Source organism: Ursus maritimus, unplaced genomic scaffold (genome assembly GCF_017311325.1).
Source record: "Ursus maritimus isolate PB19 unplaced genomic scaffold, ASM1731132v1 scaffold_2, whole genome shotgun sequence".
In the NCBI taxonomy this organism is placed as follows: Eukaryota; Metazoa; Chordata; class Mammalia; order Carnivora; family Ursidae; genus Ursus; species Ursus maritimus.
This window is the reverse complement of record NW_024424452.1, coordinates 7910957-7981924: the sequence shown is the minus strand read 5'-3', so window position 1 is coordinate 7981924 and position 70968 is coordinate 7910957. Positions and strand designations below refer to the sequence as shown.

Sequence of the window (70968 nt, the reverse complement as noted above, 5' to 3'; positions counted from 1 at the left end):
TATTAACATGGAGGAAAACCGGATGAAATGTACAGGGGAAGTCAGTACTGGCTTTATAACTTTTCTTTGAAACAGAAGTTGCTCCAAAATTAAAAGGTTGGGTTTTTCTTGTTTTGTTACTTTTTTTTTTTTTTAAGTAGACTCCATGCCCAGGGCAGAACCCCCCTCCCAAGGCTTAAACTCATGACCCCAAGATAAAGAGTAGGACGCTTTACCGACTGAGCCACCCAGGAGCCCCTTGTTTTGTTCTTAAAGAGAGAGACTTAAAATCTCTGACAGCCAAATACAATGGGTGGCCCTAGTTTAGATTTTGGTTTGAACAAATCCACCATAAAAACATTTTTAAGCCAATCGGAGAAATCTGAATATGGACTGGATATTGGCTGATATTAAGCAACGTTGTTCATTTTATTAGGTACGATAATGACATGGCGGTTATGGCTTTCTTTAAATCCCCAATCTGTTCAACATATGTGTGTACTGGTGAGACGACATGATGTCTGGAATTTGCTTCAAAATAATGCAGAAGAAGAAAATGATGGTAGATAAAATGAGATTGAAAATGGCTGATAATTGTTGGAGCAGATTATGGGTATATATTTGAAATTGTCTATCTTAACAAGTTAAGAAGAAGGGGGAGGAGGAAGACGAGGTCTGTGTGCTTTCTTCCCCTTTGAAGGGTCTAGAGCTTTCCCTCTGAGATGGAACAGACTGGTACCAGCTTGCTTTGCTCCCCTGATCAAGATCCCCTGGCAAGCCACCAAGTGACATACTTTTCACCTTCGTGATGGCCCCACCAAGGTGGTGGTTCAGGGGAATGGTGTGGAGTCGGGTCCTGGCATCACATAGCCTCCGTTCAAATCCTGGAGGGCTGGGAACAGGTTAGTCTCTGTGCCTTGGCTCTACCTTCTTATAAAGGAGAAATGAAGTAAGACTAACTACCTATTAGGTTGTTGATCATTTTAAACGAGGTGATTGACATGAAGTGCTTTAAACTGGGTGTGGCACCGACCAGGGACTCAGCAAATGCTGGCTGACCTCAGCACCATTCGTACAGATGGTTTTCTCCCCCGAGGTTCCTTGCGCTCCCATCACTGCTACTTGGTGGCCAAAGCGTTCCTGTCTCTTGCTCCTCAGCTTCTCCTTGGCCTTGTAACATACCCCACATGGATGCTAAGAATCCCCTCCGGTTGTCTGGTCCATTTTCACACGTTCCTAATTTCAGTTAAATTCTCACGTTTTCATGGTCTTTGCCAGAAACAATTTGATGAATCCCCTTCATCATTTCGAGAGCCTTCAGTTGGGTCAAAAAGTCTCTTTTCAGACAAGAATTTGCCAAACCTCTCCGGCCTTTCCTAGTAACTGGCTGATAACTGGAGAGCTGTGGAGTTGACCCTCCACATGCCTCGTTTTCCCCCGGGGGCCACACATCTGACCGTCCTGGGGGGCTGGCTGGTTTCTCCCGCCGTCCAGGTGGGAGAGAGCATGCCTTTGATTATGATCTGTTGTCTGTCCTGCAGCCCAGCTCCCTGTCCAGCTCTGCCATGGCCCAAAGCTGGTGAGGGCCATTCAAAGGAATCGCGTCCTGACATATTAATCTTCATACAAGCACACTTTTTTTTTTTTTTTTGCAGGACGGGTATTTAGCTAGTCGGTTTACATTTGACGGAACTACATGACCGACCCAATCAAGCCACTTTCTGTCTCCCCCATGGTTCTAATTTGTAGTGATCTTAATGCCCGTCTCTGCAATTTTTCATGCCTATGGAGAAAGCCTGGTCCACGAAACAGTACCAGGGAGGAGCTGGGCCAGGTTTGCACAGTTATAAAGCCTGACGGGGATGGAGCCCTGCCCAGGTGGCAGGAACCGAGCAGAGTTCCTTGGGTGAGTTAGCCCGTCTATCCTCACCACACTCCTACAAAGCAAGTGCTACTTTTATGGTGCCATTTTATGGGCAGAAAAACTGAGGCACAAAGCAGTTACATAACTGGCCCAGGATCACCCACCCGGGAAGCGGTGAAGCCGAGCTCTGAGCTCAGGCTTTCGGGCTGCGGAGCACTAAGTCCCCACGCACCCATCACTGCCTCGCACAGCCACCCACCCCAACGACAGTCGGGGACAGCAAAGCTCCAGTCTGTTTTGTCGTGATCTTTTTCTGATGGCCAGAGAGCCGATTGGATCAAATCACTCTGTTGTTGTTGATCAAGATGATAATGATGATGCTGTTGGTTTGTTTGCCGGGCTGGTTGGTTGTTCTGCTTGAATGAATTCATGTCTGACTATGAATTAATGCCAAGCATCTTCGTCTTCATCATCTCCTTTTATGTCTCCAGGAATCCCATGACAACAGATTACTATTCCTATTTTATAAAGACTCAAACAAAACTTATGCAGACCCAAAGTCACGTTGCTAGGGTTTAGACAGAGTCTAGAAAGTCTAAGTTGCCAATGGCTACAGGTGCAGCCTTTAGCTCATAGATTAAGGACCATGACCACCAGCCCCAGACATCCACCAAGAGATTCAAAGAGAGAAGACGGGGACCAAACCGAGCAGGGCTCCCCGAGAGGCGGCCAATGGGAAGAAAGGCACGGGCAACCTGCCTTCTGCTCCTTACTTCATTGCCTTGTGCTGTCCTGCCTTGCAGGCACCAGGACACGAAGAAAACCGTCTTCCCTTCCCGAGCAAGCTGTGAAGTTTGATTAGACAATCGGGGGTAAAGTGCTTTGAAGAGAAGTGATGTAGGAAACAGCCTGTGTTTGTGTTTGGGTTAATTCCTGGGAGCCTTCGGATGAGATTAGGGCCAATGAATGGGTCTGCTCAGGTCGCTGGGCTGCTTTGTAGAGGAAAAAAATTGTTTCCCAAAACACGTCTGCTAGAGGGGCTGCCAAAACCACTCAGCTCTGCTCCACACCCAAGCGTGTCTTCGTTCAGTCTGGCCGTCACACAAGGAAAAGGGAATTCGGCGGTCAGGTCAGGCAGGCTGGTGCGTGAAATGTTAACATGTACTTAGACATCAAAGTGTGCCTTTGGGGCAGAAACAATTACCAAATGTTTTAAAACATGACTGCAGTATGTAAACTGTATTGGGAGGGAAGAAGAAAATGAGATTAATGTATGAGACGTATGGTCAAACCAGACAATCGGGATGAAAGGAACATCCCAGGGCATTTTGTCCAACCCCATCCATGGTCAAGTCTCTTCCTCCCCTCCCAGACTCCTTTCCTGATGAGGCTAAGTGGTCACCAGCTCATGTCTGAATACCTGTACCCGCCAGGCAAGTTCTATATGAATTATCAGCTGACAAATAAGAGAACAAACATTTCATGGAAGGTAGCCAGTGTTTTCAACATAAATACCCCGAACCATAGGCATTAGTTTGGAATCCCAGCTCTCCCACCTGTGGAAAGGGCTGAGTTTTCCTGCACGCCACTGCATAATGATTCTTTCTCCAAATAGAACCCTTTAGCAGGAGGCTTAAATATACGGTATTAAAACAACAACAAAACCTTCAATCCATACCAAGTGGTAAAAAGGAAGCCTATACAAATAGTTACCTTTCTTGAAAATCAAAAGGTACATTTGATAATATGTTAACTAATGTTAAGTGATGGACTTTTTAAAATTAACTGTGTGTTTCTGATGTTTTGACATCTAGGGGCCTTGCATACCCTGGAGAGACCATCCCTCCCACGGGCTAGCTAATTCTTAGAGACAGGAAATTACCAGCCTGCTGAGTGTGCCTTTCATATGCAAACCAGCCAATCCGGAGCCCAAATCCCAGCCACCACCTTTATTGGACACTCACACTCTGGACCACTGTCCTCCTGCCCTAATCACCCCAGGGTTAAGTGCCAGATGTGCTCAAGACAGCCCCTACACCCGGGGGCTTCTGAAGTCATTCAAACCAGCCAGCCTAATCCTCTTCATCCTGCCATACTCACTCTGTTCCTGCAGAAACCACAAGAAAGTTTCTTGTGCACATGTTTCCCTCCCTCCTTCTGCCTGTGGCTGACCCTGGTGCTTCCCTGCATCCCCCCCACCATGGTGGAGAGGGGGGGAAGGTGCACCCCCCTCTGGGGAACTGTAACAAACCATCTTTTCAATGACAACCCTCTCCTGATCTGTTGGCCTCACCATACGTGAATAATAATTAAGCCTGCATTATATGAGGGTGGCATTTATTCACAAAGGAAGGCTCTAGAATCACCTTGGTTAAATTTCAGATTCAAGCCTGGCCCAAGAAGGGAGAATGGACCCAACCCGAAAACTGCATTAGGAAAGGAAGTCTTTCCATGACTGCGTGGTCTACGCGGCTCACGTGCAGACCTCAGCGGTCCACGGGTGAGTCACAACCATCCCTAGACATTGTCCCCTACGTTGTCACGCACCTCCAGGATCTGATTTGCTCCTGAACATAAACGCAGCACAAAAAGCGTGTAAATGAAGACCTCTTTAGGGAGGAAATGCAGTTGGAATTCGCAGCTGTTTCTTGCACGTACAGTAGCCTTCATTTTAAGAAAATACAATATACTGTACAGAACTGGGAGTGAAACTGAGTCAGAGAGCAGGAAATGAGTGACGTTTAGCAGGAGTGAAATAGCGATCAATAAAGAAGTTACAGCAGGAAGACAGGGAGTGTTAGTTAGAGGCATTAACTTATTTGTGACAGATTAAACATCTAAGTGCTCCTTCCTTGCCAAAAAAAAAAAAAAAAGGCAAAGGGAAACCACAAAGTTTTAGTGCTCAGAAGGTACACTCAGCGTAGTGGGAAAACCCTTGTGATCAGGGGCTTGGAGAGGACGGGTCCAAAGCATCGCAGGGGTGTTATGAAGATCTAGGAGTGCTACGGTGGTAGTATGCACCAGATATTAACCACCTACTGTGTGCCAAGACAGGCGCTAGATTGCTTGTACGGCTCATGCCGTTGGATCCTCTTCACAGCCACGCGGGACTGGGTTAAGCCCCACTTCAGTGGGTGGAAAACTACGGCTCTGTGTTAATTATCTATGGCTACACGAGAAATTCCTCCCAAAGTTGGCAAATTACAGCAACAGTAGGCAAGGGTTCTCTCCTACTGTTTCTATGGGTCGGGAGTATGGGCAGAGCTGGGTGGTTCTGGCTCAGGATCTCTCGGGAGGTTGTAGTCAAGATGCTGGCTAGGGCTGCGGGGTCATCTGAAGGCTTGACTGGAACGGATTAACCTGCTTCCAAGATGGCTCACTCACATGGCTGTCAGTGCGTGGATGCCAGTGCGTAGGCAGGAGGAAGTTTTTCACCACATGGAGCTTCCCACAGGGCTGCTTATGTCCTCAAGACATGGCAGCTGGTTGGCCCCAGTGTGATTGACCAAAGCGAGTGGAAGACAGAAGCCACAATGTCTTTTATGACCCGGCCTCAGAAGTCACACATCCCTCCACATCTTATTGGTTACACAGGTCAGCCCTGTTCAGGGCAAGAGGGGGGGAACCACACAAGAGCTTAGAAACCAGGAGGTGAGGATCCCAGGGGGCCATTTTGGATACTGGCTTCCAGTGGACCCAAGAGTATAAGTAATTTTCTTAAGATTAATCAGCTAATTTCAGATTCTACCTTACTCCCAAATCATCATTCTTTCTACCGCACAACTACCCCTCCAAAGCCCAACATCACCTAATGAGGACAGAGGGTCCTGGTCAAACCACATCCCTGTTTTGTTATTTTTGTCAAAAATTTTATCTTCAATCCACTGGGAAATATTTTTTTGTGTTAGAACATAGCTCAGACCTCCTAACGGGAATTGATGAAAAATAATTTTTACTTTATTGATTTTGCCCTAAACCAAACTTGCTGAACCTCATCCCTGGCTAAAGCTTTAAGATAATAATAATAACAACAATAACAATAACAATAATAATAATAATAATAATAATGGGGCACCCAGGTGGCTAAGTCAGTTAAGCACCCAATTCTTGATTTTGGTTCAGGTCTTGATCTCAGGATCATGGGTTCGGGCCCTGCACTAGGCTCTATGCTAGCTGTGGAGCCTACTTAAAAAAAAAAATAGAAAAATAAAAAACAAAATAAAATTAAAATTAAAATTAAAATTAAATTAAAATAAAAAAATAATAGTAAGGAATGCTTGCCATAATAGAGAACAGAACATTTGCAGGTTACAAACCATTTTGCAATCATTGCTGTCTTTGAGAGTTGACCTAAACACGCTCAGATCTCTGTGCTGTAGAGGGAGGTGATTGAAGGACATTTTTATTCCCTCAAATAACAGGAAATCCACCATTTATTCTTTAATAATAAAAACTGCATGTGTAAGAATTGTGACCGTGGAAGGTCAACTCAAATTAAAGATTTTACGACTAGCGGTTGTATTAAATCTTTTCAACAATTTATAGAAAGGATTTGAAATATGTCAAACGTATTTCTCTAAGTTTTTTCAACTGAAAGGTTTTATTGCATCAAGTCACAGAATCAGGAGAAAAATTGCTCTTAGATCATCCAGTGCTGGCTCTGCCAATGTCATATTGCTCCCTTCAGAACCAAAGCCTGGGTATTAAGCCATCTGAGGTCAACCTCTTCCAATTAAAATGAAAGTCATAAAGCAAAGTATTTCAATAATCCACAATAATAATAATCCCAAATTTATACAGTGCGTGTATCCAAGAAATGTAAAGCAGTTCACATTTTTTTTCTCTCTCTCACCTGGAAACAAAAACGAAAGCCCCAAGGCAAGTGTAAGGGAACATTCATTAACTTAAATATTTATAGAGCAAGTGAATGTGCCTGTGTGTGTATGAGGAGAAAGGGAGGACGAATTGACATTTATTGAGCACCTACTATGTTCCAAGCTTTGAACTAGGTCCAGTGGACTCAAAGATGAACGACACCTTTCTTTTTCTTTTTTTAAGATTTCTTATTTTATTTTAGAGAGAGAGCAAGTGGGAGGAGGGACAGAAGGAAAGGTAGCAAACCCTCAAGCTGACTTCCCACTGAGCCCAGATCCCAGCACGGGGCTCGATCCCAGGACCCCAAGATCGTGATCTGAACCCAAACCAAGAGTCGGATGCCTAACCGACTGAGCCCCCCAGTTGGTTTAATTCACCCGCTGTGAATTAAAATGAGATCACATGGGGGAAAGCACTTGATCAGGGACAGGTTTAGTCCCATCTAGACCAGGAACTGCCTGGGGGCAGGGACTGAGCAGCTCCATCTCTGGAACCCAGTGCCCACCCAAGTGCCTGGCACCAGTCCTTCCAAAGCCCCAGCCAGAGATCTAAGTATATATATATATATTCCCCCTCCCCCAGTTTTTTGAGGTGTGAAAGGAACAAGGTTTTTGAGGTTCCTTGGACTTTTGAAACTTTTCATTTTAAAAATAAGTACAGAAGGATGTGTATAGTCTTTGGTGGTTATGAACTGATACTAATAAGACAATCATCTGGGACCATGTAACAGTGCCAAAAAGGAAAGGAACGCTCACAGAAAGAAAAATGTCACAAGACACAGAAATCAGCCTGAGGGGGGCTCCTGCTGGCCAAATCAAGGACTATTTGAGCAGCAAATAAACAATGATGGTGATAGATTTATAACCAAGTAGATAAAATAGAAAATCAGGAACCAGGAGTATGTATGTGTGTGTATGAGACAGAAATACAGGGGCGCCTGGGTGGCTCAGTTGGTTATTAAACATCTGCCTTTGGCTCGGGTCATGATCCCAGGGTCCTGGGATCGAGCCCCATGTCGGGCTCCCTGCTCAGTGGGGAGCCTGCTTCTCCCTCTCCTTCTGCACAGCCCCCCTTCCGGCTCGTGTTCTCTCTCTGTCTCGCTATCTCAAATAAATAAATACATACATACATACATACATACATACATACATACATAAATAAATAAAGTCTTGGGGAAAAAAATAGATAATCACATGACCCAGCGATTCTACTCTGAGGTATTTACCCAAGAGAAGTGAAAACATGTCCATACAAAACTTTATTTCTAGCAGTTGTGTTTATAAAAGCCCCTAAGCTATACAGAGCCCAGTGCACGTAACCATCAACAGGGGAAAGGGTAAACTAATGAAGGTATATTTATACATGGAATGTGACTCAGCAATAAAAAGGAATAAACTATTGATACACACAATATGTATAAATATCAAAAATATTACCAAGTGAAGGAAGCCAGACACAAAAGGGTAAATATTGTGTGATTCTATTTACATGAAATTCCAGAATGGGCAAAACTAATCTCTAATGACAGAAAGTACAACAGAGTTTTCCCGGGGCTGGGGGTGGGAGGGAGTTGACCACAAAGGAACGTGAGGGAACTTTTTGGGTGATGGAAATACTCTGGGTCTTAAGTAAGTTGACAGGCTACACATTTTTCAAAACTCAAAGAACATTTAAAATAGGTGCACTTAAATATATGTTTATGTTTAAATTTATTTATAACTAAATAATGTTGTTTAAAAAAAAAAATGTTGCCCTGACTCTAGGGCAAAGCATTTGCTGTTCCTTAGTCTTGCCTTAATTGCAGGCATGATGCCCGGAGTCACAGCAGCTACCTTGTGACTATGAGGTAACCAGCGATGAAGACAAAGAGTAAATGAAACCTAAAGACAGCAGAGGAAAAAAAGGAGGAAAGAAACTCATGCCTGACGCTACTTTTGAGCTGTCAAGCCCTCCGTAGACTGTCACTCTCCAGACCTTGTCACTGTAAGAGTTTTGTTCTTTCAGTCAAATTAATCCCCAAGGAGAATACAAAGTCCCCCCGTCCAAATTATTTCCACTCCACGTTCATTTTTCATCAAGTGAGAATGCATCCCTCCTCCTCCTCCTTCACAACCCCAAACCAAGAATTCAAGCACGTAATCTTCAAAGGTACACTTTGGAAACGGACTTTGGAAACGGCCACGATGTGAAGTTAATTATGGCCAGAGGCATCACAGAGCATTCAAAAGGGCCAGGAGGAGTTGGGAAAATAGGCTGAGAAACAGCACTGACGTCTTAAGAGACACGAGAAGATGGGGGAAGGAACCCACAGCAGATGCGGATGGGAATGAAACTGGATAGATAGGTGGGAGCCATTTTATGAAGGGCTTTCAAGCATCACATTTGTCCAATGTCACAGGCTAACTGGCCCTAGACCTGATACTCCAGGCAGCGTCATTGACTAGTGAACATTAGCATTTCAGCCTTGTCATATTGGAGTTCCAAACCATATTTTTTAAAAGATTTTATTTATTTATTTATTTGAGAGAGAGAGAGCAAGAGAGCAAGCAAGAGAGGGGGTAAGGGCAGAGGGAGAAGGAGAAGCAGACTCCCCACTGAGCAGGGAGCCTGATTGGGGGGGGCTCGATCCCGGGACCCCGGGATCATGACCCAAGCCGAAGGTAGCCGCTCAACTGACTGAGCCACCCAGTTGCCCGACCAAACTATTTTTTAATACGCTACATTTTCACTTCTCTTAGCTTGTACATTATACACTTTCACAAACCTTTTAATAGTTACCCTAAATGTGAAAGCATGCATTCTTTTTTGTTTAAAGATTTTATTAATTTGACATACAGAGACAGCCAGCGAGAGAGGGAACACAAGCAGGGAGAGTGGGAGAGGAAGAAGCAGGCTCATAGCGGAGGAGCCTGATGTGGGGCTCGATCCCATAACACCGGGATCACGCCCTGAGCCCAAGGCAGACGCTTAACAACTGCGCCACCCAGGCGCCCCATGCATTCTTGACTTATCAAAGTCTAAAGTTACCTGGGATCCCTACTCTCTTCCTAAATGTTGCAAAGCATTTAGAATACTTTAACCTAGCTTCTGAGTGATATTTAAGAATTATATATACTATGTTTAGTCTATTTTCTAATTTATGAATAATATATATGACACATTTGTTTATATAACATATAAATCGAAATATAAAATTTGTATTTTTAAACCCAATAAGACATTATTACTGTTATATTATATGGTGAATATGTCTTAAGTGTATCCAGCTATTTACCATTCTCAATGATCTTCAGTTATGTCCAAACTTCTACCTGGGTCATTTTCCTTCTGCCTAAAAGACACTCTATTATTTCCTTTAGATCAGGGATGCTGGTGACCAATGCTCTTATTTTGTTTCTTTGAAACTGTATTTATTTCACCTCATTCTTTTTTTATTTTTTTTTAAGATTTTATTTATTTATTTGACAGAGATAGAGACAGCCAGCGAGAGAGGGAACACAAGCCCTGCTTGTGGGAGTGGAAGAGGAAGAAGCAGGCTCATAGCGGAGGAGCCTGATGTGGGGCTCGATCCCATAACGCCGGGATCACGCCCTGAGCCGAAGGCAGACGCTTAACCGCTGTGCCACCCAGGCGCCCCTATTTCACCTCATTCTTGAAGGATACTTTTGCTACATTTTTTTAAAAAGATTTTTTATTTATTGATTTGAGAGAGAGAGAGCACGCAGAGGGAGAGGGAGAAGCAGACTTCCCGCTGAGCAGAGACCTGGATGCAGGGCTCCATCCCAGGACCCTGAGCCAAAGGCAGACACTTAACTGACAAAGCCACCCAGGCACCCCTAGAGTTTCTATTACATGTACCCAGACAGAATTCCTGGCACATGCTTCCCATCACCCTTAGAATAAATTCCCAAAGTCTTACACCACCTCTCCAACAGCATACCCTACCACTCCCCCTTATTCTTCTTGCATCAGCCTCATGGACCCTCTGGGCTGTTCTTGGTACATGCCAAGTGTATTTCTGCCTCAGTGTCTTTGCCCTTGCTGTTCCGGCATGCTCTTCCTCGAGATCTTTCACAGTTTGCTTGAGCCCTCTCTTCACTCAGCTTTCTGCTTTAATGTCACCTCTGTCCCATGGTCTTGCCTTGACTACTTCATCCAAAACTGGCTCCTTCACACTCCTTAACTCTTTAGTAATTTATCTTTATTCATAGCACTCACCACTAACTAAAATAATTTCTGCCCGACAGTATGTTACTTATTTTCGAGCTTAATGTCCATTGGCTCCAACGGAATGAAAGCTTCCAGAGGTACAAGCACCTCCCAGTACCTGGAAGAGTGCCTGGCATGAAGTAGGCATTTGAAGGATATTCATTTAATCAATCCGTCAATTCATGACATCTTGAAATTGAGGTAGATTTCATCCTTACACTTCACTCAGCAGTTCTTCGTAATACAAAGACTATGTAACTATGCCACTAAAAGTTAAAGACACGCTGTTGGGTTTATTTTGGTATTTTTGTCATACCAGCACTTTCTGGGGCTAGCAAGTTTTGTCTGGACACTTCATTTCACGGCCCCTCATGAAATTCTGGACCTGCTCCGCAATTTAAGGCTGAACTAATGAATGGGTTTTGCAGCGAAGCTTCCAAGCACCTGCACTGACACTGACCTACGCCGGGCATTGTCCTTTTGGTTTCTCCCCAGATCACCCAAAGGACGATTCAGAGACTCGTTTTGTCTCTGACCTTTTCTAGATTGGGCCAGGGCTGTGATAAACCCGATCATAATGGGGACAGTATGGTCCCAGAGTGACGAAGGCGTCAGAAGGCCTGCTCCCAATTCCAGCTCACCAGCTACATGGCCAGGCTGAGTTCTCGGGGTTACTGGGAGGAGCACTGATCAGGGACCTGCAATCAGCCCCCAACCTACAAAGAGAGAGAGGCGGCACGTGTGAGCTCTGCAGTCCTCCCGGCTCGGAAGCGAGTCTGGATCCGGGTTTTTTGCTTCCCTTCCACCCTACCCCCAGCCTCGAACCCCCACTTCCAGCCCCGAAGCCCAAGCGGCCAGGCCAGAGCAGCCCTCCCATCCGCCCGCCCAACAGCAGGCCCATCCGCGAGCCCATCCGCGAGCCCTTCCGCTACCAGCCCCGCGCGGCGGCCCCGCCCACTCCCGTCGGCCCCCGCGGGCCGCTACCGTCGCCGTGGAAACGAAAGCAGCCAATCGGCGCGGCGGCTTCCGCTCCTCCGCGCCGCGGTGGGCTCCGGCGGGCCTGAGAGCTTCAGGCCCGCGATGCTGAAGGCCAAGATCCTCTTCGTGGGGCCCTGTGAGGTGAGGCCCCGCCGGCGGGGGCGGCGGGCGGGGGCCCGGGTGGGCGCGGGGCGACTCGGGACTGTGCCTTGCGCCGGGAGCCCCCCAGGAGTCCCCTGTCCCACCGCACCGACCAGGTGTGCGCCGCTGGCCTCAGCGTGAATCGGCGCCCCCAGACCTCGACCCCGTTGTCGTAAGGCCTGAAGGTAGTGAGTGGCGTTTTGGAGCCAGAGTCTAGGTCCCACGATTCTCCTTTGCCCCTGAGGTTGGCCCTAATGAATATGCCTGTGGGACAAGAAAAGGAGAGAGAGGAAAGACCAGACTATTGCATGGTCTTTGAACGGTTCGCTCGTAGTGCGCGTGGTGGTGGTGCGGGATTAAATCTACATGTGGACTTCACACCATACGCAGGAATAAGATTCCCATGGACTAGAGCTAAATGTTTGAAACAACTACCGTGAAAATAGTGAATATTCTCCATCTTCAGCACGCATCCCAATTGCTTGGAGGGCTTGTTAAAAACACAACATGCCAGGGCGCCTGGATGGCTCAGCCGGTTAAGTGTCTGCCTTCGTGTCTGCCTTCGCTCGGGTGGTGGTCCCGGGGTCCTGGGATTGAGCCCCGCGTGGGCCTCCCTGCTCAGCCAGGAGCCTGCTTCTCCTCCCTCTCCCTCTGCCTGCTGCTCCCTCTCGCTTGTTCTCTCTCTGTGTCAAATGAATAAATGAAGCCTTAAAAACAAACAAACAAGAAAAACACATGCCAGTCCTGCCCTAGAGTTTTGATTCAGTAGGTCTGGGAGGGATCCGAGAATCTGCCTTATACTGATGCTTTGCCCAGGGAGCACGGGTTGAGAACCATTGTAGTAGATGCATAAATGGAGAGATGTTATTCCGCTTGAGGCAGGGAAGGTCTCCTCAAGCACAACACAAAAATTGAAGAAGCCTTAAAAGGAATGACAGCGAAAGTAAGCCTGGGTGAAGTATCTGCAAAATACATCACAAAGCAAGAATTAACGGGTAGAACGCACAAGGGAAGTTGAAAAATTGGTCAAGAGAACTCAATAGAAAATCGAGCAAAGTCCCTGCACACAAGTGCAAGTGGCCAATGGGTATAAGAGCGTGTTCAGCCTCACAGTCAACAAGAACACAAATTAAAACAAGAAGATGACCTTATTTACCCATCTGAGTGGATGAAAAAAATTAGAACACTGATAACACGAAGCATGAGATGCTTGTAGGGAAACGAGTACTTTAGGATTCTGTTGATGGGACTATACATTGCTAACAGCTTTATTGGCAATCCGATTATTAAACTTTAAAACGTGTGTAGCTTTCAGTGCAGCATTCACATTTCTCAGAATCTAGGGTAGCCAGACACTTACCTTTGTTGCCCAGAGGGGATATTAAACGGTATTGGACAGTTGTAAACACCCTAGGTGCCCATCATGTCTAAATAAACTGAGGCACATTCATACTGGGGAAGACGCCGGCAGTTACCCGAAAGGAGGCACCTTTTTGTGGAGTGACATGGAGAACTTGCCAAGACATAAACTAGTAAGCGGAATAGACAAGTAATAACAATATGCACAGAATTGTGAAAAGTAAACCAAGCATAAATATCTTTTTTTAAATGGAAATTTTCAAACATACAGAGGGAGAAAAAGCAAGGAACTCCTAGTACTCATCACCCAGCGTCAACAACAAAATATATTTCTGCACACACATATCCCCCTGTAGCTCAGTACTCTGCAGATTGGCCAAACTTTCTCTCTTTAAACATGCCGGCCGGTTCCCGGCCTGGTGCCATCCAACTAGTTATTCTCTCCCCCTGGAAGGCTCGATTGACTCCTTGTCATTCAAATCTCGGTTTAAACGTCACCCTTTCGGCCTTCCCTGACCACCCAGTTCAAAGTCCCTGTGGCTTGATTTCTATCCTCGCACTTAGCACTCCTTCATCTTGTGTGCAACCGCTCAGGGCAAGGTAGACATTGAACAATACCTCATGTGCCTGCCAGTTTCTTCTTTTGCAGAAGAACCCTCCCCCTCAATCAATTGGTTTTGACCAACATGTATATATACACTTTAAGGGCATAGATGAAATATTTAAATGCACTTCTGTGATGTCTTATGTATTCGTGTCGCTGTATATACATTTGAAGGTACATTAAAGATACATATTAATTTGGAAACGCTCCTTTATTCCATACTTGCATTTCATGACACAGCTTTAAAATTCATGCTCCTCATCTGCACCTTTGACACCCGAGTCGATTTTATGACCAAAGCCACTTTTAAACCACATGACGCGCACCTGGCCGGCTCAGTCGGAAGAGTGCATGACTCTTGATCTCAGGGTCATGAGTGTGAGCCCCACATTGAGTGTAGAGATTACTTAAATAAATAAAACTTAGAACACACACACACGACAAAGCACACCATCTGAGTAGTTTAGAATATAAGCACTTTTTGAATCTGTGTATGACCCTGTTCCCTAGAAATGTATTCCATTCCGAAGAACCATGCCTATTACATCAGGTCATTTGCTTTATTCGTTCATCCTATAGATAAATATTCATGATCTCCACAAACATAACCGTTCAACTGTGTTTTGTTTTTTAAAGATTTATTTAGTTGGGGGGGCAGAGGGGGAGGAAGAAGCAGACTCCCCACTGAGCAGCGAACCTGATGAGGGGCTTGGTCCCAGAACCCTGAGATCATGCTCTGAGCATCTAAGGCAGATGCTTAACCAACTGAGCCATCAGCTTAACTGACCGAGCCACCCAGGCGCCCCTCAACTGTGTTATTTTTAAGTGACATTTAGTTTGTGAGGCCCCATGCTCAGGAAAAATTACTAAAGCGGTATTTTTTTTAAGATTTTATTTATTTATTCGATAGAGATAGAGACAGCCAGCGAGAGAGGGAACACAAGCAGGGGGAGTGGGAGAGGAAGAAGCAGGCTCATAGCAGAGGAGCCCGATGTGGGGCTCGATGCCATAACACCGGGATCACGCCCTGAGCCGAAGGCAGACGCTTAACCGCTGTGCCACCCAGGCGCCCCTACTAAAGCAGTATTAAGCCCCTTCCCCACCTTTCGCTGATTCTGTCTTATGACCTCTACAAGCCTCCAAAACTGGCATTGATTGAAATACTTCTAGTCAAGCAGTTGTTCAAAATTAAGTCCTTAAGAGAGCAGGGCATAATTTCAGAGATGTTTCAGGACTCGAGTGTAAGAGATTCTCTTTCATCTGAGGAATAATTTGCGGAGGACAAAAATGCCTTATCTTACATCCAAGCATATTCAATATTTGCCAAATGAATGATGCGAATGCACAGAAAATAGCTGGAAACAGATCCTTTGAGGAGGGAATGGAATGGATGAACAGATGGCTACTTTGGGTGGGGGGACCAGGAGGGCTGCTCTGTTAATAGGACTGTGTATGACTTGTATTGACTAGAAGGAGAAACAGCCCTGTCTGAGAGTGTGGCACGGCCAGCCACTGTGGGACCTAGCTCTGACCTTGAACTTCTGTGTGACCTTGAGGAACTCCCCTCCCCTTTCTGGGCTTCAGTGGCTTCGTATCTGTGACAGACTGGTTACTCGATGTGGAGAGGAGGCAGGAGAGAGACTCACACTAACAATTCTTTTCTGTTCTCAGATAAGTTAACTGAGAACCAGCCAGGAAAATCAGTGTGGGTAAGAAAGTCACCCAGCGGCAGAGCCAGCGTTAGAACCCGGTGCACGCTGGGTCCCAGACCAGACTGCGCCCACCACGTACAGTAAAGCAGCGAGGCCCACCCAACCAGAGAGAACCCTGTGCCTTGGTACTCTCGGGGTGAACGTGGCCTACACGCCATCACACCCGATTCCAAGCCAGCTATCGGAGGGCACGTTTATGGTTTACTTTTCTTCTCTTCAGCAAAGAGCTTTTATTATCTTCATTTCCACAGAGTGGAAAAACTGTTTTGGCCAACTTCCTGACAGAATCTTCTGACATCACCGAATACAACCCAACCCAGGGAGTGAGGTGAGTGGTGACAAATCTGTTTCCCAGAGAGGCCCACCACCCCCCTTTTGGTGACGGTGGCACTCCCAAAGTACACTGTTCTCAAAGTGGAGATGCTACTATTCTTTTTATTTCTAGGATTCTGGAATTTGAGAACCCACACGTGACCAGCAACACCAAAGGCACGGGGTGTGAATTTGAGCTATGGGATTGTGGCGGAGATCCAAAGTACGTTTCCTTTAAAGAGGGTTGATTTCATCAAATGATTCAAGACTCAGCTGCCCGCCAAGCACCTTGGACTCTGGCCCAGCACACTTCCTAGCATGTATTAGGGGCATGATCGATTATTTGGTGATATGCGTGGCTCTTGAAACTTAACTGATTGGGTTATGACACAACGACAAGTCATCCATCAGTTAACCCTACGACGTTATTTTTAAAGGCCTCGGCTAGAAGCCGGAGCCCCCTGACATTCCCCGTGCCTCCTTCTCTGCCTTTCAGGTTCGAGTCTTGCTGGCCAGCCCTGATGAAGGACTCACACGGGGTGGTGATCGTCTTCAACGCCGACCTCCCCAGCCACCTGAAGGAAATCGAGATGTGGTATTCCTGCTTCGTCCAGCAGCAGTTCCTACAAGACACTCAGTGTCTGCTGATCGCACACCACAAACCAGGCTCCGGAAGTGATAAAGGAAACCTGACTTTGTGTAAGGAGACTGCCATTTCTCCTTTCAGCTCTTGTCTTCAGTGGTCCGGGCATTTGTGTATTGCTCCGTGTCTTTGAAGCCAGTAGCTCTGTGCAGTTTTTGAGCACCTGCTGTGTCCTTGGCCTTTGTTCTTCCTACCATGTAAATTGGAATCTCTAGGTTGGAAGAGCTGTCATGGCATCCAGGCCAGGACAGAGACACTTTAGAAGCAGGCAGACACCAAGAGGGGGAAGAAACCTGATTTTAGCCGCTCACCAGTACTATTAGGGACCCTCTTTCCTGACTGGTCTTGTCTCAAGAAAAGCTTTCAGTTAGCATGTGACACACACTGTGACAGAGGTGACAGAGTGCTCATGGAAGATGACAGAAAATTCAGAAATCTCTTCCTTTCTGGTGTGAGAAGAGGACCTGGAACTGGCTTGTAGTGTTGTGATCCCATCACCAGATGGCAGTGTGGTAGCGCTCTTTATTGGGCACCTACTGTATGCCGAGCACGATGCTGAGTGCGGTGGCACTCGGTGAAACATTTCTTCCTCTGTTAAACCATGACAAGCAAGACACAACTGTATTTTTGGCCTCTAGAAAGTTAAACAAATTGGCTTCGATAAGACTCAGGTCACTGGCAGCTGGAAAGGGCCCCTCCTTAAAAGTTCATGCCTAATTACATTATTTTCCTTTTTAAGCGCCCCCCTTGAACAAGCTGAAGCTGGTGCACTCGAATCTTGAGGATGACCCTGAAGAGATCAGGTTGGAGTTTATAAAGTATTTAAAAAGCATAATCAACTCGGTGTCTGAAAGCAGAGACCGGGAGGAGATGTCAATTATCACCTAAGCAGCGTTCGTCTGGATTCTTCGCTTCGCACATGAGGTCAACTTGTTCCCCAGGGCGGACCTGGAATCTTACCCAGCTACCTATGTGTCCTTCTCCCTGTAGCTGTAGAAGAGATTTTCCTTATCTGCTCTCAGGTTCCGGTCAGCCGGGGAGTTGACTCATACCATTTATTCTCTGTCCTCAGTTCAACTGAGAAAATCCTATATTGCCTTCTGATTCCTTTGCCCCAAACCTCTCCAAGAGCTGGAAAACTGAGCTGTTTTCCTTTCCCCTTCATATATGTCAAGTGATAAAAATTGTGGAACTGTAACTGTCAGAACCAAACGATACTGCAATAGTTTAATTGCTGTGTATTGGTTTGAAGGTGATTTTCATTGCTTAGTTCATTCAACAAATACTGACATGTCGTGCTACCCTGTTCTAGGAGCTGATGATATACAGCGTGAGCAAAACAGATAAAAATCCTCCCCCTCGTGGAGCTGCCTTTCTGTTCCTTTAAATAACAGGGAGGTAGAGTCCAACACATAAGTCCTACACCTTCGCTATGGGGGAAAATGATAGATTTTTCCATTTTCCATAATTGGTCTAAATCTCATGCTCCCCTCCTCCTAGGTAAGGAGGGAACCCAGACCACATCTGATGCCAAATGAGGGTACAATTGATCCTCCCTTGCGGGTTCTGCATTGCGAATTTGCCGGCTGGCTCCAACTGATTTGTAACCCCCAGATCACTACTCACAGTGCTTTCGGTAATTCGGAGCAACAGAAATTTGGACCATCGGTCACGCACGTTTCCAGCTAAGGCTGAACAAGGCCACGCTCTGCCTTCTTGTTTCAGCTCTCGAACTATATACAAGTATCCTTGTCATAGCCTATTGGGTGCCCCATTTTCACTTTTCTGTGCTTTTCGTGACTGGTCTTGCTGTTTAGAATGACCCCCACACGTGGTGCGGAAGAGCTGGCTAATGTTCCAAAGTGCAGAAAGGCTGTGATGTGCCTTACGGAGAAAATTGGTGCTTTAGATAAGCCTCATTCCAGCATGAGTTCTAGTGCGGTTGGCTGTGCGTTGAATGTCGATGAAATCAACCACGTATATTGAATAAGGCGTCTTTAAGTAGAAGAGTCCATAAAACGAGGTTACGTAATGATGGTTGATGAAACTGATCAGAGGCACACAGGAATGTAACCCTGCATTTCCCCAGAAGCAGCGCTTTGCTATTCCCTCATCCAGGGCGCATGGTGACTTCACAGACTATAAGGACCGTGAATAGTGAGAATCAACTGTTTTTCCATCTCTTACAATTTAAAAGTTTCCACGTTAGTTCAGTCTCCTTGGGTTCATCAACTCAAGGTTACTATCTACTTCCTCGCCCTTTTCCCCAAGACGGTGTTAGGGTGTCCAGACAGGGTCTGTGCTACTATTGGGGCAGCTGTTCCAAGGTTCCGGTTCCCTTCCTGACTGGCCACCCTACTGGCCATCTCCTGTCAAGTCCAGGACTGGTACTGTCGGTGGCATGGGTTTTCCCCTTGGAATCAGGGGTCCCAGGCTGACTCCGCTACATCCTGGGTGAGCCTGGCCCTGCGCATTTCTGAGAACCAGCTGTGTCCTCTATACATCCCAGATCTCTGTGGGTCTCTGTGGCAGGACCGTTGGACTCCTTGCCACAGCTGGCCTGTCTGGTCCATCCTCAACTCTTAGCTTCCTGGGAGAAAAACAGGATTTTCAGGAATCGAGAATATAGCGGGTAGATATTCTCAAATATTATCCCTGTTAACGATAGTTAGAGATGCAGTATTCTCATTATAAACTTACAAGGAGGTTTACTTGATCACTTAGGATAATTGTTTAATATAACAATCCTGTTACCCTTTTTAAACGTGTAAAATATACATAACATAAATTTTGTCATTTAACCATTTTCAAGTGCAAGTCTGGCGTTCCATGCATTCACAGCGTTGTGCACCCATCTCCACTACCCGTCTCCGGAACATTTTTATCATCCCAGACTGAAACTCTGTACCCGCTAAACACTAACTCCCCATTCCCCTCCCCCCAACTCCTGGCACCACCATTCTCCTTTTTGTCTCTCTGAATTTGACTGCTCTAGGGACTTCATAAAAGTAGACTCATACAGTATTTTACGTTTTGTGACTGGCGTATTTCGCTGAGCAGAATGTCCTCAAGTTTCATCCATGTTTAGCAGGTGTCAGAATGTCCTTCCTTTTTAGGGCTGAGTAATATTCCATTGTATGGACAGATTCTATCTTGTTTATCCATTCCTCTGTCGGTGATTATAAATAATTTGCTAGAACAGTAGTGTACGATTCACCTCGGATATCTTTCTTTCCAAGATTTCATTTTTAAGTAATCTCCACACCTAACGTGGGGCTCGAACTCACAACCCCAAGATCAAAAGTCATGCACTCCACCAACGGAGCCAGCCAGGCACCCCCCACCAAGGATATTTTTGAAGAAGATTAGCATTTAACCTCTCCAAGATTTTGTTTAAATATCCTTGGTATCTGGACATCATTATCAGCTTGGAAGGCAGAATACACATACATCTTCTAAAAAGTTTTTTATGATCTTAGGGGAACTTAATTCTTAAGTATTCCTTCAGGTAATACATGTAAAAACAATGTTATATCATCCTAACACCTAATTTGTAAAAACCATCAAAAGCGTTAATGCTCAGAATAAGCAAATATGGTGAGTTTATAGCTTATCGTACGAGTTTGCTTTAATCTTAGGAATTTGTTCATCCATAATTTTTATATTTGGATTCTTTTTTTTTTTTTTCCAGTAAGCTCTAGGCCCAACATGGGGCTTGAACTCATGACCCCACGATCGAGAGCTTCATGTTCCAGCCAGGTGCCCCTATTTTGGGAATTTTTTTTTTTTTTTTTAACATAGCCAGCCTGGAAACACATTAAGTAGATCAAAAGTTAGATGTAGGTCTTTTCCAGTGCCAGGGAGAGAAAAGTAGAGACGCTTAAGAGAACCAAGAGGCGTGGGTGCGCTTCACTTTGAGAACGAGGAGGCTGAAATGAAGCCGTGTGGGCAGTCTGTCGGAGAGAGTGGTATTTGCTAATAATGCCAGCGTCCTGGTACATTTAGATTGAACTACAGTCACCTCTTAGCCAACTGCCTGGTTACCTGCGAGCACATTTGAAGGCCAGGTTAATTTCCTTCTGACCTGGAGCGTGTGAGGAACACAGAATAGCCTCAAGGCCAGCTGTAGCAAATCATCTTTACGTAATCGTGGCAGTGACAATAATGGGTCTGCAGAACACAGCTGCAGAACAAAAAGGAATTGTTTTTATCTGATTGTTGATGAGAAGCCAAGCGTTCAACAGAAAAATTAGCCCCAGCAGCAAGCATTTACATTGGGGGCCAGAGTGCAACCCTCGTAAGGACTTGACTAGAGAAAAAGATTTGTATTTGAATAGACCACGTGGGCCCCGGTCTATGAAGAAGTCTTCCTGTCTTCCCTGTGCTGGAACTCCATCCCTCTGAAGAAGCCACTTATCAGGGCACCTGGGTGGCTCAGTGGGTTAAGTGTCTGACTCTTGATATCAGCTCAGGTCTTGATCTTGGGGTTGTGAGTTCAAGCCCTGTGGTTGGGCTCCATGCTGGGCATGGAGCCTACTTAAAAAAAAAAAAAAAAAGAAGAAGAAGCCACTTACCTTCCATATTCTACCAGACACAGTCTGTGCATGTACAAATGTGTTTTGTGAATGGAAATAAGAGCAAACTCTTCACATTTTCCTACAACTTGCTTTTTTCACTTTTTTATCTTAGGAGTTCGTGGACATACATACAGAGCTGCTTTATTCTTTTCGTAGCTGCAAATTATTCCACGTAGCCATTTATGTTACAGTTTTATACTAGATCATTGTAATAACCATTCATGTTGAAAGATTACCTTTTTCTTGATGGACATTTTTAACGATACTGAAATACGTGATTTAGGATAAAAATATGCTTGAACGTGAAATTTTAGGAAAGTGGTTTCAACCATCAGCCCTTTCGAGGGAAGGGTAAGATTGCTGGGGTCTTGGCATCCTAGGTCTGATTTCTCATTTCATACCATTTTCTAACTGCACGACGTGATTTCTGCCACGCGTGTGCTAGCGTACGGTGAGATTACTTTCTTTGTATCACAGATGGGACAATGATGAAGATGAGTGGTCAGATGGTAAAAGGCCTCTCAGACCAGGCCAAGGAGTTAGGGTTTGAGATGCCACTGAAGAATCATCCCCGCAGATTAATGCGGTCAGCTCTCCACTTTAGAAATATACTCTGCTGGCAGCGTGAGAGCTGGGTGGGAAGGACCCCTGTAGAGGTGACTGCTTGTCATTCCTTCATTTGTGGCTGCATCACCCCGGTCTTTAAGGCCAGCATCCTCAGATCTTTCTCAGCTCCATCCTGTCCCCTCTGTGCAGCTGACTCAAACCTCCCTCTGACACTCTTTTATAAGGACACTTATAAGTGCACTAAGGGCCCGACTCGATAATCTCCCCATCTAAAGATCCTTAACTTAATCATATCTGCAAAGACCCTTTCTCCAACTAATGAAACAACACTCACACGTTCCAGGGATTGGGTCCTGAGATCTTTGGGGGCCATAATTCAGCCTCAGTGAATGGCACCTGAGGGGCTAATGGAAGAGGCAGGGTAAGGGGAGATGTCAAATGACTAGTCCAAGATGACCCAGTAAGTTAGGGACAGGGACTGAACTGGCCCCCATGCCCCTGTTCCTTCCCCTGTCCTGTGGTAACTGGGCAGGCAGATGAGTCCACAGGTCAACATGGCCAAGAATGTCACCCCGAGACTGAACCGTAGTAAGCAACAAGGACAACAGCAGTGGGGCAAGCAGCCATTCTTGAAGCCGAGCCACCCAGAAAATGGTTTGCACTTATGTTGCAGATAGAGCTAGCGTCATAGTATCATATTTCCTGAAACGAATCCAATCAGGGAGTAGTATTGAAACTTGTAATGAAAACCACGAGTTAGTCATTTAACATCACAACTTGACCGTCCACCTCTCCAGATCGCTCAGGAAAGCTCCTGGAGATCATTATACTTTTTGTGGAACTCCAGAAGACCCATATACCACAAGGGTGGTAGCCAAAATTGCTATAACAGAGCAGAGATCTGCCGGTAACTGAAGACCTATAAGAGTTTTTTAAAATACCAGTTAAAAAAGTAACTGTTTGCACCACTGAAGTAAATTACTCTGAACTATGACTCTGCTAGATCTTGACCTCAGCCTTCCCCACCTAATGGTTGAGAGTATCCTGGCCTTGGCTGATACTTTCTCAACAAATGTATTCTTTGCTTAAGCAACAAATGAAGGATCCCCGTTTTAAAAACCAAACCCAAAGAGATTAGTGAGGAGGGAGGAAACTCTCTGCTTTTGAATGTTAAGAACAGATTACATATTTTTAATGTGACTTCGAAACTGCTTTATCAGTTAAATAATTCTCTACATTTATGATACTGGCCATTCTTCCTACAAAAGTTAAAAGCCAATGGAAATGTTGTGTCTGCCAAGTATTCCCACTTCAAAAGGAAAGTTCGTGGGGCTTTGATGTGAGCAACACCTCATCTATCTTTCTGCAGTTCATTCCTATCTAGGCTTTCTGATAGCTTTTAAAAAGTATGCCTCCTTTCTCGAAAGCCTCAGCGCACATTTACCCCACGCTTAAGCAGCTCTTTGGATGGGGCATAATTTTAGATCTTAGACATGCAAAGTGCTATGTAAAACAATAACTCCTCTATTTTACATTATTGTCTACCTGGAGTTTTGTGGTAAGTACTTTATGCAAGAACCATCCTTCCTTTCTCTTTTGTGTGACTTTACAAGGCCTGGAAAACACCTAGGTATGTTACCCATAATGATGCAATGAAATATTTTGTTCAGAGGGATAAAACTCTAATTTTATCAGAGTACTAGTGGCTTGGTTTCTACTTATAGGAACCTACTTCAAGTACTTTTCAAGGATATTTTGCAAATACAGCTACACTTGGAATTTATCACCCTTTTTGGCGGTGCAGCTGTTCAAAGCAGAAACTTATGCTTTGCATTTTTAAAAAATGGTGACAATGGTTTTAAGGTATCAATCGCAAACGAGATGAATTCTAAAAAGAATGGTTCTTATGTATGGGGAGACTAGCCCGAGACAGTAAGTTAGGTCAAATATATACCAGCCAAGGAGCGTGGACTTGATTCTATTAGCCGCTGAAAAGCCCTAAGCAGAGCAGGGAGGATTACTTTGGTGGCCCCGTGGAGAGATGACTGGGGCCACCAGGGGAACATGGCGGGAGGACGTTGACACGGAAATGCAGTGTGTCTGAAACACAGCACTGGCGATTGGCATGAAGAAAACGGGACAGGTTCCGTAAGTATTTCGGAAGTAAAATTTGTGTTTGAGTGGACAAGAAGGAAGAAGGCGAGTTTAATCCCCTATCTTAAGCGTGACCGGTTTATCGCAGGTGCTCAATAGTGACAGTTAATCAATGACTACATTTCCCATAGGCCTTAGGGCAGCGTCGCCAGCGTTTCCCAGAGGGCTGTGCGATGCCCAAAGTAACCCTGAGTGCCCGTGGAAGAGGTAAACAAGCGGGGATGCGCTCTTTAATGTTGCTTTATAACCAAATTTCCAATTCTCCTTTCCTCCTCTGTTCCTCTTCTCTGTGTACCGCTCTTCTGTTCACGGGCTTCAGGAGCCCAAATACCCAGTACTTGACTCCTTTGGCAACAACTCGGTGTTACCGTTTCCGTGCCTAAGGACCGGAAGCGGATTGTCCTTGCGGCCTTTTGGGAAATGTAGTTCCGTCTTCCCATGCCCTTGGTTCGGCGTCAGGGCTCCGTCTTTTCGGGCCCCAGAACCAAGGCCTGGGGGGCGGGGGCATGTGACCGGCCCGTCTGAAATCTTTGGGGACTGTTCCGGGCACTGCCCCCGGCGGGCCCAGGCCACTGACAGTTGCAGAGGCGACGAGCCCGGCCCGTCTCCATGGTGATCGGCTCGCCGCAGAGGCCTCTGGGAATTGTAGTTGGGCGGGAGCCGGCCCGTGCGCCGTGTTCCGAGCGGTGGCAGTTAACGCTCGCCACCGCGGTCAGGTCGGAGCTTGGCGGCGTCCGGGGGAGCTTCTTCCGCTTTTCCTTGGCCTCCGGGAGCCCAGGCAGGCGAGCGGCCTCCCGGAAAGGCTGGATGTCTCCAGGGAAGGTATCTGGCAGGCGTTTCGCAGAGGCTCGCACAGTGGGTCACAGTGATGAGGGTGTGGCCTCGAGCGAGCGCTTGGTCCCGTCTCTTCTGCTAGAGAAGGGGGGACCGAAACCCAGAGAGAGTCGGTGATTTGCCCCAAAGCGAGGCTAGACCCTAGTCTGTCCGTTCACGCCTTTCTTTCCAGCACAGAGCGCCGTGCCTGGCACAGAGCAGGCGCCCAGACATCGGTTAAGTGTCATTTCGTTCTAACGAGAGCCACCTGAAATACTTTTAACAAATTACAAGATTTAAAACAAAAAATTTTTTAAAGAGGGAAGTGGACCTTTAGATAAGGAGACTTATTAGCCAGATGCAACCTGTAAACTTTATTCGGATCATCAGTCTTAACAATTGTGCAGTTTTTAAAAATCTGGTAGATGTGAACATTGATTGGCAATTTGGCAGGGTTACTGTTTAAACCTTTTAGCTGTGAAAAGGCTGTTGGGGTTATGCATTGAAAAGGAAAAGAGTCTTAGAAATGATGTCTGAGATTTGCTGGAAAAATACCCAGCGTGGCAGGCAAGGGAAGGCAGGAATGGTAAGGGATACCTGAGAGAGCGTTGTACTGTTTTACTCTCTTTGGTGGTGTTGAAAAGGACCATAATCAAGGGGTTTTATTTCATTATGTTTCAGAAAGTTTCTGAGCTATGAAGCAGTTCAGGAAGAGTTTCTCTGAAACGTAAGCCTCCCACGGCACAAGTGAGCCTCCTTGGGGCCTTCTCCTGTCAAGAATGAGCACTGCAATGAGGGGGCGGCTGTGTCCCAGTGCCCCCAGGTCCTTCAAAAGCCGGACAGAATTCTGACCGTGAAGGCGGAGGCAGAGGACCATGCTGCCAGGTAATCAGCCTCCCAGCCAAGAGCTGGCCTGTCCCCGCTTCAGAGAGGTCTAAGACCAGGAGGCTCGGGACCCTACAAGGTTCTGAAATGCCCCTGGGAGCTCTGCCGCCAGTGGCTGAGGACACAGGGACAGTCTGCACGTTTCCCATCCTGAAGCTGCTGGAGCTGGAGCAGCTCCTGGCCATCCTGCCCAGAGGCGGTCAGGCTGGGGCTGGGAGTGCGCCGCTGGGCAACGGGGGAGTGATGGGAGGCCTGCTGGAGGGCGGGAGTGAGAAAATGAACCAAGCCCGCAGGTAGAAGAGAGATCTAACGTGCAAAGATAGGGAGGGCTAGGTCTTCCAAGGAGAACGAAGGCCACGTCTGTTTTGACCCAATACCGTGTCTGTGTTCCTCTTGGCTCTTCCCTGGTGCTTTTGGGGATCAAATTAGATTTTGGATCATTTCCTAGGTTTTTTTTTCTTTTCTGACATTCTGATTCTAATTCTTATGGGGAGGTGCTTCCATTAAGCCATGATTTAACCTCACATCTGAATCATTCTCTACAGAAACTATAATACGTGTTCTTTTGTCACGACAAAAGAATCTCTTGGGGGGCGCCTGGGTGGCACAGCGGTTAAGTGTCTTCCTTCGGCTCAGGGCGTGATCCCGGCGTTATGGGATCGAGTCCCACATCAGGCTCCTCTGCTATGAGCCTGCTTCTTCCTCTCCCACTCCCCCTGCTTGTGTTCCCTCTCTCGCTGGCTGTCTCTATCTCTGTCAAATAAATAAAATCTTAAAAAAAAAAAAAAAAAGAATCTCTTGGGACAACAGATCCAAAGTTTGAAAAAATTCTCCATCTCAGCAGACGCCTTGGCCTCATCATCCTCCTAAGAGGCCCTGAGCTCGAACCACCCAGCTCAGCTGGAAGCCAGTGGGGAGAGGTAGGTTGGATTCAGAAAAACCGGAATTTCTGGGCTGTTCTGATGGCTTTGGAGGACAACTAGACAGAATATTGGAAACTAGGACATTTAGGGGAAAGTTCCGGAAATATGGTCCTATCAATAGGTCCAAGTTATATTGAACATAAATCAGTTATTTAGTTTTGTTTTGTTTTTTTTAAAGATTTTATTTATTTATTTGACAGAGATAGAGACAGCCAGCGAGAGAGGGAACACAAGCAGGGGGAGTGGGAGAGGAAGAAGCAGGCTCATAGCAGAGGAGCCTGATGTGGGGCTCGATCCCATAACGCCGGGATCACGCCCTCAGCCGAAGGCAGACGCTTAACTGCTGTGCCACCCATGCGCCCCAGTTATTTAGTTTTTTAAATAAGTTATCAAAGCTTGAGTCAAAACTTAATTTAAAATCACCAAGTTATACACCTTACATATACACATTTTTTTAAGTTCTCAGCTATACCTTAGTAGAGCTGGGGGAATTTTTTTTAATAAAAGAAATTTTTAAAAATTTACATTATCTCTGGGAAATAAGATTATGAAGAACTTTCTCTTTGAATGTTTTTACTAAATATATAACTTTTTTTTTGCCATGAATAGATACTGCTTTACGATCAGAAAAAAATAATAATTTTTAAAGAAATACACTGGGGGAAAAGGTCTAACAAGACATTTTCTTAAAAAAAAAAAAAAGGCAAGTAATTACATTTCCTTTAGGGTTCCCCATTTTCTTGTCTCCAGGACAGGAAGTTTTCTGGGGGGAGATAGCCCTCCCCACCCCCAACACAAGAATCAGCACACATCACCAGCTTCAGGCACAGAAGCTCCAGTTCACACGTGGATCTTGGGAACTCCACCCCCTCCACGCCAGTCGTAAGGCAGCATCCTCTGAGGAGGAGATCAGGGTCTTCGATCTTTTTCTTGGGCGCTCCTGTGTTGAAAAGCAGGCCTGAACATGACAGTTTGCAGACCTGTGCTGGGAGTAGAGTGTGATCATCAGACTAGCGTGAGACCTTCAGTCCAGAACTCAGAGGGGTGCTGAACTCATCAGAGCACAGCAAGGGATCTCAGTCGTCCACTGGTCCCCCCTGCCACGGCTGAGGGTCTTTCACTCCCTGAAGGGTTACGCTGGAGACAGTATTGGGCTGCTTTGAATTCTGGTGTGGTCGCTTTTTAGCTAAACCACACTTGATGATGTGGCTCATGGAGACCTTCGTTGACAATATAGCACCTTTCTTCCCTCATGGGAAGGGAACCCCAGAGATCCAGCCACCCTATATGGAGGGGAGCCTGTTCTGGGGAAAAGCAGGCAGTTGGGAATCGAGAGAACAGACCCACAAAGCATTCATCCCAACCCAGGGAGAATCAGGTAGGGTGGAGGGGCTGGTTAACTGCAGAGAAGATCCTTACCTCACTGTTCATTCCATTCGCTATAAATTCTCAGAAGTCAGTACTGTTTGGTAATAGAATCGTTAAATGCTCATTGCAAAGCCAAATAACACCGCTAGGGGGCTGCTGCTTTCTATCGGCAGTGCCCCTGATCTTTGCGGGAGCATGAGGGGCCTCATAATGGATTTCACAGATTTGGACATGTCCATGGTCACTTACATCTGGAGAACATGATGTCCCTTTCTGTGGAAGTGTGGTTTGAGAAGCTCCCACGCTGAAATAAGTGATAATTTGGACTTCTAGAGTCTCCTGTCACCACTGGGATCTGTGGGACACAGAATTGGGGGAGGCCAGAGGCCGGCATGACATCCATCTATCTGGTGCCCACCAGAATGGATGGACGGGTGCGTTGGTAGCGAAATGCTTCCAGACTCGTTGATAAGCAGCTGCTGCTCTGTGTCCCCGAGCGCCTCGCCAGCCTCCTTGGCCACCCCAGCGACTCCCCTCCCCCGCCATCCTCCAGACCTTCCTAGGGTCCAGCATCTAATGGCTCTCACCTGGTCTTACAAGAGGCTTCTGGATCTCCAGATGAGACCAGCGTCTGTTCTAAAGGCTGTCTGGGCCCTTCCAGTCGCAAAGTGTAATCTCCTCCTTGCCCGTGAGCTTTCATAACCTCTCACCGCCCCTGCTCGTAAAGGGCGGCCGGGCAGCGTAGCCCAGCACAGCGAGGGCTGGAACCAGCTACGTTCGGGTCCTGGCTCCGCTGTGCACTAGCCGCGCTGTGCCTCTTTCCTCATCCGTAAGCATCAAAGAGGAGGAAGTGCTTTGTAAACTACAAAGTGCCTACATGTACAAGTTATTTTTTTAATTATTGTGATTATCAGAGTTCTTTGACCAACACAGGACCACACCCTCAAATCCCAGCTTTCCCCCCTCTGCCTGGACCCCCCACTTCTGCAGTTACCTCAAGCTTCGACCCCAGGACACCCCTCCTTGGAGATCACTAACCTTGGCCCCTTGGGGCAGCTTCCTCAGCCTCCCGCCTCCCTCACCTCTTGCTGAGTGGCCGGGAGAGCCCAAGTTCTTCCCAACCTTCTCGGAATTCCCTTCCTGTCCCCCCTCCAACCCCACCACTTCAGTCCCCTGCTTTTTCCTCATCCTCTCCCCAGGTTTGCAAAATAACTTGGGGTATTCTCCTTATGAAGTACTTCAGAATCTCACTGTATTTCATAACCTGATTTTTTTTTTTTTATTATTTTAGAGAGGGGGAAAGAGAAGTATGTGAGTGGGGGGAGGGGCAAAGGGAGAGGGAGACAATGTCCAGCAGGCTCCCCACTGAGCATGGAGCCCAACGTGGGGCTCGATCCCAGGACCCTGAGATCATGACCTGAGCCGAAACCAAGAGCCAGCTGCCTAACCGACTGCGCCACCCAGGCGCCCCTCATAACCTGCTTTTTAAAAAAAACAGTGTGATCATTAATTACTTTTCTGTAACCTCATCTTTCCTTGCTGTATTATATGTCACGGTTTATTCCATCCATGCCGGCGGTAGGCGTGCACATTTATTTCCATGGCTCTTCTTTGCAGAGCAAGCAGTAACATTTGGCTTTTCTACATCTGATTACAGATGGTGACCTCAGGAGTAGGGACGAGGTGCTCAGCTCAGATCGGGAACTTGCGGAAAGAAGATCCCACGGGTGACTCTTCACAGGTACCAGAGCTGGGAGACACCTCAGAATGTTCCAGAACCTTAGACCAGCATTAGGGAACCTCCAGACACGAGGCCAAGGAGCTGCTGTGCCCAAGAGAAGAGTTTCAAGCAGGAGAGGGAAGAAGAAGCCACGAAGGTGGCAGAAGTGACCAGAACTCCGGGCCAGGTGAGTGCCTCGTTCCAAGTCAGAAAAGTTGTGCAGATAGAGACTCCATACACGTAGCACACGTGGCCACAGTTTGTGGGCAGACCCAGCCCTCATTTAGCATCACCCTGCTCAGGAGAGGACCCTCCATGTGGGCGTAGGGAATGGACTCCAGATTCCCCAGAACCTGGTGGTCAGACCCCCTGCGTGACCAGGTCAGGAGGGCAGCACGCAGATGAGAGAAAGCGATCACACGAGCAAGAGAGGCAGGAGGGACCAGGGGGTGTAAACGGACGGGCATGCCTGACATAACTAGAGAGACATCAGGGACAGCTCCTTCAGGATGCCTCATCGCCAAACATGGGCCCCCGTGTGGCCCTGCGGCTGGCCAGGGTTTGTGCTCGCAGGGTGTGGGAGGGCCCAGGGAGCTGGCCTGGGTAGCGGTTCATCTCCCAGCCACTCCGCGGTCGCCTGAGCCACCCGGCCTCCACTTTAGTCCCCTCTTGGTCCACTTTTGTGTCACTTCTGCCTTTTAAAAAAATAATAATACATTTATTCTCTTATTAACAAAAGGAATATGTGTCTAGAACAGAAAAATTTAAAATACATCGAAACAAGATGAAAAAAACTTAGTCCTCTGTTTCGGAATCTCGGGTAACATTGACTGTCTCTCTGGCATCTGTTTCTAAGCATTTATACACATTTTCCCTGTTATTCAGATTTCTCCAAAAAAAAAAAAAAAAAAAGTAGGAAACCTCCTGGGGTCCACAGCCCCCTGCAGCCCCGCCTTCATCGGCCCTGCTTTTCAGGGGTGGGAAGCAAGAGAAGGCCCCACGTGCCTGTTTGCGAACACAGTGGCAATACCCCTCTCGGCCACAAGAGGAGGGTGTTGGCTCACGCACTTGTGTCCCCAAGCGGCCTGTGCTTCCTGCCAGGGTCTGGACGGCGCCGTAGTGAGTCCTCCCTTTATTGCTGCTTCTGCTCACCGCCTCTCTTGGAAACCTTCTTGGTGCTCGAGGGGAAAAAAGACAGAACTCCCAGCCTCCCCCTTCCACCACCCCTGCCGGCACTTGAGGACTCCTTGGACAGCTCTCTCCTCGCTGTGCCAGCCTCGGGCTTCCCGGGGAAGGGATACACCACAAGCCTGCTCGGGTCATCCCCAGACCAAACCCTCCTCACGGTTCCCCATTGTTCTCAGGATCCCTCTTGAGCTCCGTGCCTCCCCACGAGCGCTTGTTTCCTCACATACACTAGACGGACCGTCTTTCGGCCCCTCTCACTCTGCTTCCTCACCAGCAGACTTTCCCGCAAGTTCCTCTCTGCACACCAGGCTGAGGCTTCCTCTTTCGGGTCTTAGCCAACATGTTACTTCTTCCCCAAAGTCACTCTCAAGCCTGTGAGTCTGGGTTACGTAATTCTCCTCTGTGCTTCCACGGGGCCCAGTCCTTCCCCTTTCAGATTGCGCAGCGTGCTGGCTTGTCTGCTTCCTTCTAGAATGGGCGTTCCATGAGGGCAGGGACCATGTCAGTCTGACTCACACCCCCAGTGCCCAAGTACAGCGCCTGGCGCTCCGTGGGGCTCAATCTAGATTTGCTGAACAGATGAACGAGTGCGTGAATGAGCCCTTCCCTGTTCCCTGAAGTAGAGTCTGCGGAAGCCAGCCACTTCCCTCCTTCCATCCCCCTCCCCCCCAGTTCGCCAGCTGCCTCTCATTGTCCCCTGTGTCTCTGGAAGAGCGGTGCTGAAGGACCAGTTGTGTCCCTGTGATGGTGGGAAGACCGTGGCATGACCTCCCCTCTGTTGCTGGCTTGGCCACTTACTACCCAAGCCTGTCCCTTATTTTCTTTACAAAGCAGAGCTAACGGCCCCCAGGCTCGCCGGTAGCTCGGAGGAATCGCATGCCTGCCTGACACATGGCGGACAGTCACGAGATCAGACTTCTTCCTCCCTCTCGCCTCAGCGCTCTCTTCCGAGTCCCCCTCTGAGACCGTGGGAGGCGGACTTGCTCCCCTGCCATCTCAGAGGTACTGCTGTTTTTGTGAGTCCCTTCTCCTCTCCCCACCGTCCCCCAGGCCACTTGCTGCCGGCCCCTCCTCCTTCCCTGTCCTTTGTCCCCCGCACAAATAATAGTGCCAGGGACGGAGCAGAAGAGCTGCCGAGAAGGCACTTGTTGAATGGATGAGCGGTTGAATGAGCCAGTCACAGCAGCGTCCCCTGGGCTGTGTTCATCAGTGTGGAACAGGTCACAATGGTCACCAGCCTGTTAATGGACAGGCGGCCTCCTGCCCCCCGGAGCCCAAGCCCACACAGGCGGGGCCTATGTGAAGGCACCCTCACAAGGCCAGGGCAAGGAACAGGAAAGGTGACACCAGACTTTACTGAAGACTGACGAGGAAGGAGGTGGGGCGATGTCCCTGTTCTTCTCTTCCGCTCAGCACTGTTTACCCCAGGGACCATACGTGCTCGACTGTCACCTGAACACACAGTCCCACGGGGCGTCTGTGTTCCTTATAACCAGGCTGTTATACCACCACGGGGACTAAAAGTTCTAAGTTCCAGCAAAATCCTTCTACAGATTCCGTTCATCGTGTTTTTCTCCGATAGGAACGTTTTCTGTCCCGTGTGCTCGGAGGCCCGTGTGGCGGCCCCCCTCGGGCCCCCACAAGCTCCCTCATTCCCGAGGAGCCCTAACCCTCTCCCCAGTCAGGATCTTGAGGAGAAGAATAAGGGCTGATTTCTCCTCAAATGATCGCCGCCCTCAGTTCATTCCATCTGAAAGATTTAGCTCGTGAATGGCTTATCTGCTTTCGGGCGAGGTCTGTGGCTTGGCCCACTGAGGATGCCACTTTCTCCTGCATGGCACTTGGAAGGTCGGGCTGACGTGGCTTGTGTTTTATGTGTCCCACGCCCCTGCCCTGTGACGTTCTCATCTCTAAGAGCTGCTCTCCTCCTACTGAGGATTTTCCTACATCAGCGCCATTCACGGAATCTCTCTAGGATGAATTAGGAAATGAAGGGAAATTTTCCCTTATTCATAATTTTCAAAGATTTCCTCTGTATGAATTCTTTGACATCCTGCCAGAATTCTGCCCAAATGTGTGGCCATGTGTATCATGCCGGTGGAGTGAGGTTTGGGCTTAAGAGTCGGAGGTTTCCCAAAGTGATGCCTTTATCAGCATAAAGTCTCCCGGTCCCAGCCTCTGTGGACCAGCAGCCCCCCAGGGTGGCCCCCATGGTTCTACTCTGGCGGGAACGCTGAGCGTTGGAGTTTATGGGCTGTCCTCGGTCCTGGCCTTACACTGTGATGACATCGTAGGAAGTGAGAGTGTCACAAGTCCCCATTTCTGAGAATCAGAGCTCTGTGACTGCACCAACGTTCCAGCCCTGGCTGTCTCCTCCTCCTGTGACAGCACAGCAAGAGGAGAAGGCACCACTTTCACAGGGGGGTGAGGAGTGAGCTGTGTTCTGAGTGCCCGATGTCAATGCCCAGGTCACAGGTGCCCCTGGAATGCAGCCCCCCCCCCGCCACGGCTCCAAATCTGCCCAGCCTCCTGGCCTGGCCCGAAGCCCACCTCCACCCTGAAGCCTTCCTGGGACTCTGTAGGCCTGCAGTTAGACTCCGCCATCCCTGCTCCTGTGAGAGTTCACGGCCCACAAAACCCCTTAGCACTCATGCAATGCTCTAGGCCGTCATGACCTTTCTACACCTTCTTCTCCAACAGACTTAAAGGAAGCTCTTTGAGGAAGAACCACGTCCTGTCCTTGGTATTCTCCATGGCACCTCTGAGCACAACGGGACTTTGGTTGGAGACCAGGTGCGGCTGCGGTCACTGTGGTCCAAGCGGATGGACTTGTGGTTCAGTGCAGTCGTGGGTGGAGATGCACTGTGACTGAAGACGTACGTGGCCTGCCTTCTCAGGGACAGTTGTCGCGCTCTTCCAGGTCATGCAGGAGGAAGGTGATCTTGTCTTTGTTGCCACCCCTTGCCCCCGACACCCGCCCACGCCAGGCAGGCCAGCCAGATTCTCCCTGCTGCCAGCCGCGCATGGCGCCAATCCCGGGAGTGACTTCGGGGAGGGGGAGGCGGGGAGCAAGCAAGCGATCTGTACTGTCGCGCACCTGTCCATGCAGTGTCCTGGTTAAGTCTGGCTGGCATAGGGACCACCCTCAGCGTGAACCCGCAGCTCTTCGAGGGCACGGCCCATGTCTGAAACATCTCTGTATCCGCGGTACCTAGCGTAGCCCCTGGCACGTAGAAAGCCGTCACCTGGCGTGGAGCAGGGGAGTGCTCCTGTAGTTAGGGGCAGCCAGGGAGTTCATGGAGGGACAGAGGAGAACGGATGTTAGTGACTGTCCTCCAGTGCCCCCCTGGGCCCTCCACCCCCCCAGTGAGTTCGTCCTCCCTTTGGTATGTGGCGAAGTCCTGGGTCCTAAACACAGAATGCAAACGGTGCCCCTTTGTGTTTTGTAAGCTGCAGAATCCCTGTCTCCCCCCGGGGAAAAGGGAACAAGTCCTGTGTATACATCCGGGTTTTATAGAGCCGCGGAGCTCTCTGCTGCTTTCTTTTAAAGCTAGTGAGTTAAAAATGTTCTTGGCCAGATCGTAGGAGCTAGTCCCGAGGGCCGGTGCTGCCCATAGACCCTCATCTCCTAGGAGCCCAGGGCTGCTTCCAGACAGCTGAACCTTGAAGCTGGTGGAGATGTGAGCAGGTCATCGAGGGTTAAAGAGAGAGAGGAAGGGAGGGCCCTTGCCAGCTGCCTCTTTGTCTGCTTACCAGGGCCCTTGAGCTGAGCTCCCAGCTGTCTCTGGGCAGGAGCACAGCTGGCCCCCAGGTGTCCCTGCTCCGGTTTGGATGTTTGTAGCTGGAGTGTCATTTGTGGTGGGTCTCCAGAATGCTCTCTCACATTATTCCCTCCTGACCATCCGACACCCGACTGAGCAGAAATCAGTGCAAACAGGTAGAGGAGGGCGAAACAGATAATCGAGTGAAGGCTGGGGGAGGGGCAGGGCGCTGGAGCGGCAGGTGGCTCTCAGCCCGGCTTCACGTGCAGCGCCCCCCCGGAACCCCCCAACAGCCCCGGAAGTAGCGTGGTCCTGTCCTCGTGTTCAGATGAAGAAACTAAGGTTTAGAGAGGTTAAACAGCTTGCGCAAGGGCGGGCAGCGGGTGAGGGGGGAGCAGGGCTGCACATCCAGGTCTGCCCATCACTCGGGCTTTAAAGCGCCGCTTCTCCCCTTGTTGGAATTTAACTTGCGTCGCCAGAACCCCCAGTTCGCACTGCGTCTCGGTCCTTTAGCCACTTTGAAATGGTCCTGCTTCCACAGTCCCTTCCGTGGCCCCGTCAGAGCCGCTCAGTGGTTTCTGAGAGACCGGGTCAGTGGCTGCTCGACCTCCCAGGGTCACAAGCGACCTTCCCCGCTGTCCCAGCAGTCGCTGGAATTTCTGCTGTGGGAAGTTGGGGAGAGTCTGCAGTCGTGGCAGGTGCGAGAATCTGATCTCGGCCCTCTGTTCCGTGAGTCAGGTCATCGGGCAGAGCAAGGCGGGAACAATTTCTTTCTGCTCCGCTGTGTCTGGGCCTCGACCCCAGAGGCCCAAATGGCTGGATTTGGCTAAGGTGGTCTGACTGTGGCTGTAGCGCGGGGGCCTTGGTTCTGTCTGCCAGCAGGATCCTTCCCCTCCTCTTCACGTGGCATCCGCAGAAATGAGGCAGAAATGTCCAAAATGGCTTTTTCACTCGTGCGTCTGGTGCTTCCGTGTTCTCTCTACGGCCTTCATCAAAGGAGCCCTGTCTTCTTACATTGTTTCTCCGGGCTCCACAAAGCCACTGTCCGTCCTCTTCCTTGTGCCACGGTACCTGTCTGCCCCGAGCCCTGTCTGTGGGGAGCTGCCACAGTTCGGCCCCTGCTGTATCACGTGACCCTGCCCATTGGACCAGGATCCAGTGGAGGCCGGCCAGCTCAAAAATATAAGGAAAGTCAGACTAGTTGGATTCCCCTTTGGGGAAATTCGAACCCAAAAAATAAGACCCCATCAGCACAGTGTATGTGTGTGACAGGGTAGTATGAGGCCAAGTAGGGCCTGGATGGACTGATGTGCTGGCCTGAATGAGACTGAAGAAGGAACTTGGAGATAGAAGAAAAACAAGCCATGGAGGGAACACAGAGTGGAGGGAGGAACCATGAGCCTGTTGTTGGTGAGGGGAGAAAGAAGGGGACAGCCAGAGCAGAGCTGGGACCCGTAAAAGGCCGGGGGCAGAGCCAGTCCCTGAGGCGCCCTAGTGTCCCATGGCTCCTGGACCTGCCTGGCCCATGTGAGTCACTGCAGCAAGCTCCTTCCTTATTCCCTTGGCTGTCAGTCGGCTTAGAGGGGGCCAATAAAAATTAGGAGTAAATGGGCTGGAGGAACCTCTGGGAAGAATTTTGCTTTTTGATTAAAGGAAGGATGGTGAGAAGGCCTGGCCCTTCTTCCTGCTTTGGACATGGATGTTTGCGGTCGTGATACTTAGAGCTGTAGCAGCCATCTTGGGACCATGAGGCAAGGGAAGAAGCCAACATACCAAAGTTGGCCCAGCAGACGGACAAAAAGAGCCTGGGTCCTGGATGACATCGTTGAGCCACTATACCTATCCTGGAACCACCTACTTCCAGTCTTACGGATACATTAATTGAATGTCTTTATTTTCTGAACAGATTTCTGCTATTTGAAGCCTAAGGCATTCTTAGCCAGTATAGCACTCCTCTGAACCTGTCCGTCATCAACTCCTTAGAGCCTCATGGCTCTTGGTTTAGATCCAAATGGGAAATCGCCGCAAATGTAGACAGTGGAAATCTTAACTTACGTGGCAGGAAATACAAGTCAAGATTTCTCACAGCCTCCAGAGCAATTCCAGCACTTAGTCCCCCAACTCCCAGGGCCTGTTGGATGCAAATGAGGAAAGACAGATTTAGGAAAGTTCTAGATACATGAGCATGAATCTTCTAAAGTGGGGTTCAGTGATGAATTTGGGGACACAGAGTGCTGTGGGGAGAGTGGGGGAGAGCCTAAGCATGGGCCAGAAAGCCATGGAAAGCACACGGAAGGAGCAGCAAGCTGGAATGGACAGATGGCAGGTGGGTCGGATCACTTCTGCGGGAGGCCACGGTCCACAGCAGGATTTCAGAAGTGCCAAGTACTGGCTGGGAGGAGTTTACAGCAACTGAAACGAAACTGGTGGAAAACGAGGCCTCTTTGTTAATTAACCCCCCAGCCAGCCTTCCTGACAGTGTAGATCCTCTTAGGAGCAGGGCCTGAATTGTGGCCACTGCCTGCATGCGGGCACTCCCACGTTCCTCATTCTTTGTCTCTTCTCCACCTTTCCCTCTCCCTCCACCATTCCTTCCTGTCTTCTCAGCAAAGCCAGGAGCCAGAAATGCACAAGATCTGAATCTCTTCTACCTCAGCTGGAAAGTAAAGATAGCGGAAGGCAAGGATGTCTTATGGAAGCTTCGAATCCTAGTCTGGGGATCATCCTGGTTCTCTTGGGAGGCGGGAAAGCTGTCCGTTGATAAGGACTAGATTAAGCTTTCTTCTGCCCCAACTTTGACCAAGCAGTGGGGACGGAGGTGCTTCTTCAACGCCAGACAAAAGGTGTGGTCCTCCCTTCCCTCGTGAAATGAGACATTGAACTTGGGAACTCTGGGCTGCCTTCTTCTGATTTCTAGTTTCAGGTACACGACAAAGATAAACTGGCATCCTCCTCATGCATCCTAGCAATATTTCATTGCATTCAGAACTTGAGAACAAGTCACCCACCCATTTCCCATCCCCACATCAGTAGCAGAGACATGTGACCCATAGAAGGTCATCAAATGAATGGGGCCCAAACACAGATGAGTTTTCAGCAGACTCTGCCACTAAGCCTCATCACCCCTCTGAGCGCAGCCCTTATGCACCCTGCATAGCTGAGGAGTCCTGCCCCCAAAGGCCAAAACCCAGGCCAACCCCGACGTTTGCCCACTGGGTTACTTCACTCAGTAGTAGTACTGAGGACCTAGTAGAATTACAAGCTAAGCTTATAAAAGCAGTGATGCTATTAGGAAGATTAGTCATTAAAGACACACACACAAAATTCCTGACTTCATCAGAGAAAAGAATGAAAGTTTTGGGATGGAGGAAGCAAAAAGGGTAACCTCCTACTTTGATGTGATTAATGCTTCACAGTGATGCTTAATACACCCCGAATTCCCCCACCCCCACAGTTGGCCCATACACCGCGAAGGTTTCTCTGAAATCCGGTAAGGAAAAGAACTTGAGGGCTTCTCCTCCTCCTTGGTAGTCAAGGGTTTTTTTCTCCAGTATGAATCAGCCTGATTACGGATTAAACGGTCCCCTGCGGTCCGTACAACGCAAGATAGTCTTTCCCGTGAACTTGCCAATGAGGAGAAAGGGCTACACCGTCCCCACACGATTTTGCACATCGATTAGGCTCACAGGCTTCTCTCGAGGATGACTGATCTCAGGTTCAGGCCGCTGCACGCTTCCCCTAGACAGTTCTCTGTATTCGTTACATATGGCCAGCGCAAGTCCCAACTAAATGAGTCTGGAACTTGGATTGTAGGTTCTTCCTCGTCCGTTATGCTTCCAGAGCTCCTCCCTGCCCTGAAATCCCAGATGTCTGATTAGCTGTCTAAAAGCATTTTCACATCCATTACGTGCATGTGGTTTTTCTCCAGTGTGAATTCTCTGACGTTGAATGAGCTCTGCTTTCCTGAAAGCCCTCACATTTATTGCATTTGTAGAGTTCCCGTGGCTTGCGAAAGTGCTAGAATGCTGGCGGAGGCCTCCACAGATCAGGCTTTCTCTAAGATGAATGTTTCAGTGTTCAGTAGGATGGGAGCCCCAGCGAAAGTCAGCTGTATTCGTCATGGGGTCTCTCTCAATATGAATACTGTAGTCCTGAATAAATTCTGACTTCTAAGATTTGGCCACATTTATTTTGGGGTCTTATCACTTCTGAAAGATACAGACAGAATTGCAAATTATCCCAATCTTCATCCCATTCGTGGAGTGGGGTCCCTGATGTTCTCTGGGATGTCTCCCTAGTCAGATATCTCTCCACGCTTGGGGGCCAGCTCACCCCCTCCCATAGGGACCTCCTCGCTGCGTTCACCTGCTGCAGAAAGTTCCTGCTTGGGGCCCGCTTGCTCTGGGTCCCAGCCTCACAATATAAAATCCTAGCAAATGTAAATACCAGCCACTCTCTCTCAAAGAACCAGAACATGTCTTGGGCGGAGAATATAAGACTTAAGAGTCAGAGTGCCTTTGGGTGAATCTTGAAAATGATGGGTATGACAGATGGCTGGTTACTTATATTCTCTTTTTTTTTTTTTTAACGAACCCTCTTGTGGTCATACTGAGAATGTACGCATTAAAAATACCTTCTCTAGGGGCGCCTGGGTGGCGCAGTCGTTAAAGCGTCTGCCTTCGGCTCAGGGCGTGATCCTGGCGTTCCGGGATCGAGTCCCACATCGGGCTCCTCCGCTGGGAGCCTGCTTCTTCCTCTCTCACTCGCCTGCTGTGTTCCCTCTCTCGCTGACTGTCTCTCTGTCACATAAATAAATAAAATCTTAAAAAAAAAAATACCTTTTCTAGTGACCAGGAGAAAGCACATGGGGTCTTGCAGGGACGCTGTTGCCACTCTGTTCCTTGATCTGGATGCTGGTCAAATGGATGTGTTCACTTTGTGAAGATCCCTAAGTGGGATGCTTAGGATTTATGTGCTTTCTAGGCGGCAGAGTTAAAAATGAGTAAGTTCAGGGGCGCCTGGGTGGCACAGCGGTTAAGCGTCTGCCTTCGGCTCAGGGCGTGATCCCGGCGTTATGGGATCGAGCCCCACATCAGGCTCTTCTGCTATGAGCCTGCTTCTTCCTCTCCCACTCCCCCTGCTTGTGTTCCCTCTCTCGCTGGCTGTCTCTATCTCTGTCGAATAAATAAATAAAATCTTTAAAAAAAAAAAATGAGTAAGTTCCCCATACTGCCGCCGTGCAGCCAGCAAATGAGATGTAAGCAGAACTGGGCCTCCACGAGAACTCGTTAAAGTGGGGGACTCCGAAGCAGAAACCTTTTGCCTTTTCCCTCCCGCCCCCCTTCTTCTCGTGGATCCGGGAGGTGACGCCTGAAGGCGCAGCAGCCATCCTGGGAGCGTGTGAAGGAGCGCCACGTGCAAAAGCTGGCTGAGCCAGCCTAAGGAAGGTACCCCTTCCCTGCGGCCTTGAACTTCTCACCTCTGGCATTTTCACTTTGTTTAGTCTAGGCAATGAGAAGTGACTCACGGCTGGGTTAGGCATCTTTCCCTGTGTTCATTGCCTCTTTTTAATTTTGTTCACCTTTCTCTTTGATCCTTTTGCAAAAGTCCTGTGCTCATTGAAGGTTTTGTCCCCTTGCGTGTCAGATGCCTTGCGGGCACCCTTTCAAATTTGTCATTTGTCTCTTGAGTTTGTGGGGTTTTTTTAACTCAAGTTACCCCATTTCTATTGTATGGCATCCGAATGTTGCATATTTGTACTTTTCCCACTCAGAGCTGTTAAAACGTTAATGTTTTCTGCTCGTTGTTTTATGTTAAAATCTTGGATCCGCATGGAATTTACCTTGAGGTGAGGCCTGGGGGTGAAGGTCCGGCTCTTCCCCTCCCCCATCAGCTCTCAGCACCGTCTGGGGAAGAGCTCCCTTTTCCCAGCCACTGTGAAATGCCACCGTGATTAGGGGTTCAGTTCCCATTTGAACATGGGTCTTTTTCTTGAATTTGTGTTTCATGTCTGCACTTTGTCTGATATACAATTATTTTAATTCTTTTTATAAGTTGTTTTCCTGTCTGATAAGGCTGCTGCCTCATTGTTCTTTTCTGAAACACTCCCGTGACACTAAGGTGGATAAGTGGGGGGTGGCGGTAGTCACTCAGAGATTGCCATGATGTCAGACGGTACAGAGCCTCCTGCATACAGAGAACGTTCTAACAATATCCTTACTTTGAGCAGTCTCCCTTTTTCCTCTGCAGTGTATTCTTGGAGCCATTTGGTAAGGAAGAGTCATATTTTCTCGTAATAATTACTCATATCCAGAAACTCAACATCAAACAAGTTCTGGTTCTGACATATACGTCATAAAAACAAAACCATAAAACTCAGGATGGTCTTTAGTAATATAAAAGGGCAACATGATGCTTCGAGTCCTATGGCGTGGGCATATGGGGACTCACGATGATAACGTCACTGGCCTCCGTGTGCTGTGAAGCCTACACAAAGCACAGGCCATTCTGCCATTCTGTCTGTCCAGTCTAAAAATAGGCCTATCCGTGTCAAAAGGACAAATACGGCACTCACAAACGTGCTTTCCTTTGTGGAATTCAAGAGATTCATGAGGAAATGATGTGTAAGATACAAGTTTCTTTTTAAGGCAAACTTGCCAGAGAAGATGAAACTGATTGTTTCTTCTGATAAATTTCCCTGAAACAAACAGAAGTGTTCAGAAGAATTCCATTCCCCTTACTGCTGCGTAGGATTTTTAGGTTTTTCCTAGAAATGGCTATGGCAGTATTTAAAGGCCTCATTAGGACATTAGTTTTAAGCACAAGTATTAAGAGAAATAATCTCTTGATTCATGCCTTTGATTTTTTTTCTTTGCTGCGTAAATGCTTCATATTGGTGTAATGAACAGAATGAAATGTTTGGGAAAATATGTGTCCAGGAAAGACCAATTCCTCCAGTAAGTCAGCATTTGTGGGGATGATATTATGATGTAAGTGTAAAATAAAAAAGAACGAAAGAAAGAAACCATATTGGCTGCACCTAGTGACTTCCTTCCAAAGCGTACAGCATGGGATGGGGGGTGAAAAGTAGCTGCTTTACATGGGAGAAGCCCGACAATCCCTGTCCCAGCCAGGCGATGAAGGTCAACATCAACAGTGATCAGGCTTGTTGATGGTACATACCCTTGTTATGATGTGATGACAGTGGCCCTTTACCACTGTCATGGTCTTTGTCCCCAAAACCCATAACACCAGACTAATGAAGAGAAGACATCAGAAAATCCCAGTTGGGGACCTTGTGCAAATGCCCGACTCCTCCAAACTGTGAAGGTCATCAAAATAAGGGAAGTCTGAGAAAAGCTGTCACATCCAAGAGGAGCCTGAGAAGAAATGACAGCTAAACCAAATGCTGTATCCTGGATGGGGTCTCAGAACACTTTGAAAAGGACATTAGGTAAAGGAAATCTAGATCAAGGGTGAACTTTATTAACATATTAATATTGGTTCATTATTTATAACAAAGATACCATAAGATGCATTAATGGGGGAAACAGGGATATATGGGAACTCTGCACTATCTTCACAACTCTTGTGTAAAACTAAGCTATTCTGAAATAAAAGTTTTATTTAAAAATAAGCTGAAAATATCAAAGTATTGGGGCGCCTGGGTGGCACAGCGGTTAAGCGTCTGCCTTCGGCTCAGGGCGTGATCCCAGCGTTATGGGATCGAGCCCCACATCAGGCTCCTCTGCTATGAGCCTGCTTCTTCCTCTCCCACTCCCCCTGCTTGTGTTCCCTCTCTCGCTGGCTGTCTCTATCTCTGTCAAATAAATAAATAAAATCTTAAAAAAAAAAAAATCAAAGTATTAGAAGAGATTGATGGTGGTTACAGATAAGGTGACATGGATGCAGTTCTCTCTCTTCTTCCCACTAAACTGCAGCTCAAACCCTGGACATAATGTCTAATACAAATAGAAGAAGACTCTGGAGGGTGGAGAGAACATCCGGAATTAAGAAAGAACAATGATAATGGTAAAATTATGGACAAACATATTAGACTATCCTCTCGAGTTTTTGAAATTATGTCTAATAGCTAAAGCAAAAACCATAACATTGCCTGACGTGACATTATGTGGAAAAGAAATTTGTAAGGTGGTTCTGAATGAGGGTGCATGGGTACAGAGACCTAAATGGAGGTAATATGGTTAAAAGTATTGACACCAGTAGGCTGTTGGAGTAAGTTACACATGTATAACACCTAGGGCAACCACTGGGGAGAAAGAAAAAAAAAAAACTATACAAAGAGTTTGTTGTGTCAGTCCCAGCCTATTGATAGTGTTGTTCTTGGTTAGAAATGCCTGAGCCCCACAGGCGTTCCCCCTTCCACCAGCATCAGGACCAGTGCTGTGGCTGGACCAGCCCTTATGGTTCTCAATATGATTTCAGGAGGCACCTCAGCAATACCATTGGGGAACTTTGAAGAACATGGTTAATTACACACCCCAGGGCCACACATGAAGTCCTGGGTCAAGAGAGAGAAAGAGGGAGAGAGAAAGGACCTAGGGCTCTGCCTTTATTAGGGACTGAGGGTGAGGTACCTAGAGTTTCACAGGGACACTCTTTATTAGCACATTTATGGCATAAGAGCAGGAATTAGGGCACAGGAAGGGAGAAATGAGATCAATCAAGCCGTCAGGTAATCTAGGTTATTCAGGGCTCTCCATAATGGGAACTTCATGGGTGGGGGTGGCCTGGTTCCTTACTGGTTGTTTTGCTGGCACTTGTGCCATCCACCCAGCAGTCTGTTAATTCAAGATGGAGGTCTTTGAAATGGATGCTACAGCAATCAAAAGTTTATGTCAAGTGCTTACTCTACAGAGATGCACTCAAAACCAGTATAGATAAATGAGAAAATGTTCAGGCGACCCGAGAAAAGCATGAAAAAGGAAACAGAGGAATGAAAGCCAGAAAACAAATAATAAAATGGCAGACTTAAACCCTAACATACCAAAATTGCATTAAATGTAAATGGTATAAATCCACTGGTAAAAAAGAAAGAATAGGACCAGGCCAATGAGAGGCCTCCTTGGGAAGGCTGCTGGAGCTTCCAGGAGAGAGGCGTGTACTGTGCTCTGGAATTACTAAAGTGGGAGAATCAAAGGGTGGAGTTCCTGGTGGCCGTGTGCTCACTTAAAAAAACACACACACACACATAAGGATTGGTAGAGTGGATTTAAAAACATGATCCAACTATATACAGTATGTAAGAAATTCACTTCAAATATAAAGATATATGTAGATTGAAAGTAAAAGGATAGCGCAAGATATACTATGCAAACATTACTCAGTAGGAAGCAGAAGTGGCGTTAATGTCAGATGAAGTAAACTTCAGAGCGATGAAAATTGCCAAGGATGAAGAAGGACATAGCATACTGATAAAAGGATTTATCCACCAAGAAGGCATAGCCGTCCTAAATATGTATGGACTAAACAACAGAATTCCAATATACGTATAGCAAAATTGGTAGAAATGGAAAGAGAAACAGACCAATCCACAATTATAGTTGAGGACTTTTTTTTTTTAAGATTTTATTTATTTATTTGACAGCGAGAGAGGGAACACAAGCAGGGGGAGTGAGAGAGGAAGAAGCAGGTTCCCAGCGGAGGAGCCTGATGTGGGGCTCGATCCCACCGCGCCAGGATCACGCCCTGAGCTGAAGGCAGACGCTTAACCGCTGTGCCACCCAGGCGCCCCTACAGTTGAGGACTTTTAACACCACTGTCTCAACAGGTAGAATTACTAGTCAGAAAATTGGCAAGGATATAGAACAACACTGTCATCCAACAGGACCTAATCGATATTTATAGAACTACTTCACCCAAGAACAGCAGAATCCTCATTCTTTTCAAGTACGCATGGGATATTCACCAAGGTAGACTATTTCCTGGGTCATAAAACAAAAAAGAATCATCAAAATGAAATCATACCGAGTGTGAACTTAGACCACAGTGGAATCAGACTAGAAATCAGTAATGGAAAGATAGCAGGAAATTCTCCGAACACATGGACACACACTAATCCGTGTATCAAAGAGGAAGTCTCAAAGGAATAGGTCACATTGAACTGAATGAAAATGGAGCATATCAAAATTTGTGGGACACAGCAAAAAGAGTCTGAGAGGGAAATTCATAGCACTAAATGTTCACAGAAGGAGCTCAAATCAATAATGTACTCTCGTGAGAAACTAGAGAAAGAAAAGCAAAAATAAACCCAAATAAAACAGAAGGTAGGAAAAAAGCAAGCCAAAATCAACAAAATAAAAGACATAAAAACAACAAAGGTAATTAAACAAAAAGCTGTTCTTCGAAAGATCACTGAAATGGATAAGCCTCTAGGAAGGACAATAAAGAAAAGACAAGGAATACACAAATTACCAATATCAAGAAGGAATCATTGGATGGCCAAGAACTGGCGAATCCAGGACAAGGAAGCAGGCATGTGAGAGTCTGGGCAGGAAGCCTCACTCTGACTCTATTCCAGGTTCCACAATGTGTCCCAAGTTCCTAAGTCTAGGCTGGCCTACCAGGGAAGGGGAAGTCTCCTCCAGAGAAGAGGCTCGTGGTGGGAATGCCATTCCACATCCACCATTCAACTCCGATCTGCCAATAGAAGTGGCTGGACATGTCCAGAGATGCAGCAGGTCAGGGCATACAAGATGGCACCGAGTTAATGGCCCCGTGATGATACCCACCGAACACGCCCAGTAGCGCCATGATAATGCCTGTAGAGTAGCCCCAAGAAGCCTGTGTTAGGGCTCACCTATCCCTCTTCTAGTGTGTTTTAGATGAATCAGTCCCCTTTCTCCCAGACCCAGGGCCTGCAGCAGAGCAATCTCCCCAATTCTATTGTCCACAAAACCTGCAATAGAAAATACTCATCCTCAGGGCACCTGGGTGGCTCAGTCGTTAAGCGTCTGCCTTCGGCTCAGGGCGTGATCCCGGAGTTCTGGGATCAAGCTCCGCATCAGGCTCCTCCGCTGGGAGACTGCTTCTTCCTCTGCCACTCCCCCTGCTGTGTTCCCTCTCTCACTGGCTGTCTCTCTCTGTCAAATAAATAAATAAAATCTTTAAATATATATATATACTCATCCTCACTAGAGCCACCCCACTCCTTATGTCTCCCCCTCACCTCGGAAAGAAGAGAAGATCTGTAAACCTTTTCTGAACAATCTACTTATTTCTACCCCTTGAGAGAAATCCCTGATTAATTCTTATCACCTTACCAGTGCCGGGGGCCAGGAACTGGGCGCCCATGCTGAGCACAGCACAGAGCAAACCATGGTATGGAGGGAAGCAGAGGACATCTGTATGGATGATTTTCCAGCCATTGTCACCCTCGTCAAAACCATCACTGGAACCTCCAGAGGTCGCTTCCTCGTCCAAATTGTACCCAGCCAAGTCATTCCAAAGCGCACACACATGAAAGGCAACCACAAGACCCACCAGTGAGATCATAGGAGTTGATAATGGGCAACCAATAGATCTCCAGTGCTTGGGGAAGAAGCCACCATCATCATCCCCATGACCCCTGCCATTCCCAACATTCCACTGAAGTCTCGGACACTCTGTGTGGATGAGGCTGTAACCCAGCTGGAGGGGCTTGATACCCGACACTGAGACATTGGCAAAATAATTCCATCTCCATGGATTCGATGTGGAGGACCGAAGGGGTCTAGAGTCCTGTCTCGTTGCTGCGTGGCAGGAAGCCTTTCTGCCTCCTTCTAGCCGACAAAGCCACGGATTGGCAAGATATCCACCACAAATTCAAAGCCTTACAGCCTTGGTGGCCTGGCGCACATACAAAGAGCCAGTCAGGAGTCAGACGAGGCCTCCCCAGGCATGGGATGGGAGTAGGGTTTCTCCACCTCGGCACTACTGACATTTGCACCGGATGACTCTTTGTTCTGGGTGGGGCTGTCTTGACATCGGTAGGATATTTAGCCCCATCTCTGGCCTCTTCCCACCAGATGCCAGTAGCATCTCACCAACTGTGACAATCAAGGCTGTCTCCAGACCTTGCCAAATGTCCCTTGGGGGACAAAATTGCTCCCTGCTGGGAACCGCTGGGTTAGACCTTGGTATGTTGGGGGTTTCCAAGAAGAGGAAGTACGAGCTAACAAAATTAAGGCCTAGAGGAAGGAGAGAGGCCAAGTCTGAGAAGGCCAGGAGTACACTAAGGGGAAAACCTGTAACATAGGGTTCACTCAAGGAAAAGCATGATGCTGGGAGGTTAGGTAGAGAGTAAAGGCGCCAGTTAAGAGAGAGCCGAGAGGTAGGTATGGTAGGCAACAGAACGGTGTGGGAGGGATAGTTTGGACCTCATTACCTGTGGAGAAACTTGGAGTCAGGAGCCCTGGGCTCTGGTATCAGCTCTGCGATTTTCTGTCCGTGTGGTCCTGAAACAGGCACCTCTGAGCAGGCATGTTTCTCAGGCAGCTGAATGCCCATAATAACGCCTGCCCTGCCTGCCGCACAGGGTCATAGTTAGAAATCGAGTCAGATAATATCCATAAAGATGCTCTGAAAGCAAAAGAAAAACTCACAAAGAATAAAATATTGGCCATTCCCACCGACTCCAAAGACCTTAAAAGGAGAAGAACAGAACACTGTAAATCACTCTACCCATATAAATGTAATAGCTTGGATGAAATGAACCAATTCCTTGAAAGCTACAAACTACCCAGACTCATCCAATATGAAATAGGTTATTTTGCAAGTCTTGTAACAATTTGAAAAACCAAATTCTTTGTTTTTAAAAAAAAAAAAAAACCCTGTCCCAGTGGTCCCACAACGAGTTTGATGATTCACTGGAAGGACTCACAGCACCCCACATAAAGTTATACTCAAGGTTAAGATTTAGTAGAGCAAAGAATAGAATGCAGGAACAGCAGGAAGAAGATATTTATAAGCAAAGGCTGGAGAGGTCAAATGCATGCTTTCTTATCTCTCCACAGGGATAGCTCAGGCCAACCTCCTCCATGTGCAAACAGCAGGAGCATATCCGAGATGTTCTGGCCCAGGAAATACCACCTGCGTCTTAGGGTCCCAAGTTCTCAAACAGACCTACTTACATACCTGTCACGTGAGAAAGCATGGCCCCCCCAACCAGGCACAAGGTAAGCATCATGAACCCTTATGTTTACCTTTTTTTTTTTTTTAAGTAATCTCTGCACCCAATGTGGGGCTTGATCTCACAACCCTGAGATGAAGAGTCTTATGCTCTTCTGACTGAGCCAGCCAGGCGCCCCTTCCTTATGTTTGCTTAGGACACGCTGACAACCTGGCTCTTCTCAACCCGCTGCTTTGGGCATCTAAAATAACATCTCCCCCTGCAGCTGTGCCAATGTTCAAAGAGTTCTGAGAGTCTGCCCAAAGGGTCATCACCATGGATACACAGATAAGTGAGAAACGGGTGACACAGGGCTGCTGTGTTCGCTTTTAGCTCACATTCTCAAAATTGAGAAAATTGAGTTTTGAGAAACCCCGGTCTAGACAAACAGTTCTCAGACATGACACGCAAAACAGGCTCCATAAAAGAAAAAAAAATCGCCAAATTTAACTTTTAGCAAAATTGAAATTTTTGCTCTGCTGGAGACCCCATTAAGAGGATGAAAAGACAAGTCACAGACTGGGACAAAATATTTATAAACCATGTATCTGACGAAGGACTTACCTAAAAAATATGAACTCAGTATTAAACAGACGAGCAAACAAAACCCCTCAGACAGATAATCCAATTAGAAAATGGGCGAAATATATAAACAGACGCTTCACCGGAGGTTATAAAATGTTCAACATCCTTAGGCATTAGGGAAATGCAAATGAAGACATAGCACTTAATCACCTATTAGGCGGCTAAAACAAAAACTGGATCTCGGGGCGCCTGGGTGGCTCAGTCGTTAAGCGTCTGCCTTGGGCTCAGGGCGTGATCCCGGAGTTCTGGGATCGAGCCCCACATCAGGCTCCTCTGCTGGGAGCCTGCTTCTTCCTCTCCCACTCCCCCTGCTTGTTTCCCTCTCTCTCTGGCTGTCTCTCTCTCTCTGTCGAATAAATAAAATCTTTAAAAAAACAAAAAACTGGATCTCTTCTATGTTTGCATCTGCAGATGCCTGGGCCACCGTCAAAACCAGAACAGCTTTCTGCTAAATTCCTACTTGAGTTGTCTTGTGCCACCTCTGAGATGTAAACTGAGTCTTCTGTTCCTCAGGACGCCTGGGCTTGGTTTACTGTCTCACGGGAATCTTGCCCCTTGCGCCAAAAGAACATAGATTTACGTCTGGTGTCACCTTACCCTGAGCATGTGGGGGGGGGGGGTTGTCCCTTGGACTTACACTGCTGTCCTTCTGCAACCACGAGGCCAGTGAGCAGAAATGCAACTCAGTTTCAGGGCAGCTCCCTGAAGAACTGGCAGACGCCTCAGGGCAAAAGCAGTTCTAAGAGTTCACTTATACACCAAACACAAAGGCAACACAAAAGCAAACATAAACAAGTGGGGCTAACATCCAACTAAGAAGCTTCTGCATCACGATGAAGGAAACCATTAACAAAACGAAAAGGCAGCCTGTGGAATGGGAGAAAAAAATTGCAAATCACATTTTTGGTAAGGGGTTAATCTCCAAAATATATAGGAAACTCCTAAAACTCAGTAGCAAAAAAAAAACAAATAATCCAATGAAAAATGGCGAAGGACCTGCATAGACATTTTCCCAACAGGACATACAATGAAAATGTGCCCAACATCACTCATCATCAGGGAAGTGCAAACCCAAACCACAGTGAGACATCCCCTCACACCTGTTAGAATGGCTATTCTGGGGGCGCCTGGGTGGTTCAGTTGGTTAAGTGTCTGACTCTCGATTTTGGCCAGGCCATGATCTCAGGGTCGTGAGATTAAGGCCCGAGTCAGGCTCGTGCTGGGCGTGGACCCTGCTTAAGATTCTCCCTCTCCTCTGCCCCTCCCCCCCTTAAAAAAAAAAAAAAGAACGGCTCTTCTAAAAAAGACAAGAGGTCACAAGCTTAGCAAGGACGTGGAGAAAGGGAACCATCATACTCTGTTGGTGGAATTGTAACCTGGTACAGCCACTATGGAAAACAGTATGACAGCTCCTCAAAAAATTAAAAATAGAACTACCATATGATCCAGCAATTCCACTTCTGGATTTTTATTTGAAGGAAATGAAAACACTAATTCAAAAAGATATCTGCACCCCCATGTCTACTGCAGCGTTATGTACAGTAGCCAAGACGTGGAAACAGCCCAAGTGTCTACTGATGAATGAATGGATAAAGAAGATGCAACACACACACACACACACACACACACACACACACACACACACAGAGGAATATTATTCAGCCATAAAAAGAAGGAAATCCTGTCATATGTGACAGCATGGATGGACCTTGAAGGCATTATAGTAAGTGAAATAAGCCAAAGACAAATACCTATGATCTCACATATATGTGAAATCTATTATTAAAAGATGTTTTATTATTTTTAAATAATCTGTGCACCCAATGTGGGGCTCGAACTTACAACCCCAAGATCAAGAGTCACATGCTCCCCCAACTGAGCCAGCCAGGCGTCCCTATATGTGAAATCCTAAAAAGAAACAAAAACAGGGGCACCTGGGTGGCACAGCGGTTAAGCGTCTGCCTTCGGCTCAGGGCGTGATCCCGGCGTTCTGGAATCGAGCCCCACATCAGGCTCCTCTGCTATGAGCCTGCTTCTTCCTCTCCCACTCCCCCTGCTTGTGTTCCCTCTCTCGCTGGCTCTCTCTATCTCTGTCAAATAAATAAATAAAATCTTAAAAAAAAAAAGCCAACCATATCTTTAAAAAAAAACAAAAACAAAAACACAAAAAAAACCCTCATAGATACCAAGAATAGATTGGTTTGTGGTTGTCGCAGGTGGGGGGTATGGGGGGAAGGGGTAGGCGAAATGGGTGAAGGGGGTCAAGAGGTACAGACTTCCAACTGTAAAATAACTGAGTCCTGGGGATGCAATATGTAGCGTGGTGAGTACAGTTAATAATGCTGTTCTGCACGTTGGAAAGTTGCTAAGAGATTAAATCTTAAAATTTCGCATCACAAGAAAAGAGATTGTACCTATGTGTAATCATGGATGTTAACTAGACTTCTCGTGATCATTTCACAATATATACGTAGAACATTATATTGTACATTTGAAACTAATATGTTATATGTCAGTTACGCCTCGGTTTTTTTACAAAGAGTTTTGTGTGGGTGTGGGTGTGGGTGTGGGTGTGTTTACCCTTTCTGAGTCCTTTTGTCTCCTAAATTATGTCCTGGTAATTCTTTGCTATCTTGTTAGGTCTGTAGTGCTTTTAAGATGTTTTATTAGACTTTATCCAGCATGGTCAGGAGCCCTCTGTAGGAAGGATGACCTGAATTACCTGGAAAGTAGAAACGCCCGTAGTGTACAAACAGCCTGTTCATGCTACTCAAAACTCCCTTCTCCACCTGATGTGCTCTTCCTTCAAGACTCAGTGCAAACAGGACCCCTGCAAAAAGTTCCCCGTATCTTCTAAGAAGGCTTCTCCAAACACTGTGCGGGCTGCACCACCACGGGCTTTGTCCTTCTGTATTCTTGGGTATGAGCGTCGAGAAGCACTGACTGTGTCTTCTTTCATGAAACAAATTATTTTGTTGGAGTATCCACATGGATCGGGCCCTGGGCTTAGGAATGTGAACTTTAGTCCCTGACACCTCAAGGAAGTTGTTGTAAAGAAGAAACAGCTATTTGTGAGTGAGTGTGATGTGAGCTTCGAAAGCTGGGGGCAGAAGAGGTTGAAGGGGCGCCTGGGTGGCTAAGTCGGTTGAGCGTATGACTCTTGATTTCTGCTCAGGTCATGATCTCCTGGGTCCTGGGATGGCCCCCCATCATCTGGACCCTGCTGCCTCCCGCCTCATCCCTTCCATTCCATTTATACATAATGAGTCCTTTGGTTTCATTTCTTTGGAAATCCTTTATGATTTATTGAGCACCTATTTTTCCCCCAGCAATGGGCATTATTATCTCATTTGATCCTCAAAATAATATGAGGTGGTTATTTCCATTTTATAGATGATAAAACTGAGGCTGACAGAGGCTAGACACTTGCTCAAGGTCATTCCCTCTTAGGTACTGGACCTGGATCCAACACAGGAACACCACTCCAAGGTCCCATTCTTAGCCTTTGCAGTAAACTGTGCTTGCTCCCTTCCTACGCCTGGCCAGCTTTCCAAACTCGGCTCCGCTATCACCCGTTCAAACTTCAAGGAACTTCGCAGTCTTGTGTTCAAGACCCCTCCCTTCTGTGCCCTATTCACAGGCATGACTGATTAAGAACACTTTGCCCATCATAGGGTAATAATTGCTCTTCTGCACCATTTTCCCTCACCAGGCAGCCGGTTTGTGTAGAGAAGGGTCCGGGTTTTTCTTTATCCTTGTAGCTCCCACACTTGACATAGCGGCAGGCGTGCAGTGGGTCCAAGGAAAGATTTGCTGTGTGGAATTTCCAGCTCTGCTACCTGCTAGCATGTGTAAACTTGAGAAAGTTATGTCACCTCTTTGGGCTTCAGTGTTCTCATCTGAACTCGTGTCCTTATCTGTAAAATGGGTATAATAATAGCCACTATGGAATGTCACTGTAAGAGTGAAGGGAGAATTTACCGCCAGGCTGGCATACAGTAAGTGCTCAATAATATACACCCCAGCCTGGCCGGAGCAGGGAGGACGGTGCGATAGGGGCTCACAGGTCTCCAGTCTTGCCCCTCACTGAGCACGAGACCTACCACCCCACAAGCTTCTGAAGCCCAGCTCTGCACCCCTCTCTCCACCCCTCCAGCCTCACGGAGGGAGGGAGCCCCACAACTCCCTGCGGCAGAACACTGAACGGGGTTTTCAGAATGGCAAGGGCCAGCAGAGTGCTGTTCAGGGCCTCAATGATCACAGGAGATAGACAAAGACCTTTGTCTTAGTGCTTTTTTGAAGTTAAGCTCCAGTATGTGAAAAACCGTCTCTGCGTTCCACACTCAGTTTGAACGGCAGAAGCAGAGAGGCCCAGAATATACAAGGCTTGTGTGGGGATCAGAGCCAGAAAGCTCTGGAATAGCGAAACTGAACCAAGGGAGAAGTGTATTGTGCACTCACTTAAGACTTTGTGAGGAACGTCTCCGTAGAATTAGAAAAAGAAGTGAGTCTTCTCATGCAGAATGACATTTGCGTGTTGTATTGGCCACAGATTGGGTAGCTTCAAAAGCAGAGATTTATTTTCTCATAGTTCTGGAGGCTGGAAGTCCAAGATCAAGTCGACAGGGTTGTTCCTGCTGGAGCCTCTCCTTGGCTTATGTAGATGGACTTCTCCCCGTGTCCTCAAAGGGTCTTCCCTCTGTGTGTGTGTGTCCTGATTTCTTCTTCTAAGGGCACCAGTCGTATTGGATTATGGGCTACCTGAATGACCTCATTTTAACTTAATTATCTCTGTAAAGACCCCATCTCCAAGGACAGCCATTCTGAGACACTGGAGATTAGGATTTCAACCCACGAAGTGACAGGGGCCACAATTCCACCCTGTCACACACGTAAATCCCAGACAATTCAACATGAAACAAAAACCTTCCGAGTACAGAAAAAATTAGCTAAGTTACACATTTCTTCAGGCTTTTTCCACCCCTTTCATCCCATCTCGGCTGTCAAATCAATAAAAGTCTCAACATTTTAAAAATAGCTGAACCATTTTTTATATTCAGGAAGGTTCGGTGCCTTCTCGAGCTCTTAGATTTGCCCAGCTTGATATGACCTCATGTTTCAAAGGAAGCTGCCTCTATTCAGCGCTTAGTCACAGCTGGCCTTCTGGAACATCCTTCTTAGCATCTGAAGTGGTGGGAGGGGATGTTTTTTAGCCTGGAACATTTTAAGCAAACCAACTCACGCAAACGTTGTTCTTGAACGACTGAGCTACCTGCCTTTTTACCAGAAACAGATGATTTTGCATCAAAATTCCTTTTTTTAAAATGTTGCTCTACCATGAATCAGAGGAGACAATAGTGCATAGAAAAACTGCCATGGACTGAGAGCCAGGAGACCTAGGGATTTTGAGAAAGCCACTTCACCTCCCTAATCCTGTTTTGTCATATGAAACATGAGTGGGTGAATTAGACGCCTTCCTGTCCTTTCTGCTATAAAATTCTAAAAGTTCAATCTAACACAAACATTTGTCACACTGGCATCCGCCTAATGCATGCCTAAAATACAGTTTATTCCATTAAATTTAGACCTTATGCCTAGTTACCCGGTTATTACCCACCTCAGATACTCCATAGCAACGCAAAGATGGAGCCCATGGGGGTGAGCAGTCTGAGGGGCTCAACCGTGAACACGCTGTAGTGATATTAGCCAGCAGGTACAATTCTGCCACCAGACCCCCCATCTCATTCAAACAGATTCTTCAGATCAGCCCTCGTGTTCCCTCAATATCTCATAGGGTCCCAACCCCGTGTCTTAGAAAGGTCCTTGCTTTGGGCACCTGGGTGGCACAGCGGTTAAGCGTCTGCCTTCAGCTCAGGGCGTGATCCCGGCGTTATGGGATCGAGCCCCACATCAGGCTCCTCTGCTGGGAGCCTGCCTTCTTCCTCTCCCACTCCCTCTGCTGTGTTCCCTCTCTCGCTGGCTGTCTCTATCTCTGTCAAATAAAATAAATAAAATCTTAAAAAAAAAAAAAGAAAGGTCCTTGCTTTATTGTATTTATGCTTTGAGGATCTGATCAAAACTATGAGCCCCCTTCTCCCCCCCAAATGTAAATGCTGCCCCCAAAAGAGGTGCAGCTCCTTTTATTTTCCCTACAGCCCCGTGGCCCAGTGGCCTATTGCTGGTCAAGTTCAAGAGAATCGAGATATGGGTATAATGATTCAAATGTTGAAAACATTTTCTGTCCCATAATGTGCCATGATGTCCTTGCTGTTCAGATAATCCTGGCCAACTATACAGAAAAGGCATTTTGGGGGCGCCTGAGTGGCTCAATTGGTTAAGCGTCCAACTCTTGGTTTTGGCTCAGGTCATGATCTTAGGGTCCTGAGATCCAGCCCTGCATCGGGCTCCGCGTTGAGCTCAGAGTCTGCTTGAGATCCTTCCTCCTCCCTCTCCCTCCCCCTCTGTCCCTTCCCACACTCACATTCTCTCTCTCTCTCTCTCTCATTCTCTCTCTCTGTAAATAAATAAATAAATAAAATCTTAAAAACATTTTCTTTAGAAAAGAAAGAAAAAGCAATTCAACAACAGTGAGCTTGGAAATAGACCAATAAAGCCTTGGGATGGCCATAAAGGGCCCTGTTGATGAGATTCTATGGATAGCGTACCTCACGGTGTATCACATGGTGTGAAGTGTCTCCACATCTACATCCTGCAAAAATCAGAAGGCCTCATTTGCAGGGGATATAAAAGTTCAGCAATTTTCACAATTATCTGCTATAAATCAGGATTCTGCTCCTTCAGATTAGTTATAGTCTCCTTCAAATTAGATTGGTATACATCAGTTAGGATTCAAGCAGAACATGGAGCAACACTGCGTTGCATGGAAAATGCCCTAGAACCTTGAGAACCAAACACATACACACACACAAACACCCCCCAAAAAACCAAAACAACAGTAAAGAACAACAAAAACAAGAACCGGTCCCCAGATGCATTGGCACCACTTGGAACTTGTTTAGAAATACAGATTCTTGGGCCCTACCCCAGACCTATGGAATCAGAAACTGGGGGTATGATCTAGCACGATGTTTTCATAAGCTCTCCAGGTGATTCTGGTGCATCTCAGATTTGAAAACCTCTGTTCTAGAACTCAAGTAAAACCCTGAGGCTCCGTGTCAGCTAAAATCAAGTCTAAATAGTGAAGCTAACAGCAGCATCTGTGTGAAATTGTGATGTAGGGTTCAGGAAAGGGCGTCATGCCATAAGGAGCCCTTCTCAACCTAGTCCTATATGACCAGGGTGACCAGATAGCCGGTTTGCCAAGATGTCCCAGTCTACTCTTACTGTTCTCATGCAACGATTTATATCACTGTTTCACCCTCAAACGTGTCCCCGTTTGGATAATAAATCATATGGCCACCACCATGATGCTTCATTTTAGTAGACATGTGGGAAGAGCATCACTGAGAAGACCTGTCCACCCCTTACGTGCAAACCCAACAACCAAGTGCTTAGGACTTTCGGTTATTTCTTATTTCTGTCCCATCTGCTTTGTCCTGTTCCCTTCACTTACCTGTGATGGACCCTCTCATGTCCCCTCTATGCTCCGGTTCTTGCTCTAGCTGGGAGATCAGGGCAGACTTGTCAGCTGGAAATCCTAATGCTGGCAAAGGAAGCGGGAAGATATGTTTTGTAATGGAAAAATGCAGCTGGGGCCATCCGAGGTTGGCCTTAACTCTTGAAATCTTTGGAGCAGAAAAGGAAATGACCAGAAGGGTGACCATGAGTTGGCCAAAGAGGACTCAGAGATGACGCTTCTCAGGAGGTTCCTTTAAGAAGGTAGATAAAATAGGGGTACCTGGGTGGCATCTGCCTTTGGCTCAGGTCATTATCTTGGGGTCCTGGGATAGAGCCCCACGTCTGGTTCCCCGCTCAGCTGGGAGTCCATTTCTCCCTCTCTCTGCCCCTCCGCCCCACTCATGTGCTCTCTCTCTCTCTTTCTCAAATGAAGAAATAAAATCTTTTTTAAAAATTTACAAAAAGAATATAGGTAAAATAATCTGAACTACAAGGACAATTAATCCATTGGTTCTCAAGTAAGTATATCCAAATTAAAATACTGACAAAAAGGAAAAGCACTTTCCATGGAAATTTTTAAAGCATGAAATGTAATGTAAAGCTTAAGGAAGCTCCCATTGTTGCCATGGCCCAGAGAGGCATATTTTATTATTGGTTTGTAGGTTGATAGTTCGTTTATATTTATAGGATAAGTCTCGCTGCTTTTAAGTAAGATAGTTTGTTTGTTTGTTTTAAATATTTTATTTATTTATTCGACAGAGATAGAGACAGCCAGCGAGAGAGGGAACACAAGCAGGGGGAGTGGGAGAAGAAGAAGCAGGCTTCCAGCAGAGGAGCCTGATGTGGGGCTCGATCCCATAACGCCGGGATCACGCCCTGAGCCGAAGGCAGACGCTTAACCGCTGTGCCACCCAGGCGCCCCTTAAGTAAGATAGTTGACCAGACTAGGAAAATGTTCAAATGGAAAATTTCGAAAGTATTGTACTTCAGTAGAAGAATAGGTCTCCTCCAATTAACATGATTAAACTCTTAAACAAAATCTGACTTTACAACATAAATGTTTGAGTGATCAATAAGAGACATTTTCTTCTCAGAAATAACATTGGGTAACAATCACCAATAACATGAAGATTTCCCAAAAAATTTAACAGATGTGACTCTGCAGTTATCCAGGATTTCAATTTAATTTGGAACCCAGAGAGAACTACTATGATAACTTCTGCTCCTGATAAAGGTAGGCCAGGTGATTCAGCCCATCTCTCCTCCTGAGGAGACTAAAAAAAAAACCAGTCAGAATACACAAAACATCCACTTGAAGGCACCAGAGAGCTGACAAAAGAGTGAATTACCAGCCCCAAGTCCTGGAAAGGACAGAGGTTCTGCAATGGAAGCCTGGCGGGGGGAACATCTCCTGGGACGTCCCCCAATTCCACAGCCGTCTCCTCCCCCCAATTCCAGAGCCGTTGTTGGCTGGGATGTCCATCAGCTTTTTTTTTTTTTTAACGTTAATTTTATCGAAGGGAATTATACATCCTGCAAGGTGCACGGACCATAACTTTACAGCTCAATTAATTTTTTAAATGGAAGTATAATTAACATACAGTGTTACATTAGTTTCAGGTGTACAATATAGTGATTCCACAGTCCTTTTTTTTTTTTTAAGATTTTATTTATTTATTTGACAGAGAGAGACAGCTAGCAAGAGAGGGAACACAAGCACGGGGAGCGGAAGAGGAAGAAGCAGGCTCCCAGCGGAGGAGCCCGATGCAGGGCTCGATCCCAAAACTCCGGGATCACGCTCTGAGCCGAAGGCAGACGCCTAACGACTGAGCCACCCAGGCGCCCCAGTGATTCCATTTCCTCTTAGCCTCTGTGGCTTATTTGTTTTTGTAACTGGGAGTTTGTACTTCCTAATCCCCTTTATCTCACCCATCATCCCACCCACCTCTCCTCTGGCAACCACCAGATTGTTCTCTGTATTTAAGAGTCTTTGTTTGTTTTGTTTTTTAAATTCCACATGTGAACGAAATCATATGGTATTTGTCTTTCTTGGACTTATTTCACTTAGCATCATGCCCTTCACGCCCATCCATGTTGTTGCAAACGGCAAGATCTCATTCTTTTCTATGATTAATATTCCATCATGTGTATATAAGACATCTTCTTTATCCATTCATCTATTGATGGACACTTGGGCTGTTTCCATATCTTGGCTATCGTAAATAATGCTGCAATAAACATAGGGATGCATCTATCTTTTTGAATTAGTGTTTCAATTTCTTTGGGTCAATAGTAGTGGAATTACTGGATCATATGGTATCTCTATTTTTAATTTTCTGAGGAACCTCCATACTGTTTTCCACAGTGGTTGCACTGGTGTGCATTCCCACCAACAGTGCACGAGGGTTCCTTTTTCTCCACATCCTCCCCGACACTTGCATTTCTTGAATTTTTTATTCTAGCCATTCTGACAGGTGTCATGTGATAGCTCATGGTTTTGATTTGCATTACCCTAATGATGAGTGATGTCAAGTATCTTTTCATGTATGTTAGCCACGGGTGTGTCTTCTTTAGAAAAATGTCTATTCAAGGGGCGCCTGGGTGGCACAGTGGTTGAGCGTCTGCCTTCGGCTCAGAGCGTGATCTCGGCGATCTGGGATCGAGCCCCACATCAGGCTCTTCTGCTATGAGCCTGCTTCTTCCTCTCCCACTCCCCCTGCTTGTGTTCCCTCTCTCTCGCTGGCTGTCTCTATCTCTGTCGAATAAATAAATAAAATCTTAAAAAAAAAAAAAAAGAAAAGAAAAATGTCTATTCAGGTCCTCTGTCCATTTTAATCGGATTGTTTCATTGGTGTTGAGTTGTATGAGTTCTTTATATATGTTGGGTATTAACCCATTATGGATATATCATTTGCAAATATCTTCTCCCATTCAGCAGGTTACTTGCCCTTTGTTGATGATTTTCTTCCCTGTGTAACAGCTTTTTGTTTTGGTTTAGTCTCAATAGCTGATTTTTGCTTTTGCTTCCCTTGCCTGGAGAGACATCTCTAGAAAAATGTTTCTGCAGCCAATGTCAAAGAAATTACTGCTTCTGTTTTCTTCTAGGAATTTTATGGCTTCAGGTCTCACATGTAGGTCTTTATTCCATTTTGAGTTTATCTTTGTGTATGGTGTAAGAAAGCGATGCAGGTTCATTCTGCGTGTAGCTGTCCAGTTTTCCCAGCACCATTTGTTGAAGAGACTGTTTTTCCCTCATTGCGTATTCTTGCGTCCTTTGTCAAAGATTAATTGACCAGGTAAGTGTGGGCTGCCTATTCTATTTCACTGACCTACATGTCTATTTTTGTGCCACAACTATACTGTTTTGGATACTGCAGCTTTGAGGTATATCTTGAAATCTAGCATTGTGTTACCTCCAGTTTTGTTGTTCTTTCTCAAGACTGTTTTAACTATTCGGGGTCTTTTGTGGTCCCATCCAAATGTCCGTATTATTCTAGTTCTGTGCAAAAATCGCTCTTTGTATTTTGATACGGACTGCATTAAATCTCTAGATTGCTTTGGATCACATGGACATTTTAACAATGTTGGTTCTTCCAATCCATGAGCATGGAATATCTTTCCATTTGTTTATGCCTTCTTCAATTTCTTTCATCCACGTTTTACAGTTTTGGGAGCGTAGGTCTTTCACCTCCTTGGTTAAGTTTATTTCTAGGTATTTTATTCTTTTTGGTAGGATTGTTTTCTTACTTTCCCTTTCTGCTACTTCATTATTCGCATATGGAAATGCAACAGATTTCTGTATATTAATTTTGTATCCTACAGCTTTACCGAATTCATTTATCACAGTTCAATTGAACATAGGCGTCCACACCAGAGAACAGCATCCCAGAAGCCCCGTCACTGTCCTTTCCAATCTCCACCTGCCCCCATGAAGAAGGACCATTAGCATAATTTCTAAAGTAGAGATGCCTTTTGTCTGCCTTTGCATTCTACTTAAATGCACTTGTGCAACGTGGAGCTGCTTCGGCATCGCCACACAACGGAAGACTCTGCAGCAATGAGAAACGAACAAACTGAAGTTATACACAACATGGACGAACCTTACAAACATGACATTCGGTGAGCGAAGCCAGACACTGAAAAGTAGAGGTTTCAAAGAAACCCAGGCGAAAGTAAACTACAGCATTACAGAGGCATGCTTAGATTGGGGGGGGGGATGTGGCCATAAAAATCAGGATATTGGCCACTATTAGAAAAGGAGGGGGTTATAATTTTGGTAGTGGGTCCAAGAAAGGGGGGGGGGTTGGGGAAGATTGGCAATGTCCTATTTCTTAACTGAGTGGTGGTTACATAGTGGTTCGTTCTGTAACATCACTGAGCTGTACATTTTTCTGTGTGCACTTTCGGGCGCGTATGTTACGCTTCAAAACAAAAAGGTTTTGAAACTGCAGCAAAGTGGTATGACTATAATCCGTAACAGAGCTTATTTGGTTACCCTGGGAATTCTTACCATTGTCCAAAAATGTGACAAACCTGCGATTGGTACCAGCTAGCTCTGTATCCAGGGTCTATCTGAGAGCATTCCAAGTCAGCGGGCAGGCTCCGGGCTGGGCTTCATTTTGTAATTTTCCACCGTGGGGATCAGAAAGAAACTCCACTACCTTCCTACGTTATATGTTTGTAGCAAATGATAGAAACCAACGGGAGTTAGCTTAAGAAAAAAAAAAAAAAAGAGTATGAACCTTTTCCAGGAATCAATCCAGAAGATTGTAGTTGCCTTCAGGAGGGACTAAACAGAATCTGAAAAGACACCAGCCCACCAGGACAGCCAGGATCTTTCTTTTTGGGTCCTCAGGTTCTCCTGTCCCTGCTTTTCTCTGTCTAGCCATTTCATTCTTGTCTCTTCGTATAGAGATGCTCTCTGTCTGCTTCTCTGTTGCTCTGTCCACGGAGAAGGACGAGGGCTCCCCGCAGTTGCTGATTTTCTATATACCTCACTCCCGGCCACAGGCAGAGGCTTGTCCCAAGACTAACTACGGTTAAGTCCCAAGACAGAGTGTGGTTGGCTCCTCCTCGCCCAAACAGTGTGGGCTGTCCAGGTACATGGCGCCATTTTTCAAAGAAAAGACATACTGATGAACCAGGCGGAGGATCCAAAAAAGAGCCTGCTGCAGAAATCAGTCATGTCCCAGACGGTGATGGAGCCGTCGTGAATTGCACACACCACACACTCAGATGTTTTCAAAAAGTAATTGTCCTTATATTTCAGAGAGTCAGGGAAAGAAAATGGCCTCGAGGGGCGCCTGGGTGGCACAGCGGTTAAGCGTCTGCCTTCGGCTCAGGGCGTGATCCCGGCGTTATGGGATCGAGCCCCACATCAGGCTCCTCCGCTGGGAGCCTGCTTCTTCCTCTCCCACTCCCCCTGCTTGTGTTCCCTCTCTCGCTGGCTGTCTCTATCTCTGTCGAAGAAAGAAAGAAAGAAAGAAAGAAAGAAAGAAAGAAAGAAAGAAAGAAAGAAAGAAAGAAAATGGCCTCGAAACTAAGGATTGCTTCTGCCCACCTGACACTGTGGAACCCGGCCACCCCCAGACAGGTTTCTTATTTAAAAGAAGAAATTACTCAAGGTATTAAAATTAAATCACTGTCATCCAGGAGAAATCCAGAGATAGAGAGAGACAGCACTTCACAGTAAATTAGGTATAATTAGCATGCATAAAACCAATTCACAAAGAGCAGAGGTCAAATGCCGGACTTCAACAGACCAACCTGGCCTTAGGCTCGCTTTGTTGGGCTTGCACAGTGTGTTATCCCAAAATTTGAGTTCCAAACACAGAGGCTGCACACGTGCCCTCCAGAACCCCATAAGCTGGGCCGCTCCTCGCTTATTAACCACAACCCGATGGATGAACATTTATTAAAAAGTAATTAAAGCAGACAACTGAGGTGCTACAAACTTTATTTAACACTTGAAGACATAAACTGCAAAATGGAGCACAAGGCAGAAAGCTTTGATAAGATAAAGGCTAAAGAATGAGGAAGAGAAAGATAGAAAATATTTGATTGGCCGGGCCATTGTCAGCCTGGCTTGGGGTGAGTTGGCCTGGCGTTAGGGGATTGGCTGACTGCATGGGTTTCTGAGCCTTTACAGGGACATAGAAGCTATCTAAGTTTCGGTGTGCTCATGGAGCAGCGTGGGCAGGAAGGACTCCATCTTGGGCCTAGAAAGTTATCTCAATGCAATCCTTTTTTTTTTTTTTTTTAAAGATTTTATCTATTTAATTGAGAGAGAGTAAGCACGAGCTGGGGTGGGGGGTGACAGAAGGAGAAGGAGAAGCAAGCTCCCCCGCTGAGCAGGGAGCCCAATGCAGGGCTCAATCCCAGGACCCTGAGATCATGACCTGAGCCGAAGGCAGATGCTTAACCGACTGAGCCACCCAGGCGCCCCTCAATGCAACCTTATTACCAATAGACTCTAAAAGCGTTGGTGTTTGTGACGTCTGATCAGTTTACATAATTAAATGGTCAATGAGTCGATGTCTCTCAATCTATCAACGATTTAAGTAACTAAATCTCCTGAAATGCAACATAATCTAAGTAATTCTAGGCCAATTGGCTTAAAATCAACTCCCTAAAGATAATTCACTTAAAGCCATTTATAGCCAATGGTTTAATCAATCGGTTAATACATTTACTTATAATCAGTTACCTAAAGTCTTCTTTGTCCCCCTTATACCATTTTCCCCAGCTTTATGGAGATATAATGGACACATACCATTGTGTAAGCTTAAGGTATACAACTGGATGATTCAGGATATGTATATATTGTGAAATGATCACAGTGAGGTTAGTTCATATGTCCATCACCTCGCATAATTACCAACATGTGTGTGTGGTGAGAACATTTAAGGTTTACTCTTTGAGTAACTTCGAGCATATCATACAGTGTTGTGAACTATGGTCCGCTTGCTTTACAGTGGACTCCCAGAACTTTTTCATCTTATACCTGGAAGTTTGGACCCTTTGACCAACATCTCCCCATATCCCCCACCTCCCATCCCGGCAACCACCATTCTGCTGTTTCTGTGACTTCTGCTTTTTTCGATCCCACATATAAATGAGATCATCCAGCATTTTCTTTGTCTGCTTATTTCACTTAGCATAATGGCCTCAAGTTCCATCCATGTTGTCCCCAGATGGCAGAATTTCCCTCTTTTTAAGGCTGAATAATTAATATTCCATTGTGTGTACGTATCACATTTTATCTAGTCATCCACTGAGGGACACTTAGGTCGTTTCCATGTCTTGCCTGGTGAGAATAATGCTACAAGAACATAGGGCTGCAGATATCCCTTCAAGGTAGTGATTTCATTTCCTTTGGCTACATACCCAGACGTGGGGTTGCCAGATAATCTGATAGTTCTATTTTTAATATTTTGAGGAATTTTCATACTGTTTCCCATGGCCACTACACTAAGTTACATTCCACCAACAGTGCACGAGGGCTCCCTTTTCTCCACATCTTGGCTGGCACTTGTTATCGCTCGTCTTTTGAATGATAGCCATTTTAACAGGTGCAAGGTGATATCTCATTGTGGTTTCGATTTGCATTTCCCTGATGATTAGCGATGTTGAGCACCTTTTCATGCACCTGTTGGCCATTTGCATGTCTTCTGTAGGAAAATGTCTATTTGGTCCTTGGCCATTTTTAAATCGAATCATTTGTGGTTTTGCTACTGAGTTATAGGAGTTCTTTATCTATTTTGGAGATTAACCCCTCCTCAGATACATGATTTGCAAATATTTTTTTTCCCACTCCATAGATTGCCTTTTCATTTTGTTGATTGTTTCTTTTGTGGCTCAAAAGCCTTTTGGTTGGATGTCAGACCACTTGTTTATTTTTGCTTTTGCTGCTTGTGCTTTTGGTGTCATATCCAAAAAATCATTGCCAAGGTCAATGTCAAGAAGCTTCCCCCCAACATTTGTTAAATAAAATGATCCCTCCTCATTTGAGAATTTCCATGTTTTTACATTTTTTTTTCTCTTTCACCTAGCTTTGAGTATTTCATGGGGTTTTCTGTCAATTCATTAAGTGCATTTCCACTTTAAATTTATATTTTAAAGAAGAACTTATTAGACTAAATGTATTTCATATAGGATACATGGAATTAATTATGCTTTTAGGAATCTTTTTGAGTTTTGCCTACATTTGAATATTTAGGGATCTTTTTTTTTTTTCTAGTTCTATGCTTGAAATCTTTAACAAAGTAAAAAACCAAACCAAAACAAACGGCAGCCACCAAATACAAAGACATCTAAAAACACAGTAAAGCCAAAAAGTCATAACAACAACAACAACAACAAATCATTTACAAGATCTATCACAAAATAAATAGTTCACATTGGACTCAAATTAAAAGGTCAATATGTCACTGTTTGGCTTGATTATTAGTCAGGAGAGCCTTAGGCAAAATGACTTGCTCCTCTCCAAATCTACTCAATTAATGAAAGTTGTTGGGACAACTTCTCGGTTGGGCTTGGACGGCCACTCACAACCTCCCCTTTTCCTCTGCAGCCCAGTACATGCTCCGTGTACTCCTCAACTGACATCAACAAAATGGAACTTATGCAAATCATGGCTAAATTAAGAGTTGTGGTTGTTAAAGCCATGGATGTTAATGACAACAAAAACTCAAAAGCTGGGGCACCAGGCGGCTCAGTCAGTTAAGCATCCAACTCTTGATTTCAGCTCAGGTCATGATCTCAGGGTTCTGAGATCCAGCCCTGAGTTGGGCTCCACGCCCAAGATTCTCTCTCTCCCTCTCCCCCTGCGCCTCTCCCTGCTGGTGTGCTCTCTTTCTCTCTCTCAAGAAAACCCAAAACCCAAAAAGGAAAAAAAAAAACCCTCAAAAGCTTTCTGTCTATATGGCAGAATCTTTATCCAGTAAACCCATGTTCCTATAATTCTTCAGCATGACATTCTGGAAAAAGGGCCCCTGACCCTGGTCCAAGCAACTCTGTTCATCTTTGGTGATGTATACAGCCACATTCTGGAAGGTCAGTGAGTCCGGAAAGAATTCCTAGAGTCAGTAACCCAGTAGCTCAGAGCTGGACGAGGGCAGTGTATAAGGTTGGGTGACAGATGCTCTAGTTTTTTTTTTTGGCAGCTTGAATTCATTGCTGAATGAAATGAATGAAAACTCACTGACCCAGAAAATTCTCCTGCCTCTTTGTGATTTGTCCTTCTTCTTCTCTTTCCCAAATTCTAAAACCAAAGTGGCAAATGGCAAAGGTGATGTTGTTCCCAGAATAGACAAGCAGGAAAATCACACCTTAATAGTTTAATTTAAGGTACATCTATTGTTTGGGGGGGGGATCCCTCTTTGTCTGTGTCACTGCTCTCCACAATTCAGTCATTTGCAAGAAGCACCTCAAATAAATAAAATTATTCATTGCCCCGAATGCATGATTTTACAGATAATCACCATCGTTGAGAGGTAATATTGTTGGGGTCACTACCATTGGCGCCCTGTCTTTTCCACTTTGATGGACCAGAAAAATAGTGTAAAGTTATTTTCCATATGCTTACTCCCCCTCCCCTACCTATGCCTCATCCTTTAAAAAAATCTCTTCCCATCCTTATTGCACTAGTAAAATAACTCTCTCTAAACTCACCACAAATAACCAACCATTGTCGAATCTAGTGGCCTATTTTCGGTCCTCATCCTATTTAAGATCTTTGCAACTTTTTAAAATAATTGTCCACTGCTATCGACTGAAATCTCTCTTGGCTCTCAGGACACCAGCCTTCCTGGACTTCCTTTTGGCAGCTCCTCGATCCACTACTTACGCTCCTTGTCTCTTTTCTTCTGCCTGCTTCTGAGAGGTTTTCTGGTCCCTGGGGTTCTGGTTTCTATTTGTACAATCTCTATCTACCTGTTCTTCCTTCTACGTGTTTAGAGAACGGTTCACCCTTACACCAAGCTAGAAACCTAGATACAGTCACGGGGTCCTCTCACCCCCTCGTCTTCCATAACCATTTGGGTCACCAAGTTCTGTCCATTTTATCAGAGAAACCTTTCCTCCTTCTAGTATTTTCCTGTTACTTTCAGGGCCAGTGCCTTAGCCTAAATCTTTGCTGATTCTAGCTGGACCGATCACCATCTCTTTCAAACCGGTCTCTCTGCCCCTCGGAACAGCCTCCCCACTACAGTCGCAAGATTTGCCAGTTCTAATAAATACAGCAGATCCTGCCCTTCTTGTAAAGGCATTTCCTCTGCCTGAAAAATGAAGTGTAAGCATCACTGCGTGGCTCACAGGGTCTCTATGATTTATTCTTTTTTTTTTTAAAGATTTTTTTATTTTATTTTTTATTTGACAGAGAGACAGCCAGCGAGAGAGGGAACACAAGCAGGGGGAGTGGGAGAGGAAGAAGCAGGCTCATAGCGGAAGAGCCCGATGTGGGGCTCGATCCCATAACGCCAGGATCACGCCCTGAGCTGAAGGCAGACGCTTAACGACTGAGCCACCCAGGTGCCCCTCTATGATTTATTCTGCAGCTACCTGTCCTCTAGTCCTCCCACAACACTTTCCCTTCCAGCGCTGGCCCTTTCTTAAGACTACCTAGCGTGCTCCCTGTTCGCACAATGCCTTTTCTCACCTTCCACCTGGCATTCCTATCCTTCGAGATCCTGGTTCAAATGTCAACTGACGTTTCTTCCCTGAAGACTTTCCTAGTACCTCAGGCCAGGTGAATTACCCCTTCTCGAATGAATTGCCCTTTGGCAATCCATTTGAATGGTAATGACAGCTTAACTTTTATAGAATGCTTATTAGGTGTGCCAAGGTCTTTACTTTCATCATCTCACATTTCCTCGTTATAAGAGATGCACTAGGAAGGCATTAGTATTTTTATCCTGATTTTTCAGCTGAAGTTTAGATTAAGGCAAATTGACCATGGTCACAAGTCTATACACAGTTGAGGCTGTTTGACTTTTCCAGTATCCACTGGTTCCCAAATTCCAGCGTGCATCAGAATTATCCACTGGGCTTGTAGAAACACGGACTGCCTGATCCCCGCAGACTTTCTGATTCAGCAGGTGTAGGAGTGGGGTCCAATAATCTGCATTTCCAAACAATTCCCAGGGGATGCCTACGCTGCCGCTCCTGGGACTGCACTTTGAGAACCACTGTTTCACACCTTTGCTCCTGAAAGGGTCTTAGAGAACGCACAGCATCAGCATCCTCTGGGAGCTTCTTAGAAATGAAACTTCTCGGGCTTCACCCTAGCCCTGCTGAATGGGACTCTGCATTTTTAACGATTCCAGGTGATTGATGTGCACGTTCTGTGTACCCATCACACACTTCTGTACCAAGACAGGCTCTAAAGCGGACAACATATAACTTTTAATTTACAGAAAGCGTCTCTGGTGCAAGAGCGAGCAGGGAGCACTTCTGTCACCCCGGGGTTACAGAGGCGGGGTGGGGAATGAGGTTGGAGACTCCCGGGCCTCGGCTCCGCCTCCAAGTGGCACCGCGCCCCGCCTCTCCCTCCGAGCCTAGCCCGTTAATTGGCCGTCGGAGTTCCCCGACCGCCCCCCCCCCGCGCCCCGCCCCGGTTTCCGCTCGGCCCCGCCTCCTCGAGGAGGCGGCTGCTGCGCGAGGCCCACGCGGCGCGCGAGGCCCACGCGGCGCTCTCCTCCCCCGCACGCCGGCGGCTCCCTCGGGTCCTCCGGACTACCGAGCCCTCTTCCTAGAGCAGCCCGGGAGGAGACCCCAGACTCCTCGCTTCCTCGGGTGCCAACTTAACCGGCACCCGGAAGTGCAGACGTCTCCGCAGGTCCTAGAGTCATCTTTACAGCTCCTGTCGTTACTCTTTCACGCCGCAAACGATGCTTGGACTCCTGGCCTTTGGCAGACAGATGAATGAGACCCAGTCCCTGTCCACATCAAGGACTGCAGGACTGGGTGATAAACTCTGTACCCGGAGGAGCTGGAGGCGCGGGGGCCGAATCGAAGCAAGCTGTCCCGGAGGGGTAACGGCCCGGGGGCTGGCAGTCCCCTGCCATTAAGGCGCTCCGGTGTTTGGTGAACGGAGAGCATTCCGGGTGGAAGACAGCTGCCAGGAAAACGTCTCTCCGTGCAGGACTTGAGGGTGCCTGGAGATGAAGTTGGGAAGGTAAGCCGGGGCGACCCTGAAGGGCTTCGTGTGCGTGAGAAGACATTTAAACGGTGTTGTGCGTAGCCCAGACGGTATTTTTAAGCAGGACATATGAGCTGTGATTTGCACCTTTAAAATACAACTGGCAGCCAGGCTGGGTTTGGAAGAGGGAAAAAATATCTGACATATGTGTGAAGTATGGTGACAGAATGGAGACGGGGGTGGCCTGACAGTCACTTACTCGTTAGCAGGCTTGTCTCTTTCATTGATGTAACTTGCACGAGAGGAGGACTGTGTCTGTTTAGTTCATTTCTCATGCCCAGCACTCCGAAGAGTGCCTGGCACACAGTAGGCCCTGAACTCATGTTTGTGTTTTAGATGAATGAGTCAGTTCGCGGTGGATAGGACTTCCTGATTGGAGAGCAAATGAAAGTGGGAGGTAGAGGTGAGCGATCACCGAAGACCAGAAGAACACAAATAGTGGCACCGTGTTTAGTGGGTGTTGCTTGAGCTCTTCTCCCCGGATGCCCACCAACAAGTTGCTGTAGGCAGGCTGGAAACTAAGGGTGTAGCCTAGGGAGGGGCCAGGGCCCAGAATGTGCTAACAAGTGCCAGTTGTAGGTTTTAGTCCCACCAACCAAGAATGCCAGTCTCCTTTCTGCCCACTTACAGGACCCAATTTGAGAAGTGCCTGCTTTTTTGTTTTGTTTTGAATATTACCATCCACATGCAAAGAATCCATATGACTCTGACTTTAAGGCTGTTATTTCATTATGTTGATGTATCATTTAATCAAACCATTCCCTGGCGCTTTTGTTGTTTACCTCCACAGATAATGCAGGAATGAATGTCTTCATGTCTTGCTTTCCCCTTTTTTTTTTTTTTTTGCTTTTGTTGACTATTTCCATAGATTACTAGTCAGATAATATTACATCGTTTAGCTCTTACTCATATTCCCTCACTGCTTGCCAAAAAGTGAATAATGGCAACAGCAATATCTATTAATGCAACACTTACAAATTGAGTATGTAATGGTGGTAGGCCCTGAGCTGGGCTCTAGGGACATAATATGAGCAATCTAACACAGACCTGCTCTCATGTAGCTTCCAGTCTCGTATGAGAGGGTGGCATTCATCAAGTTATCACACAAGTGTATAATTACAAACTGACAAATAGCGTGAATTAAAAATACTGGCCGCTCACTAAGACGGTGAAACCGGTATTACAGTTTCAGCAGCACTGGTGGTAGTCTGCGGGGTTTCATTTTTAATTTTCCTACTGTGCTACTTTCATTTTAAATTTTCCTACTGTACTTGAAACAAATGGTTTCCCAGGATTGCCTTGCCTTCTAGGTTTTAAATTAACCTGACTTGTTTCTACCTAGTTCATCCTGCTGCTTAAGGAAAGTCCTCTAGTGTAAACCAGCAAAAAATTTACAAATTTAGGCCTGAATGCTTTCAAGATAGCTAGAGCGTACTTAGGAACTCGTCCTATCCTCTCCTCTTTATTTTTTAACAGACTCCCCATATCAAAGTTATTTCAACTGTTGGAGCTAAGTAGAGAAGACTGCCTCTTGCCTACCTAACTCACAAGGCTATTATGAGAATTTTTTTAAAAAATTAAAGAGGCTTTGCCAACATGGAAGGTTTTTGGATGATAATCCCCTGTATTTGCACTGCCCTCTTTACTATTGTTTGCTTTATTTCATGTCTATTCAACAGATATTTACTGGACATTAATCTTGGGCCAGGTGCTGGGGGTGCAAAGATAAACAAGATCCGGGCTTTGCCCTCATGGAACTTACATTGTAATGTGCACTGGAGCACTGTGGGTCAAGGTGAAGAGAATTTGAAAGTCACTACCTACCCGGTCCCATCACTGCATAGCACAGGTGCCAGAAGAGTGAACATTTACCTCTCCGATGTTTTGACTGCTCCTCACTGCCCATGACCCACAGCAGATCTTTCCCCTCAGGCACGCCCAGAGGATGCTTTATCTAATTATTAAAAGATTGGACCCTCTCTGCCAGTAATGGGGCAACAGCTTTTCTTTTAATGCCCATTTAAAGATTTCTATATTATGCCCTATTTGTATGTACCCCAGTCTCTGGGTGTATGGTTAACAGGCGCAGTTGTCAATCCTCTTCTAAGTCAGCAGAGGCCCTAAAATCCTTAGTACCAGTTATGATTTTATTACAGGCACCGAAAGGTCATATAGCCTAGACTTCGAGGGGGTGGGGCCAGAGGGGAGGTAGGTTTAGACTGGTCCCCCAAATTTTTAGATCATGCCGGGTCCTCCACCATTCTCTTTCTGCTGTTTTTCAGTCCAAGGGCTAACCACCAAGACATAGGTCCAAACTCTATTAAGGCAGCCTCGGTGGAGGAAGGCACATGCAGGGCACTCGCGAGGACTAACGTGGGACTTGGAGTCGTACTGTGAGCGGTCCGCACGTTGGATGGTGAAAGGTGGACCGTTCCGAGCGTGCGCATTAGTGCCCCAACGTGTGTGCTGCCGGCGCGGGAGGAAGGGGCGGGGCGCCACCGGCGGCGAGGGGCGGGCTCGGCGCCAGCTGCGTAAGGTGATTGGCTCTGCGATGGGGAGGGGGCCCGCTTCCTCCGGACGACGGAAGTGGCTCTCCAGCTCTGCCAGTAGGCCATGGAGACGGTGGCACAGTAGCGACCTAGGTGTGAGGATTGCAGGGGCGGCGGCCATGGAGGCCGTACTGAACGAGCTGGTGTCTGTGGAAGACCTGCTGGTGAGGCCTGGCCTCGAGGGAGGGAAAGGGAACATCGGACGGGCGGGTCCGGAGGAGAGTCTGGTTGGGGCCAGACCCTCTACCCAGCACCAG

The 70968-nt window shown here is 46.7% G+C and overlaps 2 protein-coding genes and 2 long non-coding RNA genes across 6 annotated transcripts in view; 3 read left to right on the top strand and 1 right to left on the bottom strand.

Moving 5' to 3' along the window:
* Nucleotides 1-11932: 11932 nt before the first annotated feature.
* Nucleotides 11933-19482, top strand: IFT22 (intraflagellar transport 22). 2 transcript variants are annotated; one of them, XM_040634893.1, is made up of 6 exons: nt 11965-12046; nt 15973-16049; nt 16167-16256; nt 16530-16732; nt 17416-17479; nt 18177-19482. In XM_040634893.1, exons 1-6 carry the CDS (start codon nt 12008-12010, stop codon nt 18178-18180), a joined length of 477 nt encoding a protein of 158 aa, XP_040490827.1. In that variant the 5' UTR covers nt 11965-12007; the 3' UTR covers nt 18181-19482. The 2 variants fall into 2 exon arrangements, with proteins under 2 accessions (XP_040490826.1, XP_040490827.1); XM_040634892.1 differs by lacking the exon at nt 18177-19482 and having other exon boundaries at nt 11933-12046; nt 17416-17907.
* Nucleotides 19483-27151: 7669 nt separating this feature from the next.
* On the bottom strand, nt 27152-29147 carry LOC103670132. The gene is made up of 3 exons (XR_570491.2): nt 28551-29147; nt 28213-28318; nt 27152-27580 (listed from the first exon to the last, which is right to left on the bottom strand). It is a non-coding gene; the product is annotated as an uncharacterized LOC103670132 (long non-coding RNA).
* Nucleotides 29148-33301: 4154 nt separating this feature from the next.
* LOC103670133 lies at nt 33302-48227 on the top strand. Of its 2 annotated transcripts, XR_570494.2 has the most exons (3): nt 33302-33485; nt 33572-33807; nt 47646-48227. It is a non-coding gene; the product is annotated as an uncharacterized LOC103670133 (long non-coding RNA). The 2 variants fall into 2 exon arrangements; XR_005835971.1 differs by having other exon boundaries at nt 33302-33807.
* A 22489-nt stretch (nt 48228-70716) lies between these two features.
* The window catches only part of FIS1 (fission, mitochondrial 1), a 3754-nt gene continuing 3502 nt past the window's right edge, over nt 70717-70968 (top strand). The window contains exon 1 of the mRNA XM_008698522.2: nt 70717-70875. Coding sequence (XP_008696744.2) covers nt 70831-70875 — 45 coding nt within the window. The 5' untranslated portion in view covers nt 70717-70830. The remainder of the gene's footprint in view (nt 70876-70968) is intronic.

Bases quoted from the DNA above. Each gene is read 5' to 3' on its own strand.
- IFT22 (XM_040634892.1), top strand. From the start codon at position 12,008: ATGCTGAAGGCCAAGATCCTCTTCGTGGGGCCCTGTGAG. The intron at 16,257-16,529 runs GTACGTTTCCTT...TCTGCCTTTCAG, and splicing joins GATTGTGGCGGAGATCCAAA to GTTCGAGTCTTGCTGGCCAG. The intron at 16,733-17,415 runs GTAAGGAGACTG...TTCCTTTTTAAG, and splicing joins TAAAGGAAACCTGACTTTGT to CGCCCCCCTTGAACAAGCTG.